Source organism: Zea mays, chromosome 1 (assembly GCF_902167145.1).
Source record: "Zea mays cultivar B73 chromosome 1, Zm-B73-REFERENCE-NAM-5.0, whole genome shotgun sequence".
In the NCBI taxonomy this organism is placed as follows: domain Eukaryota; kingdom Viridiplantae; phylum Streptophyta; class Magnoliopsida; order Poales; family Poaceae; genus Zea; species Zea mays.
Genome location: NC_050096.1, coordinates 259,833,440 through 259,905,158, shown reverse-complemented (window position 1 = coordinate 259,905,158; position 71,719 = coordinate 259,833,440). Strand labels below are relative to the sequence as shown.

General features: G+C 46.5%; 2 protein-coding genes, 1 long non-coding RNA gene and 1 pseudogene across 5 annotated transcripts in view; 3 read left to right on the top strand and 1 right to left on the bottom strand.

Annotated features, from left to right (window-relative positions):
- The first annotated feature begins 40,483 nt into the window (after positions 1-40,483).
- On the top strand, positions 40,484-40,928 carry LOC103643716 (uncharacterized). The gene is made up of 2 exons (XR_561213.1): positions 40,484-40,580; positions 40,653-40,928. It is a non-coding gene; the product is annotated as an uncharacterized lncRNA (long non-coding RNA).
- Positions 40,929-41,559: 631 nt separating this feature from the next.
- Positions 41,560-46,583, top strand: LOC103645471 (uncharacterized; annotated as a pseudogene).
- Positions 46,584-51,306: 4,723 nt separating this feature from the next.
- LOC103643715 (E3 ubiquitin protein ligase DRIP2) lies at positions 51,307-57,894 on the bottom strand. The gene is made up of 7 exons (XM_008666889.4): positions 57,287-57,894; positions 55,971-56,070; positions 54,833-55,184; positions 54,241-54,674; positions 54,086-54,136; positions 52,545-52,617; positions 51,307-51,954 (listed from the first exon to the last, which is right to left on the bottom strand). Exons 1-7 carry the CDS (start codon positions 57,681-57,683, stop codon positions 51,781-51,783), a joined length of 1,581 nt encoding a protein of 526 aa, XP_008665111.1. The 5' UTR covers positions 57,684-57,894; the 3' UTR covers positions 51,307-51,780.
- Positions 57,895-63,273: 5,379 nt separating this feature from the next.
- LOC103643714 (F-box/LRR-repeat protein 17) overlaps positions 63,274-71,719 on the top strand; it is a 10,810-nt gene continuing 2,364 nt past the window's right edge. For 2 of the 3 annotated variants that reach the window (XM_008666888.3, XM_008666887.4), the window contains exons 1-9: positions 63,311-64,148; positions 67,749-67,850; positions 69,480-69,624; positions 69,708-69,892; positions 70,029-70,133; positions 70,259-70,356; positions 70,471-70,706; positions 70,785-70,851; positions 70,938-71,023. In XM_008666888.3, the coding sequence (XP_008665110.1) occupies positions 63,631-64,148; positions 67,749-67,850; positions 69,480-69,624; positions 69,708-69,892; positions 70,029-70,133; positions 70,259-70,356; positions 70,471-70,706; positions 70,785-70,851; positions 70,938-71,023 (1,542 nt within the window). In that variant the 5' untranslated portion in view covers positions 63,311-63,630. Of the gene's footprint in view, positions 64,149-67,748; positions 67,851-69,479; positions 69,625-69,707; positions 69,893-70,028; positions 70,134-70,258; positions 70,357-70,470; positions 70,707-70,784; positions 70,852-70,937; positions 71,024-71,719 lie in introns of all 3 variants that reach the window. The other variant, XM_008666886.4, reaches the window with a different exon arrangement.

Below are 71,719 nucleotides of genomic sequence, written 5' to 3'. Positions count from 1 at the left end.
AAGTCATCCAAGTTTTCCAACTTCCAACCACTTACAAGAGCTAGAAATTCAATACAAAACACACCCAAGTGATCAAATCCTCTCCCAATTCCACAAAAGCTTTAGTGACTAGTGAGAGTGATTTGTCGTGTTCTTTTGAGCTCTTGCGCTTGGATTGCTTTCTTCTTTCCCATTCTTTCTTGTGATCAATACTCACTTGTAACCAAGGCGAGAGACACCAATTGTGTGGTGGTCCTTGTGGGGAAGTTTTGTTCCCGGTTGATTTGAGAAGAGAAAGCTCACTCGGTCCGAGGGACCGTTTGAGAGAGGGAAAGGGTTGAAAGAGACCCGGTCTTTGTGACCACCTCAACGGGGAGTAGGTTTGCGAGAACCGAACCTCGATAAAACAAATCCGCGTGTCACACTCTTTATTTGCTTGCGATTTGTTTTGCACCCTCTCTCGCGGACTTGATTATATTTCTAACGCTAACCCGACTTGTAGTTGTGATTAACTTTGTAAATTTCAGTTTCACCCTATTCACCCCCCTCTAGGCGACTTTCAATTGGTATCGGAGCATGGTGCTTCATTAGAGCCTAACCGCTCGAAGTGATGTCGGGAGAACACACCAAGAAGGAGATGGAGACCGGCGACAAGCCCGCTACAAGCCACGGGAAAGCTTCATCGGAAGAGTCCCGCAAAAAGGGAAAGGGGAAGGAGAATAAAGCCTCTTCCCACAAGTCGCATCGGAGTGGGGACAAGAAAAAGAAGATGAGGAAGGTGGTCTACTACGAGACTGACACCTCATCGCCATCTACCTCCGGCTCCGACGCGCCCTCCGTAACTTCTAAGCGCCATGAGCGCAAGAAGTTTAGTAAGATTCCCTTACACTACCCTCGCACCTCTAGACATACTCCATTGCTTTCCATTCCATTAGGCAAACCGCCAACCTTTGACGGTGAAGATTATGCAAGGTGGAGTGATTTAATGAAATTTCATCTAACCTCACTCCACAAAAGTATATGGAATGTTGTTGAGTTTGGAGCACAGGTACCATCCGTCGGGGATGAGGATTATGATGAGGACGAGGTGGCCCAAATTGAGCACTTCAACTCCCAAGCTACAACCATACTCCTCACCTCTCTAAGTAGGGAGGAATACAACAAGGTGCAAGGATTAAAAAGCGCCAAGGAAGTTTGGGACGTGCTCAAGACCGCGCACGAAGGTGATGAACTAACCAAGATCACCAAGCGGGAAACGATCGAGGGGGAGCTCGGTCGCTTCCGTCTTCGCCAAGGGGAGGAGCCTCAAGATATGTACAACCGGCTCAAAACCTTGGTGAATCAAGTGCGCAACCTCGGGAGCAAGAAATGGGATGACCACGAGGTGGTTAAGGTTATTTTAAGATCACTTATTTTCCTTAACCCTACTCAAGTCCAATTAATTCGTGACAATCCTAGATACACACTAATGACTCCCGAGGAAGTAATCGGGAATTTTGTGAGCTTTGAGTTTATGATCAAGGGCTCACGGAAGATCAACAAGCTTGACGGCCCCTCCACGTCCGAAATACAACCGGTCGCATTTAAGGCGACGGAGGAGAAGAAGGAGTCTACACCAAGTAGAACACCCATCGACGCCTCTAAGCTCGACAACGAGGAAATGGCGCTTGTCATCAAAAGCTTCCGCCAAATCCTCAAGCAAAGGAGGCGGAAAGATTACAAGCCCCGCTCCAAGAAGGTTTGCTACAAGTGTGGTAAGCCCGGTCACTTTATAGCAAAATGTCCTATTTCTAGTGATAGTGACAGGGGTGACGACAAGAAGGGGAGAAGAAAGGAGAAGAATAGTGTTGGGGACTTGTTCTCAAAGGCTATGAATTAAGAACAAGGCAACATAAAATGTGAAATATCAAAGCCCTTCGTCCTTCGAAGCATTATTCCCCTTTGGATATAATGGATTTCGGACGAAGGTTATGAAGGTCTCACCTTCATAATCATAATAAAAGATAAGAGAAATTTATACACAACAACACAGAAAATAACATGATTACTCTTAATATTATTATTAATTTATTTCTATTTATTTTACTTATATAAACAACAACAAATTACAAATGTACCTTTAGCTTGAAGGAAAGTAAGGGTACAAGCGTGATGCTAATGCCAAGTCAGCGTGAACAGTACGGGAGTACTGTTCATCTATTTATAGGCACGGGACGCAGCCTGTGTAAAATTACATTAATGCCCTTTACTTTTATCAATAACTCTATAGTAATTCTTCGAGGTCTAATTTGGCTTTTCATCTTTAAGTCGGTTCCCCTTTTCTGCTATCATGCTGAAGCTCTTCTGCACATAGCTTCGTGATTGTTTCATCCTTCGTCATGATCGTCTTCCATTTCAGTCAAGCTTCGTCTTGACCATGCTCTTGTATACCCGCAACCTGATTCCGAAGATACCTGCTTGCATACTTGGAAAACATTGTCAAATCATGTTTTTGAGGACCTTCGGGAGCCGAAGGCCCCCAACAGTAGCCCCTCGCAATATTAATTTGCTGGAATGATAAATTCATATTGCGACATGGACGAAGGCCTTAAGCCGAAGGTCCGAAAAAACACCTTCTCTTTGCTAGAATAGCAACAGTCTTTGACAAGCGGGACCCTCCAGTTTTTAACGCACTAGGTGTATAAATAAGAGCTCATCACGAGTTTATTTGGCACGCTCTCTTGCCAACTGCTTTTACTCACCCAACTTTTAGCCTGCGCGCAACAACACTTGCTTGGCTTTTAGATTTTTAAGCTTCGGGTTCGAGAGCACTTTCTCAGCGTTTGCAAGGATGTCTGAAGATAAAAAAGTTGTTGATGATTCGAAGCTAAGTCTTTCTGAGGAGATGCATTTGGGCTTTCTTCAATCAATGTCAAAGACTAATACAGAGAAGATTACTAAGGAAATTTTGGAGGGTTTATCTGAAGATACCGGTGATAGTGACAGTTTTGATGCGGAATGTGGTGGTGAAGAGTCCGAAGATCGACCGTGGCGACCAAGTCACACAGTCTTCGGAAAATCGAACATCAAGCAGAGTCATCTTGATAGCATGAAGGGAAGGTATTTTCGAGACATGTCTATTGTGAGGGCAGATGCCGGGGAGAAGACTACGCCTACTCCCGAAGAGAATGAAGTCATAATCTTTCGAAGCTTCTTGAAGGCTGGACTGCGATTTCCTTTGAGCAGTTTTGTCGTGGAAGTACTGAAGATATTTGAAATCTACCTTCATCAACTTACTCCGGAATCAATCATAAGGATGGGCATCTTCGTCTAGGCCGTGAGGAGCCAAGGTTTAGAACCGAATGCAAAAAATTTCTGCAACATACATGAGTTATTGTACGAGACAAAACCCTGGGGTAAAGAACAGTATCACAACAACTTCGGCTGCTATAGCTTCGGCTCCCGGTCTAGGTCAAGCTGTCCCGTGCCAACCTTTCGAAAGAGGTGGCCCGGCGACTGGATGACGAAATGGTTTTACGTGAAGAATGATTTGAAATTACAGGAAGATATTAAAAGCATCATTATGCGTCCCATCTGGCAACGCTTCGGACTGTGGAGGCCGAAGGTGGAAATGAATGAAGCAGCCGAAAAATGCCAGAGAGCCTTCGGTGTGGTTTGCTCTTTTATTGGGACAAGGGATCTAGTTCAAGAACATATTGCCTTCAGAATATGGCCACTTGTGGAAAAATGGGAAATGTCGAAGGAGACCATTAAAGAAACTGATGAAGGTGGACTAGTCAGATTGAAATACACATTTAAATACGGAGATAAATTCGTCGAGCCAGATGATGACTGGTTGAAAAGTATTGAGGCCATCAGTGATGAATTACTTGGTGTATACTCAAAGGCCGAAGATACTACGTTGTCGGCAGCCTTCGGAGGCCGAAAAAGGAAGAGGCACAACCGAGTATTTGATGCAATTGGGTTTGTCTACCCCGACTACCGCTATCCAGCATGGGGTGAAAAAAGAAAGAATACATCTTCGGCGAAGGAAACCGCTCCAGCCACTCCTAGTGAGCCGGCGCCGAAGAGGAGAAGGGTAAAAGTTCTCACACACCGGCCTCGCTATATTGAACCGGCCACAGTGCCCGCATTTGTCGGTGGGACTCCTTCGGTCACTGAAGCTAAAGAGACAGCTCCCCTGCAAAATATTGAAGTGCTGGCCGAAGTGCCAGTGGCTGAAAAAATAGAAGAGACGAGGGCTGAAGAAGTAAAGACATCAGAAATCTTGAGTCCTCTGGCAAAAACTGAGGCAACAAAAAGCCATAAGGGTCCAGCAGTGACCCCTAAAAGAAAAAGGATGGTTAATGTGCTAGATGTTTTAGAGACAATTAAATCTTCAAGCACAACTCCAAAGGAAATTGCTAAAACTTCCGAAGCGCACACTGAAACCTTTGACACCGAAGCTTCAAAGCCACAATCAGAAACTGAAGCCGGGCCTTCAGAGCCCGCCAAGGTGAAATCCTTGGAAACTGAAAAAACAGACTGGCACTGCTGTCCTCGAAGCATCTTCCAAAATACGTGATTATATTGTACGACATGCTTCGGGGAAGAAATTATCTGAAGAAGAGATTTTTGAAGCTAATCACTATGCCCGAGAACTGAAGTATCCGAAGGGGGCCTTAGTGTTCAACGGCACAGATGAAGATGACTTCTTATAGTGCCTCCCAGACAACAAAGAATTATCTGTCTACCGGGAGATGGCTAGAAGTATGGGGTTCCCGAAGCTTGAAGCTGGGCTCTGCGCTATGACGAAGGACGATCTTGCGGATAGCCTTGCATATAATAGTCTGAAGGTATGAGAATTGTATATTTGGAAATTTATAATTTTTGAATCATTCTTTTATTCTTATATTAATTCTTTTTTCATATAGGGTTTAATACTGAGCAACGCTTTGAGAGCGCAAAAGAATGCCAAAGATGAGAGCTATAATATTGCTTTCAACAACCTACGAACAGAGGTTATCAAGTTGAGGAACGAAGCTTTGGAAAAAAATAAAATTCTGCTTACGTTGGTGGATAAAATAAAGGAAGACGAAGCTACCTCTAAGGCTCAAGCTGAAACCCAAAAACGCGAAATTCAGGATCTTCGGAAACAGCTGGCCAGAGCTAAAGAAGAACGTATACTTGAAGAAACAAAACGAGAACTTAGTGATCAATGGGCAAATCATTTGGAAATAAATGTTGAAGAGCTTCGTGCATCCAAGAAAAGGTGCTATGACAAATCCATAGAGTGTGTTAAGAAGATAAAATCCAGCTTCGCCAGCGTTGGCGCATTCTCTAGCGAAGAGAATTTCACAAGGGGGAATCCAGAAGGCCCGATTGAATGGATCAGTCACGAAGCTGAGGCCTTCGAGGAAATTTTGAATAGCCGTGGAGACATATGTGCTTTTTCAGGCGCCAGGGGGATTGCTACTGTTTTGGAAAGAAAAGGCTGTGATCATGTGAAATCTTTAGCGCAATCCGAAACTGCCTTGTCTTCCGAAGATATAAAAGACCCCTCGGCCGAAGCAAGCCTGGTTGGTGGAAAATTTTCACTGACATCTGGGACAATGGCGGCCGATAAATGGCCCAAGAAATCATTCAAAAAAACGAAAAAGGCATCCATGATGCTAGGAAGGTAGCAGAGGCTACTGAGAAAAGCGCAGAGCCCGAAGGGCAAATAGGTATTAACTAGTGGTTTTTATTCTGTTGTAATTTTTGATTTCAAACTTTGTTCGCGGTTTGTAATAGTAATATAGTCGTATCTTCTCCTCGCTCAGAACCTGCTGAGGCATCTCCGGGCCCCCACCCGAAGGGGGACGATGAAATTAGAAAAATGGCCGAAGCCATCATGGACAAAGTTGTCGATCAGCTACTGAACAAAGCTGCAGAAGTAGTTCTTAGGGAAGATTAAATGCTATTGTAAAAACATTTGGAATGTAACATGTGTAATACTTTGTAACTTTGAATGTAATATATAATCTATTTATGGTTTAATTCTTTACGATGCATGAAATTTTGCATACATACCATTTTTTGAGCCTTCAGCGAAAAACATCTTCCCTTCTTTTCATGCTTCGTGAAGAAAATCTTTTCATATATCACAATAGTTTCCATACTTCTCTGATGAAGAATATCCAAGCTCCGTGAAAACATTCTCTGAAGTTATAAAAAAGTTTTATGTTGTCTCTCTAATGAAGCTACACTTCTTCTCAATTTATCTTGTGCCTTAGCATGATTTTCTCTTTTTCAAAGCATTCTCCGAAGATCAATACTATATCCCCTTCTTGTTCCACATGCAATATGATGTATGATGCTTATGTTATGCAAAATGATGTGATGATGTTATGTTATGCAAAATGATATTTGTGCCGAAGATACACACATCCCTGCAGTAGAGCACACAATTTTTTTATATCAGCGCTGACTTTTCGCTGTAAGCCTCCCTTAGGAGCTTCTTCGCCTTTTACTTCAGCGGAATCAGCGTTTATTTTTCGTTGTAAGCCTCCCTTAGGAGCTTCTTCGCCTTTTACTTTCAGCGGAATCAGTGTTTATTTTTCGCTGTAAGCCTCCCTTAGGAGCTTCTTCGCCTTTTACTTTCAGCGGAATCAGCGCTTATTTTTCGCTGTAGGCTCAGAAAACTTACACTGCGCTCCCTTAGGAACGACTTTTTACTGCTTCGAATAAATTGCACTATGTCCCTTAGAACAAATTTTTGATAATTCAAAGGTCCTTCGTGGCACCATAAATTCTTATGCTTCAGCAACTCAAGCCTATGGAGAAGATATATTTTCATTATGGCAAAAGGCGAAACTGTTACAAGAAATTGAAAAACGATAAAAACACTTAGACTTGCCATAATTGTTCCTTATTAACAAAAAAGTAATACTGAATGTGAAAATGAAAAAACTGCTGTCGAGGTAGGATATCTGTCAGTAAATGTGCTTCGACTCTGGCACAGTGCTATTAACTATGCGAGCTTCGGACTCCTCTCTGAAGTCCCGCTGAAGGTGAGTGTGCTGACTCCCTTCTGGCTGCTGACCTCGCTGCGTTGGTGGTGGCGGTGGAGGCTGTTGCCAAGATGCTTGGGGTTGACTTGCCGAAGCAACAGAAGCTACAGGGTGATTGCCTACATATTCTGGAATGTAAGGCGAATGGTACGAAGCAGTGTGCATGACCTGCTTTGGCTGACTCTGTTGTGCTGCAGCTTCTGCTATCTCCTTTTGCTTCTGGATGGTAACATGGCACATCCTGGTGGTATGGCCCTTGTCTTCACCACAGAATAGGCAGTAAATTCTTCTTGGCTGATCCCCAAATCTTCCCCGAAGCCCCTGGCGCCTCTGCCCCTTGGTGCTGGCGGTCGAACAGAGCTTTGCTGCTGCCCCGAAGCTTGCGAAGAGTATTGTGGCCTTTGCTGTTGGCTCCCTCTATCATCATTCTGAGTGGAGTTATGAATTGACCTGACGTGCCTCGGATGAAATCTTCCTCCGAAGCCCCTGGTCATTTCAGAGAACCTGAATGCCTCCTCCCTTCTTTGGCGGAAGTCATTGTCAGCTCGAATATACTCGTCCATCTTCTGAAGCAGCTTCTCCAAAGTTTGTGGTGGCTTCCTGGCAAAATATTGCGCTGAAGGTCCCGGCCGAAGTCCCTTAATCATGGCCTCAATGACAATTTCATTGGGCACTGTTGGCGCCTGTGCCCTCAGACGCAGAAACCTTCGGACATACGCCTGAAGGTATTCTTCGTGCTCCTGGGTACACTGGAATAAAGTTTGAGCAGTAACTGGCTTCGTCTGAAACCCTTGGAAGCTGGTTATCAACATATCCTTCAGCTTCTGCCATGAGGTGATTGTCCCTGGCCGAAGAGAGGAGTACCAGGTTTGAGCGACACTCTTGACAGCCATGACAAAGGACTTTGCCATGACTGCAGTATTGCCACCATACGAAGATATGGTTGCTTCATAGCTCATCAAGAATTGCTTTGGGTCTGAATGACCGTCGTACATGGGGAGCTGGGGTGGCTTGTAAGACTGGGGCCATGGTGTAGCCTGCAATTCTGTTGATAGAGGAGAAGCATCATCAAAAGAAAAATTTCCTTGATGGAAATCTTCATACCAGTCGTCCTCATTGTAGAAGCCCTCCTGATGAAACTCTCTGCGCGGAGGCCTTCGGTTCTGGTCATCCTGAGCAAGATGGCGAACCTCTTCTGAAGCTTCATCTATTTGCCTCTGAAGGTCAGCTAGACGAGCCATCTTCTCCTTCTTTCGTTGCACCTGTTGATGGAGCATCTCCAGGTTTTGGATTTCCTGGTCCAAGTCGTCCTCCGGAGGCGTTGGACTGGTGGCCTTCCTCTTTTGGCTTCGGGCCTCCCTAAGAGAAAGGACGTCCTGATTGGGGTCCAGTGGCTGCAGAGTGGCAGCCCCTGTCGCTGAAGCTTTTTTCGGCGGCATGACGAAGGTGATGCTTGCCGAAGATGTTGAAAGCTCAAGAAATGGAAGTGAGTTCACCGGAGGTGGGCGCCAATGTTGGGGACTTGTTCTCAAAGGCTATGAATTAAGAACAAGGCAACATAAAATGTTAAATATCAAAGCCCTTCGTCCTTCGAAGCATTATTCCCCTTTGGATATAATGGATTTCGGACGAAGGTTATGAAGGTCTCACCTTCATAATCATAATAAAAGATAAGAGAAATTTATACACAACAACACGGAAAATAACATGATTACTCTTAATATTATTATTAATTTATTTCTATTTATTTTACTTATATAAACAACAACAAATTACAAATGTACCTTCAGCTTGAAGGAAAGTAAGGGTACAAGCGTGATGCTAATGCCAAGTCAGCGTGAACAATACGGGAGTACTGTTCATCTATTTATAGGCACGGGATGCAGCCCGTGTAAAATTACATTAATGCCCTTTACTTTTATCAATAACTTTATAGTAATTCTTCGAGGTCTAATTTGGCTTTTCATCTTTAAGTCGGTTCCCCTTTTCTGCTATCATGTCGAAGCTCTTCTGCACATAGCTTCGTGATTGTTTCATCCTTCGTCATGACCGTCTTCCATTTCAGTCAAGCTTCGTCTTGACCATGGTCTTGTATACCCGCAACCTGATTCCGAAGATATCTGCTCGCATACTTGGAAAACATTGTCAAATCATGTTTTTGAGGACCTTCGGGAGCCGAAGGCCCCCAACAAATAGGTACTACAAAAAGAAGGGCGGCGATGCCCATGTTTGTCGCGAGTGGGACTCCGACGAAAGCTCTAGCGACTCCTCCGACGACGAGGACGCCGCCAACATCGCCGTCACCAAGGGACTTCTCTTCCCCAACGTCGGCCACAAGTGCCTCATGGCAAAGGATGGCAAAAAGAAGAAGGTTAAATCCAAATCCTCCACTAGATATGAGTCTTCTAGCGATGATAATGCTAGTGATGAGGAAGATAATTTGTGTACTCTTTTTGCCAACTTAAACATGAAACAAAAAGAAAAGTTAAATGAATTAATTAGTGCCATCCATGAGAAGGATGATCTCTTGGACTCCCAAGAGGACTTCCTAATCAAGGAAAACAAAACGCATGTTAAAGTTAAAAATGCTTATGCTCTAGAAGTTGAAAAATGTGAAAAATTATCTAGTGAGCTAAGCACTTGCCATGAGACTATAGACAACCTTAGAAATGAGAATGCTAATTTGTTAGCTAAGGTTGATTCAAATGTTTGTAATGTTTCAATTCCCAATCTTAGAAATGATAATGATGATTTGCTTGCTAAGATTGAAGAATTGAACATTTCTCTTGCTAGCCTTAGAGATGAAAATAAAAAATTGCTTGCTAAGGCTAAAGATTTTGATGTTTGCAATGCTACCATTTCCGACCTTAGAAGTAAGAATGATATATTGCATGCTAAGGTTGTAGAATTAAAATCTTGCAAACCATCTACATCTACCGTTGAGCACACTACTATTTGCACTAGATGTAGAGATGTTAACATTGATGTTATTCATGATCACATGGCTTTAATTAAACAACAAAATGATCATATAGAAAAATTAGATGCTAAAATTGCCGAGCATGACTTAGAAAACGAAAAATTTAAATTTGCTAGAAGCATGCTCTATAGAGGGAGACGCCCTGGCATTAAGGATGGCATTGGCTTCCAACAGGGAGGCAATGTCAAAATTAATGCCCCTCCTAAGAAATTGTCCAACTTTGTTAAGGGCAAGGCTCCCATGCCTCAAGATAACGAGGGTTACATTTTGTACCCTGCCGGTTATCCTGAGAGCAAAATTAGGAGAATTCATTCTAGGAAGTCTCACTCTGGCCCTAACCATGCTTTTATGTATAAGGATGAGACATCTAGTTCTAGACAACCAACCCGTGCTAAGTTGCCTAAGAAGAAAACTCCTAGTGCATCAAATGATCATAACATCTCATTTAAAACATTTGATGCATCATAAGTTTTAACTAACAAATCCGGCAAGGTAGTTGCCAAGTATGTTGGGGGCAAACACAAGGGATCAAAGACTTGTGTTTGGGTACCCAAAGTTCTTGTATCTAATGCCAAAGGACCCAAAACCATTTGGCTACCTAAAGTGAAGAACTAAACTTGTTTTGTAGGTTTATGCATCCGGGGGCTCAAGCTGGGTAATCGACAGCGGGTGCACAAACCACATGACAGGGGAGAAGAAGATGTTCTCCTCCTACGAGAAAAACCAAGATCCCCAACGAGCTATCACATTCGGGGATGGAAATCAAGGTTTGGTCAAAGGATTGGGTAAAATTGCTATATCTCCTGACCATTCTATTTCCAATGTTTTTCTTGTAGATTCTTTAGATTACAATTTGCTTTCTGTATCTCAATTATGCAAAATGGGCTACAACTGTCTATTCACTGATGTAGGTGTCACTGTCTTTAGAAGAAGTGATGATTCAATAGCATTTAAGGGAGTGTTAGAGGGTCAGCTATACTTAGTGAATTTTGATAGAGCTGAACTCGACACTTGCTTAATTGCTAAGACTAACATGGGCTGGCTCTAGCATCGCCGACTAGCACATGTTGGGATGAAGAATCTTCATAAGCTTCTAAAGGGAGAGCACATTTTAGGATTAACAAATGTTCATTTTGAGAAAGACAGGATTTGTAGCACATGCCAAGCAGGAAAGCAAGTTGGTGCTCACCATCCACACAAGAACATCATGACGACCGACAGGCCACTGGAGCTCTACACATGGACCTATTCGGCCCGATCGCTTATATAAGCATCGGCGGGAGTAAGTACTGTCTAGTTATTGTGGATGATTATTCTCGCTTCACTTGGGTATTCTTTTTGCAAGAAAAATCTCATACCCAAGAAACTTTAAAAGGATTCTTGAGACGGGCTCAAAACGAGTTCGGCTTAAGGATCAAGAAAATTAGAAGCGACAACGGGACGGAGTTCAAGAACTCTCAAATTGAAGGCCTTCTTGAGGAGGAGGGCATCAAGCATGAGTTCTCTTCTCCCTACACGCCACAACAAAATGGTGTAGTGGAGAGGAAGAATAGAACTCTATTGGACATGGCAAGAACCATGCTTGATGAGTACAAAACTTCGGATCGGTTTTGGGCCGAGGCGGTCAACACCGCCTGCTACGCCATCAACCGGTTGTATCTCCACCGAATCCTCAAGAAGACATCTTATGAACTCCTAACCGGTAAAAAGCCCAATATTTCATATTTTAGAGTCTTTGGTAGCAAATGCTTTATACTTGTTAAAAGAGGTAGAAAATCTAAATTTGCTCCTAAGACTGTAGAAGGCTTTTTACTAGGATATGATTCAAACATAAGGGCATATAGAGTCTTTAACAAGTCCTCTGGACAAGTTGAAGTTTCTTGTGACGTTGTGTTTGATGAGACTAACGGCTCTCAAGTAGAGCAAGTTGATCTTGATGAGATAGGTGATGAAGAGGCTCCGTGCATCGCACTAAGGAACATGTCCATTGGGGATGTGTGTCCTAAGGAATCCGAAGAGCCTCCAAATGCACAAGATCAACCATCCTCCTCCACGCAAGCATCTCCACTAACTCAAAATAAGGATGAGGCTCAAGTTGATGAAAGAGAAGATCAAGCAAATGAGCCACCTCAAGATGACGGCAATGATCAAGGGGGAGATGCAAATGAGCAAGACAAGGAGGATGAAGAACCAAGACCGCCACACCCAAGAGTCCACCAACCAATCCAACGAGATCACCCCGTCGACACCATCCTCGGTGACATTCATAAGGGGGTAACTACTAGATCTCGTGTTGCACATTTTTGTGAGCATTACTCTTTTGTTTCCTCTATTGAGCCACACAGGGTAGAGGAAGCACTCCAAGATTCGGATTGGGTGGTGGCGATGCAAGAGGAGCTCAACAACTTCACTAGGAATGAGGTATGACATTTAGTTCCATGTCCTAATCAAAATGTTGTAGGAATCAAGTGGGTCTTCCGCAACAAGCAAGATGAGCATGGTGTGGTGACAAGGAACAAAGCCCGACTTGTGGCCAAAGGATACTCCCAAGTCGAAGGTTTGGATTTTGGTGAAACCTATGCACCCGTAGCTAGGCTTGAGTCAATTCGTATATTATTGGCCTATGCTACTTACCATGGCTTCAAGCTTTATCAAATGGACGTGAAGAGTGCCTTCCTCAATGGACCAATCAAGGAAGAGGTCTATGTTGAGCAACCTCCCGGCTTTGAAGATAGTGATTACCCTAACCATGTGTATAAACTCTCTAAGGCGCTTTATGGGCTCAAGCAAGCCTCAAGAGCATGGTATGAATGCCTTAGAGATTTCCTTATCACTAATGGATTCAAAGTCGGAGAGGCCGATCCTACACTCTTCACTAAAACTCTTGAAAATGACTTGTTCGTATGCCAAATTTATGTTGATGATATTATATTTGGGTCTACTAACGAGTCTACATGTGAAGAATTCAGTCGGATCATGACACAAAAATTCGAGATGTCTATGATGGGGGAGTTGAAGTATTTCTTAGGATTTCAAGTGAAGCAACTCCAAGAAGGCACCTTCCTAAGCCAAACGAAGTATACTCAAGATATTCTAAGCAAGTTTGGAATGAACGATGCCAAACCTATCAAGACACCCATGGGAACCAATGGGCATCTCGACCTCGACGAAGGAGGTAAATCTGTCGATCAAAAGGTATACCGGTCGATGATTGGCTCTTTACTCTATTTATGTGCATCTCGACCAGATATAATGCTTTTCGTATGCATGTGTGCAAGATTCCAAGCCGACCCTAAGGAAGCTCACCTTACGACCGTAAAACGAATCTTGAGATATTTAGTTTATACTCCTAAGTTTGGGCTTTGGTATCCTAGGGGATCCACTTTTGATTTGATTGGTTACTCCGATGCCGATTGGGCAGGGTGTAAAATCAATAGAAAGAGCACATCGGGGACTTGCCAATTATTGGGAAGATCCTTGGTGTCTTGGGCTTCAAAGAAGCAAAATTCCGTAGCTCTTTCTACCGCCGAAGCCGAGTACATTGTCGCAGGCCATTGTTGCGCGCAACTACTTTGGATGAGGCAAACCCTCAGGGACTATGGTTACAAATTAACCAAAGTTCCTCTTCTATGTGATAATGAGAGTGCAATCCGCATGGCAGATAATCCCGTTGAGCATAGCCGCATTAAACACATAGCCATTCGGTATCACTTTTTAAGGGATCACCAACAAAAGGGAGATATCGAGATTTCTTACATTAATACTAAAGATTAATTAGCCGATATCTTTACCAAGCCACTTGATGAACAAACTTTTAACAAACTTAGGCATGAGCTAAACATTCTTGATTCTAGGAACTTCTTTTGTTGATTTGCACACATAGCTCATTCATATACCTTTGATCATATCTCTTTCATATGCTATGACTAATATGTTTTCAAGTCAATTTCAAACCAAGTCATAGGTGTATTGAAAGGGAATTGGAGTCTTCGGCGAAGACAAAGGCTTCCACTCCGTAACTCATCCTTCGCCATCACTCCGAGTCACTCTCCATCTTTGAGGAGAAAGCATGAGTCCAAAGCACGAGGACTCCGTCTTTGGTATAATCTTCACTCATTTATTTATGACCAAAGGGGGAGAAAGTATTTCTCAGGGCTCTAATGACTCCATTTTTGGCGGTTCATGCCAAAGGGGGAGAAAGTATTAGCCCAAAGCAAAAGGACCGCACCACCACCTAATTTTAAAATGATTTTCAATTGTATGTTCAAAAGGGGGAGAAAGTAGTATTTCAAAATTGATATATCAAAACCCTCTTGAACACTAAGAGGAGATTTCATTTAGGGGGAGTTTTGTTTGAGTCAAAGGAAAAGCATTTGAAACAGGGGGAGAAAATTTCAAATCTTGAAAATGCTTAGCAAAATCTTATTCATTTACCTTTGACTATTTGCGAAAGATCTTTGAAAAGGATTTACAAAAGAATTTGCAAAAACAAAACATGTGGTGCAAACGTGGTCCAAAATGTTAAAATGAAGAAACAATCCATGCGTATCTTATAAGTATTTTATTGACTCAATTCCAAGCAACCTTTGCACTTACATTATGCAAACTAGTTCAATTATGCACTTCTATACTTGCTTTGGTTTGTGTTGGCATCAATCACCAAAAAGGGGGAGATTGAAAGGGAATTAGGCTTACACCTGGTTCCTAATTGATTTTGGTGGTTGAATTGCCCAACACAAATAAATTGGACTAACTAGTTTGCTCTAGTGTGCAAGTTATCCAGGTGCCAAAGGTTCACACTTATCCAATAAAAAGACCAAGAATTGGGTTCAACAAAAAGAGCAAGGGATAACCGAAGGCAGCCCTGGTCTGGCGCACTGGACTGTCTGGTGTGCCACCGGACAGTGTCCGGTACACCAGGGGACTTCACGCTGAACTCCTCACCTTCGGGAAAATCCAGAGGCACTCCGCTATAATTCACCGGACTGTCCGGTGTACACCGGACAGTGTCCGGTGCCCCAGGGAAGAGCGACTCTGGAACTCGCCAGCTTCAGGAATTCGCTCCGCTATAATTCACCGGACATGTCCGGTGTACACCGGACTGTCCGGTGAGCCAGCGGAGCAACGGCTACTTCACGCCAACGGTCACCTGCAGAGGCATTAAATGCGCGCCAGGGCGCGCAGAAGTCAGGCACGCGCGAAGTGGCGCACCCGACACTCTATAGTGCATGTCCGGTGAGCCACCGGACATCCAGGCGGGCCCAGTAGTCAGAGCTCCAACGGTCGGAACCCAACGGCCTGGTGACGTGGCTGGCACACCGGACACTGTCCGGTGTGCACCGGACTGTCCGGTGCACCATGCGACAGACAGCCTTCACCAAACGGCTAGTTTGGTGGTTGGGGTTATAAATACCCCAACCACCCCACATTCAAGTCATCCAAGTTTTCCAACTTCCAACCACTTACAAGAGCTAGGCATTCAATACAAAACACACCCAAGTGATCAAATCCTCTCCCAATTCCACAAAAGCTTTAGTGACTAGTGAGAGTGATTTGTCGTGTTCTTTTGAGCTCTTGCACTTGGATTGCTTTCTTCTTTCCCATTCTTTCTTGTGATCAATACTCACTTGTAACTAAGGCGAGAGACACCAATTGTGTGGTGGTCCTTGCGGGGAAGTTTTGTTCCCAGTTGATTTGAGAAGAGAAAGCTCACTCGGTCCGAGGGACCGTTTGAGAGAGGGAAAGGGTTGAACGAGACCCGGTCTTTGTGACCACCTCAACGGGGAGTAGGTTTGCGAGAACCGAACCTCGGTAAAACAAATCCGCGTGTCACACTCTTTATTTGCTTGCGATTTGTTTTGCACCCTCTCTCGCGGACTTGATTATATTTCTAACGCTAACCCGGCTTGTAGTTGTGATTAACTTTGTAAATTTCAGTTTCGCCCTATTCACCCCCCCTCTAGGCGACTTTCAGGACTCGACTATGCACCCAGGCTACGGCTAGTTCGCATGAGGGAACAACCAGACCGGCCGAAGCATCACGAAACGCGCTAAGACCTCAAAGGAGTCAAACCACTCCTCCGAGGCCTCGGGGGCTACACCCGGCGGGTGCGCTCGCGCGCACCCACCGGAACGAAACGCAACCGAGAAAGGCCGGTCCCCTTGCAAAAAAGTGCGACAAAAGCCTCCAAGCGAGTATCAACACTCCCTTCGAGGCTTGGGGGCTACTGTCGGGGACCATAATTAGGGGTACCCCAAGACTCCTAATCTCAGCTGGTAACCCCCATCAGCACAAAGCTGCAAAGGCCTGATGGGCGCGATTAAGGTCAAGGCTCAGTCCACTCAAGGGATGCGATCTCGCCTTGCCCGAGCCCGGCCTTGGGCAAAGGCAGCCGACCCTGGAGGATTCACGTCTCGCCCGAGGGCCCCCTCAAGCAACGGACACACCTTCGGATCGCCCGAGGCCCAGTCTTCGCAGAGAAGCAACCTTGGCCAGATCGCCACGCCAACCAACCATATCGCAGGAGCATTTAATGCAAGGATCGCTTGACACCTTATCCTGACACGCGCTCTTCAGTCGACAGAGCCGAAGTGACCGCAGTCACTTCGTCGCTCCACTGACCGACCTGACAAGAATACAGCGTCGCCTGCCCTGCTCCGACTGCCATGCCACTCGCCAGAGTGAGGTCGACAGCGGCTAAGTCCAGCCTCGGGCGACATAGGAAGCTCTGCCTCGCCCGACCCCAGGGTTCGGACTCAGTCTCGGCTCTGGAAGACGATGGACTCCGCCTCGCCCGACCCCAGGGCTCAGACTCAACCACGACTTAGAAGACGACGAACTCCGCCTCGCCCGACCCTGGGCTCGGACTCAGCCTCGGCTCTGGAAGACGACGAACTCCGCCTCGCCCGACCCCAGGGCTCGGACTCAGCCTCGGCTCCGGAAGACGATGGACTCCGCCTCGCCCGACCCCAGGCCTCGGACTCAACCTCGACCTCGGAGGAATCGCCACCTCGCCCAAACTCGGGTCCGGACCGGCCACGGCGCCAGGGGGCCATCATTACCCTGCCCCTAGCTAGCTCAGGCTACGAGGAACAAGACCGGCGTCCCATCTGGCTCGCCCCAGTAAACAAGTAATGATGACACCCCGCACGCTCCATGATGACGGCAGCTCCCAGCCCCTTACGTCAGCAAGAAGACGTCAGCAAGGATCCGACAGCCCCGACAGTTGTACTTCCGTAGGGCTCCAGCTCTCCTTCAACGGCCACGACATCACATGAACAAGGCAGCAACACCTCTCCGACAGCCACGACGGCATGTACATAGGGCACTAGCTCCTCTCTGCTCGACATGTTAGCACATTGCTACACCCCCCCATTGTACACCTGGACCCTCTCCTTACGCCTATAAAAGGAAGGTCCGGGGCTCTCGTACGAAGAAGGTTGGCCGCGCGGGAGAACGGGCCGGCGCATAAGGCTCTCGCTCTCGCTCTCTCCCACGCGAACGCTTGTAACCCCCTACTGCAAGCGCATCCATTCGCCCTGGGCGCAGGACAACACGAAGGTCGTGGGTTCCCCTTTACTGGTCTCCCCCCTTTGTGTCCCGTCTCGCGCCGACCCATCTGGGCTGGGACACGCAGCGACAATTTACTCGTCGGTCCTGGGACCCCCCGGGGTCGAAACGCCGACAAAATCAGATTAAAAAACTACTAACACGAGTAACTTGAAATTCAAAACACATGAGACAAGAGGCGAACAACTTCATTTATGCATGAGGCTCGCTTGCTTCTCATCGGTCTCCTACATTTTTGTTATGGTGAGTCCAAACCACATGATTCACATGCTTTATCGGTGTAATAAATCAAGACGCAAAGGGTGTCATCAATCTATAAAAGCACTCTAATAAACCATTATTTCACTACAGTTGGCCTTCATGATCTCCACCAAAGAATGAGCACAAGGACCCCTTATAAAATGATAGTCGAGTTGTCAACAGTCATCAAAGCCGCTATATAGAGTTGAGATGGCGGACTAGAGGAGAGGTGTACACTCATTTCTAAAATTAATTACGTGGACTAACTGAAAGAAATGTGAAACTAAAACTATTCGGTTTAGCAAAGACTACAACATTCTATCTATCACAAGCACCTTACAAAAAATATATACTACTTATTAAGAAGGTAAGAGTAGTCTGTCGTTCTGCCTTTAATCGATCTGGACCGTCCATGGCACGGTAGCCGCCCGCGCCAGCCAGTCGCGATCCATCCGCCTGCGCTCCCGTGTGTCCTCCCACGATAGCCACGAGCAACCTCTCCCTCTCTGGAACCGACGCCGCTGCCTCTGTCCCCATCTAGCGATCTCCCTCTCCTCGCCATTGTCGACACCACCGCGATCAAAGATCCGGAAGGCAAGTTTTTTTCTTCATCCTCTGCCTCGGTGTCCTCTTCTGTGTGGTTTGGTGGGGAGGCAGCCGGAGCGCTGCGAGGCCGATGCTGCTCCCACCGCTCCGGTCGCGGCGTGGCCGACGCGCGGCCTCCGCTTGCGAGGTGAGGGCGGGCCTGCACGGGCTCGACTCCGTCGGTGGGCCCCACCTTCAGGCCGCGCTGGAGCACGCCGAGGCGGCGCTATACACACTCGCTGACGCCGCGGACGCCGCCGTGGGCGCGGGGGCCGACGCAGGCCAGGCTGTGGCGGTCCAAAAGAACAGCGGCTGGTTCGGCTTCATCTCCGAGGCCCTCGAGGTCATGCTCAAGGTAATGATTGCTACCCTTACCAGTTTCTTTCTCGACGAACTGAATGCGCCCGAATTATGAGTTATGGGAGTGGAAATTTCTGGAGAGTCGAGGGTGAGGACTGAGGGGTGTGCATACATATACTTGTGGGACGTGGGCAGAGACTAATATATTTTTTTCATATTTGATTTTTGTTTGGATCTTTCTGTTCCCTAACGAACCAACAAGGTGACAAAGACGGTATGCAAAGGAGTTGGTAAGCACAAGAGACAACCCAATTAACATTCTTTAGAATTTGAATACACAGGCCTTAAAAATGTACAACAATTCTGCTGGCTAACAGAGGAATATGTAGTTTTTTAGAAATCTATTCTAATGTTATACCCATTTGGTTGGGATTCTAGATTTTTTACCATGAATTTGATTCAGAAATCTGAATGTGACAAGACTCCTGAAGCTGTCAATCTTTAATGTAGCATAAAAACATGAGCGTTTAGTTGTGCCTATCTTTAATGTAGCACATTTTTTGTACACATCTTGACCTTTTCTGTTTGATGCCTTGCTTGATGCTTGCTTTCAGGTACTTGACATTTCGTGTTTCATGCTTTGTTTCCTATGCAGATTTTGAACATAACAATAGGTCAGCGCCAGGTTATACATCAGCTCGACAATCTGACCAATCTGCTTCATGAGCATTTGGTCTTAACACGCCAGGCTAATAATACCGCCAGCAGGAACCGGGTGCTAGATAGCGACACGCTCATCTGTCCACTTATTTGTTTGACTGTTGCCAGTATTGGTTACTGAAAGTCGCCTAGAGGGGGGGGTGAATAGGGTGAAACTGAAATTCTCAAAAACAAACACAACTACAAGCCGGGTTAGCGTTAGAAATATAATAGAGTCCGCGAGAGAGGGTGCAAAACAAATCACAAGCGAATAATGAAGTGAGACACGCGGATTTGTTTTACCGAGGTTCGGTTTTCTCAAACCTACTCCCCGTTGAGGAGGCCACAAAGGCCGGGTCTCTTTCAACCCTTACCCTCTCTCAAACGGTCCCTCGGACCGAGTGAGCTTTCTCTACTCAATCACTTGGAACACAAAGTTCCTATAAGGACCACCACAAGATTGGTGTCTCTTGCCTCAATTATAAGTGAGTTTGATCGCAAGAAAGAATCAAGAAAGAAGAAAAGCAATCCAAGCGCAAGAGCTCGAAAGAACACAAGCAAATCTCTCTCTCTAATCACTAGGGCGTTGTGTGGAATTTGGAGAGGATTTGATCTCTTTGGTGTGTCTAGAATTGAATGCTAGAGCTCTTGTAAGTAGTTGAGAAGTGGAAAACTTGGATGACTTGAATGTGGGGTGGTTGGGGGTATTTATAGCCCCAACCACCAAACTAGCCGTTTGGTGAGGCTGTCTGTTCGATGGCGCACCGGACAGTCCGGTGTGACAGCCACGTCACCAAAGCCGTTGGGTTCCGACCGTTGGAGCTCTGTCTTCTGGGCCCGCCTGGATGTCCGGTGGCGCACCGGACATGTACTGTTGAGTGTCCGGTGCGCCAGCATGGGCGTGACTGACCTATGCGCGCGCTGGCGCGCATTTAATGCGACGCAGGTAGCCGTTGGCGCCAGAAGTAGTCGTTGCCCCGCTGTTACACCGGACAGTCCGGTGTACACCGGACAGTCCGGTGATTTATAGCGGAGCAGCTAAAATGAATTCCCGAGGCTGGCGAGTTCCGGAGGCCGCTCTTCCTTGGAGCACCGGACATGTCCGGTGTACACCGGACAGTCCGGTGAATTATAGCGGAGTTGCCTCTGGAATTTCCCGAAGGTGACGAGTTTGAAGTTGGTGTCCTCTGGTGCACCGGACATGTCCGGTGGCACACCGGACAGTCCGGTGCGCCAGACCAGAGGTGCCTTCGGTTGTCCCTTTGCTCTTTTGTTGAACCCAATACTTGGTCTTTTTATTGGCTAAGTGTGAACCTTTGGCACCTGTATAACTTATACACTAGAGCAAACTAGTTAGTCCAAATATTTGTGTTGGGCAATTCAACCACCAAAATTAATTAGGGACTAGGTGTGAGCCTAATTCCCTTTCAATCTCCCCCTTTTTGGTGATTGATGCCAACACAAACCAAAGCAAATATAAAAGTGCATAATTGAACTAGTTTGCATAATGTAAGTGCAAAGGTTGCTTGGAATTGAGCCAATAAATGTTACTTACTAGATGTGCATGGATTGTTTCTTTATTATTAACATTTTGGACCACGCTTGCACCACATGTTTTGTTTTTGCAAATTATTTTTGTAAATCCTTTTCAAAGTTCTTTTGCAAACAGTCAAAGGTAAATGAATAAGATTTTGCGAAGCATTTTCAATGCTTTTCCTTTGACTAAACAAAACTCCCCCTCAAATAAATTCTCCTCTTAGTGTTCAAGAGGGTTTTGAGATATCAAGTTTTGAAAATACTACTTGCTCCCCCTTTAGAACACAAAGAGATACCAATTTGAAATTTTCCAATTTGAAAACCATTAATTTTAAAATTAGGGTGGTGGTGCGGTCCTTTTGCTTTGGGCCAATACTTTCTCCCCCTTTGGCATGAATCGCCAAAAACGGATACTCGGAATGAAATATAGGCCCTTTCCTAACTACTTTCTCCCCTTTGGCAAATAAAACATATGAGTGAAGATTATACCAAAGATGGAGAGTGATGCGGAGCGACGACGAAGGATGAGTAGTAGAGTGGAGTGGAAGCCTTTGTCTTCGCCGAAGACTCTAATTCCCTTTCAATATACCTATGACTTGGTTTGGAATACACTTGAAAACACATTAGTCATAGCATATATAAAAGAGACATGATCAAAGGTATACTTATGAGCTATGTGTGCAAGTTTAGCAAAAGAAATTCCTAGAATCAAGAATATTGAGCTCATGCCTAAGTTTGGTAAAAGATTGTTCATCAAGTGGCTTGGTAAAGATATCGGCTAATTGATCTTTAGTGTTAATGTATGCAATCTCGATATCCCCCTTTTGTTGGTGATCCCTAAGAAAGTGATACCGAATGGCTATGTGTTTAGTGCGGCTATGCTCAACGGGATTATCCGCCATGCGGATTGCACTCTCATTATCACATAGAAGAGGAACTTTGGTTAGTTTGTAACCGTAGTCCCGCAGGGTTTGCCTCATCCAAAGCAATTGCGCGCAACAGTGGCCTGCGGCAATATACTCGGCTTCGGCGGTAGAAAGAGCGACCAAATTTTGCTTCTTTAAAGCCCAAGACACCAAGGATCTTCCCAAGAACTGGCAAGTCAACGATGTGCTCTTTCTATTGATTTTGCACCCCGCCCAATCGGCATCCGAATAACCAATTAAATCAAATGTGGATCCCCGAGAGTACCAAAGCCCAAACTTAGGAGTATAAGCCAAATATCTCAAGATTCGTTTTACGGCCGTAAGGTGGGATTCCTTAGGGTCGGATTGGAATCTTGCACACATGCATACGGAAAGCATAATGTCCGGTCGAGATGCACATAAATAAAGCAATGAACCAATCATCGACTGGTATACCTTTTGATCCACGGACTTACCTCCCGTGTCGAGGTCGAGATGCCCATTGGTTCCCATGGGTGTCTTGATGGGCTTGGCATCCTTCATTCCAAACTTGGTTAGAATGTCTTGAGTGTACTTCGTTTGGCTAATGAAGGTGCCCTCTTGGAGTTGCTTGACTTGAAATCCTAAGAAATACTTCAACTCCCCCATCATAGACATCTCGAATTTTTGTGTCATGATCCTACTAAATTCTTCACATGTAGATTCGTTAGTAGACCCAAATATAATATCATCAACATAAATTTGGCATACAAACAAATCATTGTCAAGAGTTTTAGTGAATAAAGTAGGATCGGCCTTGCCGACTTTGAAGCCATTTGCAATAAGGAAATCTCTAAGGCATTCATACCATGCTCTTGGGGCATGCTTGAGCCCATAAAGCGCCTTAGAGAGCTTATAGACATGATTAGGATACTCATTGTCTTCAAAGCCGGGAGGTTGCTCAACATAGACCTCTTCCTTGATTGGTCCGTTGAGGAAGGCACTCTTCACGTCCATTTGATAAAGCTTGAAGCCATGGTAAGTAGCATAGGCCAATAATATGCGAATGGACTCAAGCCTAGCTACGGGTGCATAGGTTTCACCAAAATCCAAACCTTCGACTTGTGAATACCCCTTGGCCACGAGTCGAGCTTTGTTCCTTGTCACCACACCATGCTCGTCTTGCTTGTTGCGGAAGACCCACTTGGTTCCTACAACATTTTGATTAGGACGTGGAACTAAATGCCATACCTCGTTCCTAGTGAAGTTGTTGAGCTCCTCTTGCATCGCCATCACCCAATCCGAATCTTGTAGTGCTTCCTCTACCCTGTGTGGCTCAATAGAGGAAACAAAAGAGTAATGCTCACAAAAATGTGCAACACGAGATCGAGTGGTTACCCCCTTATGAATGTCGCCGAGGATGGTGTCGACGGGGTGATCTCGTTGGATTGCTTGGTGGACTCTTGGGTGTGGCGGCCTTGGTCTTTCATCCTCCTTGTCTTCATCAATTGCATCTCCCCCTTGATTATTGTCGTCATCTTGAGGAGGCTCATCTCTTTGATCTTCTCCTTCATCAACTTGAGCCTCATCCTCATTTTGGGTTGGTGGAGATGCTTGCGTGGAGGAGGATGGTTGATCTTGTGCACGTGGAGGCTCTTCGGATTCCTTAGGACACACATCCCCAATTGACATGTTCCTTAGCGCGATGCACGGAGCCTGTTCTTCACCTATCTCATCAATATCAACTTGCTCTACTTGAGAGCCGTTAGTCTCATCAAACACAACGTCACAAGAAACTTCAACTAGTCCTGAGGACTTGTTAAAGACTCTATATGCCCTTGTGTTTGAATCATATCCTAGTAAAAAGCCTTCTACAGTTTTAGGAGCAAATTTAGATTTTCTACCTCTTTTAACAAGAATAAAGCATTTGCTACCAAAAACTCTAAAATATGAAATATTGGGCTTTTTACCGGTGAGGAGTTCGTATGATGTCTTCTTGAGGATTCGGTGTAGATATAACCGGTTGATGGCGTAGCAGGCGGTGTTGACCGCTTCGGCCCAAAACCGATCCGGTGACTTGTACTCATCAAGCATGGTTCTTGCCATGTCCAATAGAGTTCGATTCTTCCTCTCTACTACACCATTTTGTTGTGGCGTGTAGGGAGAGGAGAACTCATGCTTGATGCCCTCCTCCTCAAGGAAGCCTTCAATTTGAGAGTTCTTGAACTCCGTCCCATTGTCGCTTCTAATTTTCTTGATCCTTAAGCCGAACTCATTTTGAGCTCGTCTCAAGAATCCCTTTAAGGTCTCTTGGGTATGGGATTTTTCCTGCAAAAAGAACACCCAAGTGAAGCGAGAATAATCATCCACAATAACTAGACAGTACTTACTCCCGTCGATGCTTATGTAAGCGATCGGGCCGAATAGGTCCATGTGTAGGAGCTCCAGTGGCTTGTCACTAGTCATGATGTTCTTGTGTGGATGATGAGTGCCAACTTGCTTCCCGGCTTGGCATGCGTTACAAATCCTGTCTTTCTCAAAATGAACATTTGTTAGTCCTAAAATGTGTTCTCCCTTTAGAAGCTTATGAAGATTCTTCATTCCAACATGGGCTAGTCGGCGGTGCCAGAGCCAACCCAAGTTAGTCTTAGCAATTAAGCAAGTGTCAAGTTCAGCTCTATCAAAATCTACCAAGTATAGCTGACCCTCTAACACTCCCTTAAATGCTATTGAATCATCACTTCTTCTAAAGACAGTGACACCTACATCAGTAAATAGAATCTACAAGAAAAACATTGGAAATAGTAATCTAAAGAATCTACAAGAAAAACATTGGAAATAGTATGGTCAGGTGATATACCAATTTTACCCAATCCTTTGACCAAACCTTGATTTCCATCCCCGAATGTGATAGCTCGTTGGGGATCTTGGTTTTTCTCATATGAGGAGAACATCTTCTTCTCCCCTGTCATGTGGTTTGTGCACCCGCTGTCGAGTATCCAACTTGAGCCCCCGGATGCATAAACCTACAAAACAATTTTAGTTCTTGATTTTAGGTACCCAAACGGTCTTGGGTCCTTTGGCATTAGAAACAAGAACTTTGGGCACCCAAACACAAGTCTTGGAGCCCTTGTGTTTGCCCCCAACAAACTTGGCAACTACCTTGCCGGTGTTGGGGCGAAGGCAAAGACGCCACCCTTCGCTCTAGGCCTCCGCCACAGTCGCTGGTCTGACAAAGACAAAGCGGGCAGGGACACCCTTCGCTCGATTCGGCACTTTGACGAAGGCCTACGACAACGCCTTCCCGCGGCTCGGCTTCATTCAGTCCCGAGGCCCACGTGTGATCTGGCCCATTGTAACGGGCCCTGCGTGGCCGCCTTTGTGTCACGGGCCTAATTTGTAAAGGCATACTTGTAATTACAGCTTGTAACCCTGCTTTATGGGAATATTCCGGGGATAAACTAGGTGTCTGAGGGCACATGCGTCCTTAACACAAGGCGCTGGGCACTTGGATACCTATAAATACCCCCGCACAGTGCCCGTGAGAGGCGAGATTAACAGAGCTATTGCCCCCGAGCACGTAACCCTGTTATCACCACTGTTCACCCCAGTTGGCCTTCTTGCTGCTGAGTGCAAGTTCCAACATTTGGCGCCCACCGTTCGTGCTACGACCAAACCACCCGCGATGGCACCCAAGAGAGCTAACCCGAAGGCTGACGAGGCTACGAAGGCAGCACTACTTGCCGCAAGGAAGGGCAAGGCCCTCGCCCTCACCCAATCCACCCACCAAGAGCCCACCGACGACAATATTCCCCGCACCAGCGAAGACGATACCTTCTGCACCTGCGGGCCCGAAGGACAATCGCAGCCGCCCCCAGGCTTTGCCCCACTGGAGGGCACGGATCTCACCGAGGACGGCGAGGTCCTCGGCGTCTCAACAGAAGAACAGCTACAGCTGCGCGCCCTGCGCCTCAAGAACCGCAACCTCCAGAGGCAGAAAGAGATACTGGAGGCCAAGCGCCAGCGTGTGTCCGCACTAGCCAAGGTGCGGCAAATGATACGCGACGAGGAGCAGAAGGCCCAAGACCTCGAGCGCGAGATCGCGCTGATGCAGCGCGAAGGCCACCTCGGTCTACAGCAAGAGCCACCCCTCCAACAGCGCGCGCAACCGGAAGACACGCGCGAAGGCCACCTCGGCCTGCAACATGGCCCACCCCTGCAACACCGGGCACAGCCGGAGAACCCGCGTTTCCCCCACCATGACTACGCCTTCTAGCACGGCGCGCCATTCCAAGGGATCAACTACCTCGACGAGCGAAGTCCCCTAGCGCCACACCTGCAAGTGACGCCTTGGCCAGCCAACTTTCGAGCAGGGGCGTATCCCAAGTACAACGGCAGCACCGACCCGGCGCAATACATAATGAGTTATCAGGTCGCCGTTGCATCCGCCGGAGGGGACGACGCCACAATGGCGAAGTCTTTCATCATCGCCCTAGAGGGCCCAGCACTCACCTGGTTCACCAGATTGCCTCCGCTGTCCATTGATTCGTGGAGAAGTCTCAGGGACAAATTCCTGCTCAACTTCCAAGGGTACCGCCCAGACACCGACGCCTTGGCCGAACTCTCGCTTTGCAAACAGCTGGAAAAGGAGACTCTGAGGGAGTACTATCGCAAATTCTTAACACTCAAGTCACAGCTGCCCTCTGTCGACGATCAGATCGCTATCCACTACGCCATCAACGGCCTTCGGGCCGGCGTCCTCTACAGCCACTGTATCAGAGATCCTCCCAAGAGCTTGCAGGAGCTATATCAGCTCTTCGAAAAATATGCCAAATCCGAAGAGCTCCACCAGCGCAAGGTTGAGTCATAGCGGAAACCCAAGGATGCCCCGCAGTCCAGCCGCACGTGGACGAGGACTCCGCAACCAGACTCCGGTCGAGATGGCCGCAGTCAACAGCAAGTGCACAACATCGCCAACCAGCAGCCTGCTGCGGACCCCCCTCGTCGCCAGGAATATCCCCCCCAGGGCCGCGGAAATGGAACTCGTGGCAGGGGCCGAGGGCGCGCGCAGCCGCCGCGCCGGTTCTACTGCCTTTTCCACGGCGAAGACTGCGCCCACCAAACCAAAGACTGCCCCGAGACGAAGGCAACCAGAGACAGAATGGCGCGGGCGCAGCCAGCCGACAATCCCAGAATTGTCGCGCATAACTACCAGCCACCCCCTCCACCATATATCCATGCTCCCGCTCTGCATCCACCGCACCACGCTTACCAACACCATCAGGAAGTACAAATCGTACCTCCCCCACCCCCACCGCCACACCAGCAACATCAAAACATCCCCCATGCCCCAAAGCAGGAAGACTTCGCCGATCAACCATATCGCGGAGTCATTCACATGATAACAGGGGGCTCCAGCACCGACTTCGACACCAAGCGGCAGAAGCGGGACCACTACCGCAGCATCAACCACGTCGTCGTCACTGGCCCAGTCGTGCAGACGAAGTGGTCCCATATACCACTAACCTTCGACGCACGAGACGTCGACCTACGCAGCGCCCCCCACATCGACGCTATGGTCATCAATTGCAGCGTGGCAGGCTGGGACTTACACAAAGTCCTAGTCGACAACGGCAGTCAGGCGGACATCATCTTCCTCCACGCCTTCGACCGCATGGGTATAAGCCACAGCTTGCTGAAGCCTTCGGACAACCCTTTGTATGGTTTCGGCGGCAAGGGCACCTTTCCAGTTGGCAAGATAGAGTTGCCCCTCTCCTTCGGTGTAGCACCCAATGCCCGAAGCGAGCAAATAACCTTCGACATTGTCGACATGGTATATCCGTACAACGCCATCATGGGCCGGGGCTCCATCAATAAGTTTGAAGCTGCCATTCACGGGCTGTACCTATGTATGAAGATACCAGGTCCGCTAGGCGCCATCACAATCTACGGCAACCAGCAGACGGCGCGCAACATAGAGCGGGACTTCGTGCCTGGCCAGAGGAACGTACACTGTCTCACGACCCAGCGCGAGGTCCCCGCGCCCGCCAGCCCAACTGATAAGCAGCACGACAAGGCACAGTTGCAGAGCCAAGACGGGACCAAGACTGTCCCCCTCGATCAGGCCACGCCCAAGCAGACAGTCACTATCAGCGAAGACCTCACCTCACTTGAAGAAGAGAGACTTCTCTGCTGCCTGGCCAAGAATAAAGATGTCTTCGCCTGGTCCGCCCTTGATCTGGTCGGAGTCAGCCGATCCATAATCGAGCACAACTTGGGAATTGACCCTTCGGTGCGACCCAAAAAGCAGAGGCTTCGCAAGATGTCAGACGAAAAGACAGAGGCTGCCAAGGCGGAGGTGCACCGCCTCCTGGAGGCTAAATTCATCGAGCCAGTGGCTTACCCCACGTGGCTCTCCAATGTTGTAATGGTGCAGAAAAAAAGCGGGAAATGGCGAATGTGCATAGACTTCACCAGTCTCAATAAGGCCTGCCCAAAGGACAATTTCCCGTTGCCGCGGATCGACAAAATAGTCGATAGCGCGGCCGGATGCGAGGTCATGTCTCTCCTCGACTGCTTCTCCGGCTATCACCAGATATACATGAAGGAGGAAGACAAGGCTAGCACCAGCTTTATAACACCCTTCGGCACTTATTGCTTCGTCAGAATGCCGGAGGGTCTCAAGAATGCCGGGTCCACCTTCTCCAGACTCACCAAAATAGTACTCGAAGGGCAGGTCAGCAGAAATATATTTACATATGTGGACGACATCGTCGTCGCCAGCAAGAATAAGGAGGACCATCTCGCCGACCTGGCCGAGACATTCGCGAACATGCGAGATGCACGACTCCGCCTAAACCCGGAAAAGTGCGTCTTCGGTGTTCGTCAGGGCAAGATATTGGGCTACCTGGTGTCACACCGCGGCATCGAGGCCAACCCAACCAAGATCCAGGCCATCGTCGGCATGTCGCCCCCACAGTCCGCCAGGGACGTCCAGCGTCTGACAGGCAGATTGGCCGCTCTCAACAGATTTATCTCCAAGTCCGCCGAGCGAAGTCTCCCCTTCCTCAAAACACTCCGCGGTGCGAAAGACTTCGCCTGGGGACCAGAGCAAGCAGCGGCCTTCGCCTCACTAAAACAGTACCTGTCGGAGCTGGCCATCCTCACAAGCCCCGACTCCTCGCTCCCTCTATTGCTCTATGTCGCGGCTTCGCCGCACGCGGTCAGCGCGGCACTAATACAGGAGCAGACAGTCGAGGGCGCAGTCAGACAGTGCCCTGTTTACTATGTCTCCGAAGTCCTGACACCGTCCAAATGCAACATGACAGAGCTGGAGAAGATCGCCTACGCAGTTGTTATGTCCTCGCGCAAACTACGCCATTACTTTGAAGCATTCAAGGTCCGAGTCACCTCAGACAGGGGGCTCGGCGAACTATTCAGAAACCCGGAGGCATCTGTGAGGATTGCCAAGTGGGCAGCCGAACTCTCCGGCTACCACATCAGCTTCGAGCCCAGAACAGCCATCAAGTCGCAAGTCCTGGCAGACTTCGTCGTCGACTGGACTGGGCCAGTAACACGGCCGGACCCGTCCACAGAGAAGGTCTGGACCATCCATTGCGATGGCGCATGGTGCCACGCGGGGGCAGGTGTCGCTGCAGTCGTCACCTCACCAGCCGGAGTCAAACACAGATATGCAGCACGCCTCAACTTCGCTCTGGAATCCGACAAATGTACAAACAATATAGCAGAGTATGAAGCGGTTATCCTCGGCCTCCGCAAGCTAAGGGCCCTCGGAGTCACCACATGTATCATCAAAACAGACTCCAAGATAGTCGTCGGCCAGATCGAGAAAGACTATGCAGCAAAAGACCCCGCGCTCATGCAATACCTCGCGGCTATCCAAAGTCTCGAGAAACAGTTCAAGGGATTCACCCTGCAGCATGTGGATAGGGCCAAGAACGAGGAGGCCGATGCATTAGCCAAGGCCGCCGCCAGGGGCGAGCCCCTGCCCTCCGACGTGTTCTTTCACACCATCGGCACGCCAGCCGTCCGGAGCCCCGAAGGGCTCCAAATAACTAATGATAGCGAGGGCCACCGTATAGTCAACCTAATCATGACCGAAGACTGGCGGGCACCAATAACCCTGTTCCTACAGGGGTACTATCATCCAACCGACGTCAGTGAGGCAAAGCGCCTCAGACATCGAAGCCGGGACTTCGCACTGATTGAGGGCCAATTATACAAGAAAGGGGTCAGTCAGCCAATGCTCAAATGCGTCACCGAAACCGAAGGCACGCAGATCCTACGCGAAGTCCACAGTGGCACGTGCGGCTCGCACGCAGGGCCAAGGGCCCTGGCTGCCAAGGTGATCCGACAAGGGTTTTACTGGCCTGCAATGATCTGCGCCGCAAATCGAGTCACAAGGTCCTGCGAAGCCTGCCAGAAGTTCTCTCCTCGGTCAGGCAACCCCTCGCAATACACAAAGCTGATCGCCCATACATGGCCTCTCCAGCGCTAGGGCCTGGACATTGTCGGGCCCCTGCCCACCGCTCAGGGGAACCTTAAGTTCGCCTTCGTAGCCGTCGAATACTTCACCAAATGGATTGAAGCGAGGGCTGTTTCCACAATCACATCAAAGACTGCCCAAAAATTCTTTTGGCAGAACATTGTTTGCCGCTTCGGAGTACCGTCCGAGCTAACAGTTGACAACGGCAAGCAGTTTGACAGCCAAGATTTCAAGGATTTTTGTTTCTCCATCGGCACCAAGCTTGCCTTCGCTTCAGTCTATCATCCGCAGTCCAACGGGGTCGTCGAGCGTGCCAATGGGAAAATCTTCACAGCTGTCAAGAAGATGCTCCTCGATGAAAAAAAAGGCAGATGGACCGACTTGTTACCGGAGGCAGTCTGGGCGCTAAACACAACTGAGTGTAGGGCGACCGGGTTCACTCCTTTCCGCCTTCTATACGGATCGGAGGCAATGACCCCGCAAGAAATAAAGCATGGGTCCCCATGTACAGTTCCGTCAGCCGTCCCTGACGTGGACGAGCCAACCTCAAAAGATCTCATTGACGGAGACCGGGTCTTCGCCCTACAGGCCCTAAACAAATACCAAGCCCAGACCAAAGCATGGCGCGACCGCGCAGTCATCCCAAGGGAGTTCAGCGAGGGGGACCTCGTACTCATCCGAACAGCTCGGACGGAGTCCAAGGGCAAGTTGGAGCCCAAGTGGGAGGGCCCCTTCATAGTCAAAACAAAAGCTTCCCCCAGCGCTTACAGGCTCACAACGCCAAATGGCGAGGACCTGGAGCACTCCTGGAACATCGACAACCTTCGCAAATTTTTTGTTTAATCCATTTAGGGCTGAGTTCGCCCTTGTAATTCACCGCAAACAATCTTGTACCGGCCCGCACTCTTTTCCTCCCGGGGGGTGAGGTTTTTAACGAGGCGGAGCCATGTAATATATGTGAGAAAAATCCCCCGCAAAAACATGTGTCGAAAAAAGACCGCGACAACGGTCTTCGGCATTCGACCAATTCGAAGTCACCGCGAGGCTAAGCGCTAGCCACCCTCGCGTGCGACTAATCCGCGCAGAAGTCGCCTAAGGGTGCAGCCAGACTTAGCACAACAAGTGCGAAAGATTCCGATGTCTATCGCGAAGACTATCCGCGCAGAAGTCGCCTAAGGGTGCAGCCGGACTTAGCACAACAAGTGCGAAAAATTCCGATGTCTATCGCGAAGACTATCCGCGCAGAAGTCGCCTAATGGTGCAGCCGGACTTAGCACAACAAGTGCGAAAAATTCCGATGTCTATCGCGAAGACTATCCGCGCAGAAGTCGCCTAAGGGTGCAGCCGGACTTAGCACAACAAGTGCGAAAAATTCCGATGTCTATCGCGAAGACTATCCACGCAGAAGTCGCCTAAGGGTGCAGCCGGACTTAGCACAACAAGTGCGAAAAATTCCGATGTCTATCGCGAAGACTCCGCGCAGAAGCCGCCTAAGGGCGCAGTCAAACTAGTACAACAAAAGCAGAAGCGACAGCCTAGCCAACCATGCCACACGAAGTACACAGCGCCCTCGCAGGCACAGGCACGCGAGGGCACACAACTTCATCTTACAACCCTTTACACATATACAAGCGAGGGCACCACACTTTACATCGGCTCCACCTTAGGAATAATTCCCATCTCCCTATAATTAAATAACATTATCTTAAGCTCCTCACCCGCAAAAAGACTTCGCAGTTCCCCTTCCCCTGTGCTAGCGGCGGCCGGCAAAGACAACAGTTCCTGCCGACCAACCCTACTCACGCGAAGCCGAGCCCCTTCCTCCGCGCCAACCCTACGCTTTGCAACCGCCCTTCGTCGTCGGCGCCCGGTGCTAGGACCCGGCACGTCTGGCGCGTCCGCGGCGTGTGGCGAAGCCTCCGCCGCAGCCACGTCCAAGGCCGCAAAATAATCCAAGTCCTCCTCCGACGACTCCTCAGTCCACTCAACCGAGCTCCCAGAGTCAGTAAAATCAAAAAACTCAGATACAGACCCACCATATTCATTTCCACCTTCCGCGGTCGAAGCCGCCAAAAACTCAGTAGTAGCGGTTGCGTGCGCAGGCCCAAAACCTTGAACCTGCGCAGCAACCAAAATTCAGTACAACATCCAAAAATTCCCCTACCCTAAACACCCACTACGCCACCTGCGAAGGCCCTGCCGCTGCGGGAGCCTCCGCCGAGGCCTCCGCTGCCGCTTCCGCCACCACCGCCGCGGGATCTTCAGCGCTCGGCACAGCAGCAGCGGGGGCATCAGGCGCGCCTTCGGCCACCTTTGGGGGCAGGTCTTCGCCGGCCGCAGCAGATGCGGGGGCGCCTGGTGCGTCTTCCGCAGTCTCCGGCGTCGGTCCCAGGGCGACTCCGGTCGCGGCCTCCGCAGGGGTCGTCTCCGGGTCAGGCAGCACGCTGTTCAATGCCCCGAAGTCGTCCACCCGCTCGCCGCGCTCCGCCTAAGACAAAACACACAAAAATTCAGCAAACACACGCACAGACCACATCCAGCAAACGCCGAACAAACGACAACGTTACCTGAGCCCTCGCAGCCTCGGCCCGCTCCCTGACCACCTCACGACCGTACAAACCCCACATCCGGTCATAAAGGGCCCCGGCGGATTCCTTCACCACGGGGTCTTCGACCGCGAAGATATCTCGCCCAAAATCTTCATCTTCCTGGTCGAGGGCCTCAAAGTGCCGGCACCCTTCGCGATAGAGTGCGTTCATCACCGCCTCGCAGGTGACCAGGGAGGTGAACGACATTAACCCCTCCAAGACAGTGGGGAGCTCCTGCAGTTCCTCCTGCACCCACTCCAGACAGCGAAGCCCGGCCTCTCGCTCCGGCACCTCGAAGTCCCCGGTCCGCGCACCCAGCTCGCGATATGCAGCCATGAGCTGCGTGCGCGTCCGTTCGGCCTCCGCTCGCATCGCGGCCTCGGCCCCCTCCGCGCGGCTCTCCAGGGCAGTAAGCCGCCCCTGCAGCTCTCCGGCGAGCTCCTTGGCAATATTGCCCTCCGCCCGCGCCAGCCTGGCCTCCGCCTGCGCAGCCTGCTCTTTGGCGATGGCTTCGTTGGCCTCCCTCCTCTCCCCCGCCAGCTGGCGCCGGAGGTCAGCCTTCTCCTTCTCCAGGGCGGCCACCCTGTCCGCCAATTTGCAGCACTTGCTGTCGGAGGCCGATTTTTCACGGACAGCATCAGCATGTTGCGTCCGAAGTCTCTCGACTTCGGCAGACAAGGCTGCCGTAAGGGCCCCCGACGCAGTACGGCTGGTGAAGTCAGCCACCTGCAGTGCACATGTAAGGCCGTGGCCTTAATAAAAAAAAGGGGGGGTGGAGAGGGCATGGCTCAGCGGACCTGACTCAGCGCCTCCGTCGCCTGACTTAGCGCCTCCGTCACTCCCTTCAGCCGGCGGGTCGCCGCGCCCGCCTCGTCCCTGACCATCGCGAGGGCCGACACCTCGCCTCCGGCGCCAAGGGTCTCGCCCCTTGCCTTCGGCGCTAGCGCAGCCGTCGCGATCGCCACGACAGGCGCAACCATGGCAAGTTGGCCCTCGTCCGACCCTGCAATGCATCAGCGAATTAAAAAAAATAAAAAATAAAATATATATATATATATATACATATATATATATATATATAAAGACTTACCCCCAAGATAATCGTCCACATTAATCTCGGTGCCAAAGTCGGCAACTCGTTTGCCCGGCGGCGGCAACGTTCGGGCCGCCTTCGAAGCCTCCGTCACTCCGCTGGCCGGCGGCACCACCTTCGTCAGCTTGGAGCCCCCGGCGCCCGCCGTCGCCTCCGGCGCCTTGCTAGGTGCAGAGGCGCCCGCCTTCGCCGCCAGCGGCGGCTTGCCTCCGCCGGAGGCCGCAGCCTTCGCAGTTCCCCGCTGCCTCTTCGGCCGAGCTTCATGCACCCTGACAGTCGCCTGGCGTTTTTGCGCCGCCCCTTGGCGATCCTTGTCCATCTCTGCCCACACAACAGCACCGATATTTCGCCCGTAAGGAAAAACTCTCCACCGATGAACCATACGAGATGTAAAACAGTCCTCCTCAGCCGCGCAGGGGATAGGAACGTTTCTAGGCCAACAACCCCCGGTAACCCTCAGCATCCGAGCCGAAGACTCCCGGAGCTCGGGCGAAGACATCCTTTCCCCCGGGGCCGCACACGTCCTCATTAACGCTCTAGCAAAACTATCAGACACCCCAAGTCCTCCCATCGCAGTACCTAATTTTCTCTTTTTTGAGGAGGGGGCGGCCGCCAGCGCAGGGTCGCCTCCAGTCTCCACCGCCGGTTTCTTCCCACGGCGGTCCGCTTCGTCTTGACCAGGGTAGCCGTCGTACGGCAGTTGATTTAGTTCGAAGACCCTGTTCAAACGGTCATTTGCCCCGCGGATATCAAAGCTGCGCTGGCCTTCCGTCCTCGGCACGTAACGTCCCACGAGCCGTACCGCCAAGTCCTCCGCATCACGCACAAAGGCGGCCGGGTCACGGTTTCGCAAATTCAGTGCGAAGGCAGGACTTCGCACCACCCTTCCTCCGTGAAAGGGCATCTGGCGAGGGCACACTTCGCCCAGCGCCCAGCCGTGCGCCAAGGGCCAGACCCCGTAAGCCACGAACTCTTCAACTAAATCACGCCCACTGCTATGACCGGCGGCGCACCGAAGGGCCCCTTCGTCTGCATCCTCTTCTGCCACTTCAAAAGGCGGATACGCGGAGTAATAATGAGAGCACATCTCAGACACGGGGAGTCCCTCATGGCCTTCGACAGTACCCTCAGCAATGTAGAACCAAAATTCATTCCAATTGCCCCACTTGTTGCGGGCGCACGGAACCAACTCCACTACTGGCATTGTGGTCTTGCCGGTCTTCGGCGTGAATGTGCATGACCCGAACTGGGCAACTCCGTCCCCCACCACCCTCTTCTGCCAATGCAAACAATAATTCTTCGCAAAAACTTCAACCGACGGCTGTCCGTCGTACGAAGTCGTCGCCCAGACATACTTCGCCAGCGCCACCATAGCATTCGGTGTCAGCTGATGTATTTTAACGTTGAATCTACGCAGGACTTCGCCAACAAACCGGTGCGCAGGCAAGCGGAGACCGGCGGAGAAGAACGCCTCGAAAACGACCAATTCACCCTCCGGCTCGGGGACTTCCTCCGTCCCCGGAGCACGAGCAACTCCGCCGCCAAAGTAGCCCAACCGCTGCATATCTTCAACGCGGGCTGACGTCATCCGTGACACACCGAAATCAACAGAGTCGCCGGCGCGCAACTCCTCCACCATCACGTTACTCAACGTCTCCTCAGACAAGGCGGCGGCCGGCGGCATGGTGTCGGCGGAAGAAGAAGAGGACGGCATTGCTACGTACCGTCGGTGGCGGCGGGCGGTTTGCTTCACTCGAGCCAGAACTCCGGCGAGCAAAAGGAGCAGCGGAAGAAGAGGAACAGCAAGACGGCGGGCGGCTAGGGTTTATACGGAGCGCGGAAGGCAGAGTTCAAACAGCGCCGACCCCCGCCCCCTTTTATAGGCAGGGCGCGGCTCTTCGAGAAACCCGTAATCCGACAGAGCGCGACGCTTCGGGAAACCCGCAATCCAACAGTACGCCGTCCATCAACGGTCACATCAAAAACCCCCGCGGAACCACTTCGAGTGAGGGCAGCGTCTCCGCCATCTAGCGACGTCTTCGGCACCAGGTGACTCTGTCGAACTGGTCCCTCGGAGGGCAAATGTTGGGGCGAAGGCAAAGACGCCACCCTTCGCTCTAGGCCTCCGCCACAGTCGCTGGTCTGACAGAGACAAAGCGGGCAGGGACACCCTTCGCTCGATTCGGCACTTTGACGAAGGCCTACGGCAACGCCTTCCCGCGGCTCGGCTTCATTCAGTCCCGAGGCCCACGTGTGATCTGGCCCATTGTAACGGGCCCTGCGTGGCCGCCTTTGTGTCACGGGCCTAATTTGTAAAGGCATACTTGTAATTACAGCTTGTAACCCTGCTTTATGGGAATATTCCAGGGATAAACTAGGTGTCTGAGGGCACATGCGTCCTTAACACAAGGCGCTGGGCACTTGGATACCTATAAATACCCCCGCACAGTGCCCGTGAGAGGCGAGATTAACAGAGCTATTGCCCCCGAGCACGTAACCCTGTTATCACCACTGTTCACCCCAGTTGGCCTTCTTGCTGCTGAGTGCAAGTTCCAACAGCCGGATTTGTTAGTAAGCACATAAGATGCATCAAAAGTCTTAAATGAAATGCTATGTTTATTTGATGCACTAGGAGTTTTCTTTCTAGGCAACTTAGCACGGGTTGGTTGCCTAGAGCTAGATGTCTCACCCTTATACATAAAAGCATGATTAGGGCCAGAGTGAGACTTCCTAGAATGAGTTCTCCTAATTTTGCTCTCGGGATAACCGGCAGGGTACAAAATGTAACCCTCGTTATCCTGAGGCATGGGAGCCTTGCCCTTAACAAAGTTAGACAAATTTTTAGGAGGGGCATTAAGTTTGACATTGTCTCCCCTTTGGAAGCCAATGCCATCCCTGATGCCAGGGCGTCTCCCATTATAGAGCATACTTCTAGCAAATATAAACTTTTCATTTTCTAAGTTATGCTCGGCAATTTTAGCATCTAATATTGCTATATGATCATTTTGTTGTTTAATTAAAGCCATGTGATCATGAATAGCATTGATATCAACATCTCTACATCTAGTACAAATAGAAGTGTGCTCAATGGTAGATGTAGAGGGTTTGCACGATTTTAGTTCTACAACCTTAGCATGCAACATATCATTCTTAGTTCTAAGGTCGGAAATAGTAGTATTGCAAACATCAAAATCTTTAGCCTTAGCAATCAAATTTTCATTTTCTACTCTAAGGCTAGCAAGAGAATCATTCAATCCCTTAATCTTAGCAAGCAAATCATCATTATCATTTCTAAGATTGGGAATTGAAGCATCACAAACATAAGAATCAACCTTAGCAATTAAACTAGCATTTTCATTTCTAAGGTTGGCAATAGTGTCATGGCATGTGCTTAGCTCACTAGATAATTTCTCACATTTTTCTACCTCTAGAGCATAAGCATTCTTAACCTTAACATGTTTCTTGTTTTCTTTGATTAGAAAATCCTCTTGGGAATCCAAAAGGTCATCTTTTTCATGAATAGCACTAATCAATTCATTTAACTTTTCCTTTTGTTCCATGTTAAGGTTGGCAAAAAGGGTACGCAAGTTATCCTCCTCATCACTAACATTGTCATCACTAGAGGATTCATATTTAGTGGAGGATTTAGATTTAACCTTCTTCCTTTTGCCGTCCTTTGCCATGAGGCACTTGTGGCCGACGTTGGGGAAGAGGAGTCCCTTGGTGACGGCGATGTTGGCGGCGTCCTCGTCGGAGGAGGAGGAGTCAGTGGAGCTCTCGTCGGAGTTCCACTCGCGGCACACGTGGGCATCGCCGCCCTTCTTCTTGTGGTACCTCTTCTTTTCTCTCCTCTTGCCCTTCTTGTCGTTATCCCTGTCACTGTCACTTGATAATGGACATTTTGCAATAAAGTGACTGGGCTTACCACACTTGTAGCAAACCTTCTTGGAACGGGATTTGTAATCCTTCCCCTTCCGTTGCTTGAGGATTTGGCGAAAGCTTTTGATGATTAAAGTCATCTCCTCATTGTCGAGCTTGGAGGCATCAATTGGTTGTCTACTCGGTGTAGACTCCTCCTTCTTCTCCTCTGTCGCCTTAAATGCCACCAGTTGTGCTTCGGACGTGGAGGGTTCATCAAGCTCGTTGATCTTCTTTGATCCTTTAATCATGCATTCAAAGCTCACAAAATTCCCGATTACTTCTTCGGGAGTCATTAGTGTATACCTTGGATTACCACGAATTAATTGTACTTGAGTAGGGTTAAGGAAAATAAGTGATCTCAAAATAACCTTAACCACTCCGTGGTCATCCCATTTCTTGCTCCCGAGGTTGCGCACTTGGTTCACCAAGGTTTTGAGCCGGTTGTACATATCTTGTGGCTCTTCACCTTGGCGAAGACGGAAGCGACCGAGCTCCCCCTCGATCGTTTCCCGCTTGGTGATCTTGGTGAGTTCATCACCCTCGTGCGCGGTCTTGAGTAGGTCCCAAATCTCCTTTGCATTCTTCAACCCTTGCACCTTGTTGTATTCCTCCTTGCTTAGAGAGGCGAGGAGTATGGTTGTAGCTTGAGAGTTGAAGTGCTCAATTTGGGCCACTTCGTCCGTATCATAGTCTTCATCCCCTACGGATGGTACCTGTGCTCCAAACTGAACAACATTCCATATACTTTTGTGGAGTGAGGTTAGATGAAATTTCATTAAATCACTCCACCTAGCATAATCTTCGTCATCAAAGGTTGGCGGTTTGCCTAATGGAACGGAAAGTAATGGAGTAGGTCTAGATGTACGAGGATAGTTTAAGGGGATCTTACTAAACTTCTTGCGCTCTTGGCGCTTAGAAGTTACGGACGGCGCATCGGAGTCGGAGGTCGATGTTGATGAAGTGTTGGTCTCGTAGTAGACCACTTTTCTCATCCTCTTGTGCTTGTCGCCTTTCCGATGCGACTTGTGGGAAGAAGATTTTTCCTTCTTCTCTTTGTGGTGAGAGGAAGAAGCTCGTTTCTCCTTCCGTTTGGAGGAGTCCTTCGTCTTCTCCTTCCTCTTGGTGCGGGACTCTTCAGATGAAGTGCTCCCTTGGCTCGTAGTGGGCTTGTCGCCGGTCTCCATCTCCCTCTTGGTGTGATCTCCCGACATCACTTCGAGCGGTTAGGCTCTAATGAAGCACCGAGCTCTGATACCAATTGAAAGTCGCCTAGAGGGGGGGTGAATAGGGCGAAACTGAAATTCTCAAAAATAAACACAACTACAAGCCGGGTTAGCGTTAGAAATATAATAGAGTCCGCGAGAGAGGGTGCAAAACAAATCGCAAGCGAATAATGAAGTGAGACACACGGATTTGTTTTACCGAGGTTCGGTTTTCTCAAACCTACTCCCCGTTGAGGAGGCCACAAAGGCCGGGTCTCTTTCAACCCTTACCCTCTCTCAAACGGTCCCTCGGACCGAGTGAGCTTTCTCTTCTCAATCACTTGGAACACAAAGTTCCTACAAGGACCACCACAAGATTGGTATCTCTTGCCTCAATTACAAGTGAGTTTGATCGCAAGAAAGAATCAAGAAAGAAGAAAAGCAATACAAGCGCAAGAGCTCGAAAGAACACAAGCAAATCTCTCTCTCTCTAATCACTAGGGTGTTGTGTGGAATTTGGAGAGGATTTGATCTCTTTGGTGTGTCTAGAATTGAATGCTAGAGCTCTTGTAAGTAGTTGAGAAGTGGAAAACTTGGATGACTTGAATGTGGGGTGGTTGGGGGTATTTATAGCCCCAACCACCAAACTAGTCGTTTGGTGAGGCTGTCTGTTCGATGGCGCACCGGACAGTCCGGTGCACACCGGACATGTCCGGTGTGACAGCCACGTCACCAAAGCCGTTGGGTTCCGACCGTTGGAGCTCTGTCTTCTGGGCCCGCCTGGATGTCCGGTGGCGCACCGGACATGTACTGTTGAGTGTCCGGTGCGCCAGCATGGGCGTGACTGACCTCTGCGCGCGCTGGCGCGCATTTAATGCGACGCAGGTAGCCGTTGGCGCCAGAAGTAGTCGTTGCCCCGCTGTTACACCGGACAGTCCGGTGTACACCGGACAGCCCGGTGATTTATAGTGGAGCAGCTAAAATGAATTCTCGAGGCTGGCGAGTTCCGGAGGCCGCTCTTCCTTGGAGCACCGGACATGTCCGGTGTACACCGGACAGTCCGGTGAATTATAGCGGAGTTGCCTCTGGAATTTCCCGAAGGTGACGAGTTTGAAGTTGGTGTCCTCTGGTGCACCGGACATGTCCGGTGGCACACCGGACAGTCCGGTGCGCCAGACCAGAGGTGCCTTCGGTTGTCCCTTTGCTCTTTTGTTGAACCCAATACTTGGTCTTTTTATTGGCTAAGTGTGAACCTTTGGTACCTGTATAACTTATACACTAGAGCAAACTAGTTAGTCCAAATATTTGTGTTGGGCAATTCAACCACCAAAATTAATTAGGGACTAGGTGTGAGCCTAATTCCCTTTCAGTTACTTCATGTTTAAAGGTCTCAGTAGGGGCTAACCAAAGTGAGTTGGCCCAAACATGTGCTCCGAGGCTCACCCTCAAGTTTTGGCAGAACTGGAGTAAGCAATCGTCATAGCTCTTACTGATCTGCAGTACTTCCAGAATTCGTATTGATGTTGTCTCTCCTGCAGGCTAAAGGAAGACAGTTCTCGAACCGTTTACATCAGGAAGATCATATCTAATAGCTTACGGTCTTATTAAGACAGGTAAACCCATATACCAGCACATGGAACAAAGCTTTCCCTTTTCAGGGAGTTATTACTCCCAAACGCAGAAAATGGTGTACCAGAAGCATACACTTCTGTAACAGGCACTGGCAGTTCCCAGTGCCAATAAATTTTGGAGGTTAAAATAATGCTCAGATAATGTCGAAGAAATTATGAGAGATCTATAAGTTTAACTGAACATGGTTTAGCATAACTGATATATCAGTTTTAGGTGGTGTTTGGGAATGCTTCAAGTTCCAGCTCTAATGTGAAGATGTAGTTTATAAACAAGAGTGAGTTGCACATGGTTTAGCATGCTTCTAATGGTAAATTTATAAACAAAATCATAAGCTATGTATAACCAGACTACCACTAAATCTGTCAGGAATGGTAAGCTGAAAACATTTTTTTAGGAGGGACTGGATCACCAGAGTAATTAGACATTAGCACGTTCACAAGACAAATTGAAACATTTCCCCCCTGAAAGTTTCTACCTTATTTACTTCACAACATTTTGTTGCTTGATATGCATGCAAAAATAACATTACCGCTGGTCGCATGCTCAGATGCATATAATCTCAAGACTATATCCTTGCAAAGAATATGTTGATCACTTCAAGAAAGTTTTCAAGTAAGTATTTCTCACCAACGACTTGAGCCATGCCAAACACCCACTTTTGGAGGCAAATATAATGTCTAGACCCTGGCATGGCCAAGGCTACCTGTAGCTCCACCATCAAGCAATGAATCCTATGAACTAGCTTGCACTCGCCACATGAGCTCACTCATTTATAAGGCGATGTAAGTCGTTATTTCCTAGCACAGGATTGTAATGACGCCATACCCTCATGCAACTGCAAATGATCCACATGATGGGAAGAGAAAGTGTGAAGCTCTCTGGCCTATTTTCCGTATTTCTCATCAAAGAAGCCACTTCATATATGGTCTTTACTACAAAAGGAAGGAGATATCGCAGGAGCTTTATGAGTTCTTGGACCCGGGTTATGCAGACTGTAAGCTGATCGCAAAGTGGAAAAAGGTAATTATCCATATTTGTTGTACATTGTCTATATCTCAGTTGGCTTGATTTTTTTCTCCACGACATCTTGTTCTTTTTGGGTTAAGGGTGGGTGGGAGGCATACTAATCTTCCTTATGTTTAGCTATAAGTTAGTAGATTAACTCAAAATGTTGTGTATACATTGTTTGTGCAAATTACATTATAAATATACAAGGTTCAAGAATATTCACGCAATTTATGATGAAGATTATGACAGGGATCCTAAGAGGATCAAAACTAAAATCATTGATTCGGAACTAAGTGTTGGTTCTGTCAGTGACAAGGATAGTGAACAAGATTGTGATGATGTATTTCTCAAGGATCTCAGGACTCAGTGTAAAGCAAAGAATTGGAAGACTTCAAAAATCACATCGAAAGGATGTGGCATTAAGAATCAGGCTAAAACAGAAGATGACATTGATCTTGATAAGCCTCTTATTGCATTGAAACAAAAGAGTCCAAAAACATCTCTTGCTAAGGATAATGTAAAGATGAATACACTAAGATTTTCTCCATGTGCTACGAAAGAGGAAGATACAACATCACAGAGAGACAAGATTCTTAGTTCTTCCTTGATCAAAGCAACAATGCAAGACCCAGTATTAGAGAAGCTTGGAAGGAAATTTGCAGAACTGGAGCAGTCTAAAGTTGTTATTGGTGAGTGACTAGCCTGTTCATATGAAGTCCAGTTCTTATATCACTGTCTATTATCTTCTAGATGTGTTAGATGAATGTGTAGATTTTTTTTCTTGTTTCTCATGTTTTTTTTGAAATAAACATACCCTTTTTCAATTATGTGACTAAATGTTTTTTCTGTACTGCACTTTCAGATTGTACTAAAATAGTTGGTGAGCAAATTTGTTGTGTTGAAGTGAACAATACAGCTGGAGCTCTAGCGAGCTGTGCAAAACCTGATGTACTTTGTGAAATAAAAGCTGAAGATACAAATTATTCTGAATTTGGAACTTCTATCTGTTCCATAAAGAATCCTGAGCATTCATCATTTAAGCTGCAACAGAAGCTGGTGGCGGGTGATGACTGTGTGCCTCAATCTCGTTTCATGACTCGAACAACTCAATTAGCCGATGTTTCTAATCATCCCTGCGAACAAACCTGCAGTATCAACAATTTTGATGACATTACAGCTGCAAAAGCAACTGAGGTTTCTTTGTTAGGTCTCACTGATGAAACGAGCAATCATCAGAAAACATCTGAAAATCTAACTGACTCAGATGTGTGTAAGTCCTCTACTGCAAATGGGTTTATGGCTTGTTCTTTCAATCAGTCCTGCCATGATCTTGTGGATAGCGATGAACACTGGAATTTATTTGTTCATCGGAATGAGCATGTGAAGCTTTTGGAAGAGTTGTCTTCTGTTGATGAATCATGCGCAGATACTCAATCTGATTTATGTGGAAGCACAAAAATGAATTGCACTTCACTTGAGGGGGTTGTGCAGATGCAGGCTGAAGGCCAATTGGATTCAATAGTCTGCTGTGGTGTAAGGCCAAAGCATATGTTACTAGATATGGAAATTAGACATACAGAAACTGGTATATTCACCTTTGATAAGACTATTGACTTGACTCATCCTGCCAATTTTGTTGCACAAGATGGAAGGCTAGAAAGTATAGTATACGATGTTTTGAATAATCATGCACAAAGGACAGCCTCTAAAAACGAATCTTTTGTTGGACTCCCAGAAACTGCTGTGACTCAGAGCTCACTTATTGACTTCACTGTCAATTGTTTTGAAGACAAAAGGGCTTCAGTTGATAAAATTTTACCTCCCAATAATCTAGACTGGCCATTGAAGGATAAGTTAAATTCTACAACAGACTATGACATTTGTAGGCCTATTAATGATGATGAAGGATCAGAAGAAGAATTAGTGCCTCAACATCAGTTATACCAGTCGTGTAGTGATAAATTCAACCTTAGCAGTGCCATGCCAGAGATTTCTAATGCTGAAGAATCACAAAAAATATCTGCTGGAGCTCAAAATTCTTCTGCTACCTTTTTGGAAACTGATGGGCGAATTAAAAAGCCAATTTTTTTTTTGTGGATGAAGAACCAATTGAAGAAAACACTCAAAAAGTATTACTGTCCAAGAGAAAGGTCTGAGCCATCCCTTCAACAATGTTCCATTCATATGCATTAGCATGATAGTCATACTGACATCTTTTCCCCCTCTTTTCTTTTAGATTATGTCACCGACGTCTCAGGAGAAGCTTTGCAGTGCTCTGACTGGCATTGATTTGTGTGATGGAGTTCAAAGATTTAGTAGGCAACTGCGCTCCTCCTCCACCTCTGGCGGCTGTACTGCCAGCACCACACATGGTGAGGTGCGCGGTAGCGGCAGCACACGAGCAGCTTCCTCCAGCGCGCAAGGACGGCAGTGGTGACCACGAAGCCGGGGTCGGGCTCGTGCTCAACTTCAGCAGCACACACGTCGTGCCTTCCGCGCGTCACCTGGCCACGGTCTTCAGTCGATTCGGGCCTGTCAAGGAGGTCCGGGCAGACAACTCTACCGCTCTGGTGGTCTTCGACAGTGGTGCGCATGCTGTTGTAATCTTTTGTCTGATCACAAACATTTCTTGTTGCTTATGAGCTTTTTGTTTCTGCAGCAGTGTGCTACTAATGATTGGAAAGCGGAACGAAACAATCAAACATCAGGACAGAGCTCTAAATTTGTATTGTCTTTTATGGTGAGCACACAAGCTGAAGCCTCACTTCATTGCACTTGCAACTATTTTGTGCCTTTGTAGGATATATATTGTTTTTATATAAATTTGCTTGTCATCTTTATTGTCTCAACTATAGCTGGTTGTCTGTTGTACAAAGTTCAATATATTGGGAAGTCTAAGGCTGAAGTAGCAGCGAAGAGGGTTATGGAGTGGGTTAATGGGGTGAACATTGTTCCTCATTTTTGCAGGATTGGAGATAAAGAGATAGAGTTTTACAGTCAGTTCCACATAATTGTCCTTGGTCTGGATTCAATTGGTATGGGAATATAAATTATGCGGCTTGTGATTTCTTAGGTATGCTTTTTCCATACCATTTTTTGTTAGGTATTCTGTCTCTAAATAATTGAGTTCCCCTTATGTACTCTCGCTAAGACACCAAGAACTCCAGCTCACTGCATTGAGTATGCTCACTTGATCAAATGGGACGAGGTACTATTTTTTCTGCACATTATTTCTCTCTAGACATTGACCCAACACTACTAACTGTTATATTCACTTTTTTAGGTTCATCCTGGAAAACCTTTTGATGGTGATGATGTAGAGCATATGCAATGGATTTATTCAGAGGTATCTATATCGCAATGTCATGTAACTTAATTTATTAGTAGCCTACTTGTTGTAAATCATTTGGCAGACATGCTTTAAAGCGAGCAGAGCTTTTTGGCATTTATGGTGTTACATATACTTTGACACATGTTTGTTTTTTGTTTATTGACAACATTTTGCCCATGATTTAAGGCATTAAATATTTTTTGCATGTAAATATGTTTAAAAATACAACACTGTTCTATTTATTTTTATGTTATAAGAGGCTAGCAATTTGGGCTTGGGTATTAAAAAATGGATTGCTGAGATAGCTCATCATCTTCTTGTATGACTGCTCGAGTTATATAAAATGCTAATGTCTGAGTATAAGAATGGTTCTAAATTAGGGGTATATCTTCTTTAGGTACCATTAAGTAGTGGAGTTGCTTATGTTTTTAATAGTTGTCTTGTAATATGGTAACTGGTTAACTGGATAAGCTCTACCCCGGTTCAAATGAAATCTCACTCGTTTATTAGTTTATCTTTGGTTTTATTGCTACTGCATATATGCTTATTTGTTGCTTTGTGCATAAAAAAGATGTCCATCATCATTTTTTTTCTTGTCTTCTTTATTATTCAAATTCACCTCAATTGTATGTATATGTCTGTCTGTCAAAACCAGTTTTTTGTTTCTTTACGCACACCTTACCCTATAGCAAGCAATCCACGGATGAGCGAAAGAAAGGTCCATGATTTGTACTGATGCACATCTCCTATATATACTACCTACTCGAGGTGCTAGAAGAAGTATGGAACATTCTATTTAGATGATGTGCCTTTTAATTACAATTTTAATATTTCCCCATTATAAACACTTTGTGATATTCTCAGTAGCTCATCATCTTTCTCTCTCTCTCAACATTGTAGATTGGCAATGATGCTTCTCAATTTGTTGGTCCACTTGTATTGAACCTGTTGATAAAGGTATGTTTCTCATTCTATGACTTCCCCCATCGTTAACATGACTATTGAAGTGCATTGATGCGTTAACATGACTATTGAAGTGCATTGATCCTAGAACATATTGTGCGATTATGCGTATCTTAGCGCACCTTTATTATGTTCTTTGCACCAATATACTTTGTTTTTTTCCTTTTCCGGTCTTTGAAAAAGGTGATCCATCTTGGAGCATTACATCTATGCTTTCTTGATCTTTGCAGAAGTTGGTTGTTTATCATATCACCTTTGTTACATAGGCTATGTACCCGAACTTAAAGTTAGTACAGCTAAGTAGCTAACTACGGCCATAGAAGGAACTATTATCATGCATGGTAATTGTGAGAATTCCATCACCGGGTGTTTTATTATTTTCATGTAATTTCAGGTTATGGACAACTATGGTAAGGGTAGACCTTCAGTCATGAAAACTACCGTGCTGTTGCTTGATAAAGATGGCTGGAGGGGCTTTTATAGAGGTTTTGGACCAAGTTTTCTTAACATGTCTGTTTCTCGTCTAACAAAATAATAATAAGATGTGAGTCTGATATAAAACTAGGATGTGAAAAAATTATATCTATAATAATGTATGCTATTCGTTTTTTGTGCAGTTATTATACATTACCATTTTATCGAATTTGTGTGTCATTGCAACGGACAGCCATTGTACTATATTTTTTTAGGTATGTAACTAACAAAAGTATAGAATAACAATAATTGTTTTGCATATCAATGTATTTTATCATAGTGCTTCTACGTCTCATTGCATCTTACCAGTACATGTTGACTCCGTAGCAACGCACGGGCATACACCTAGTCATAATTGAAGCAACCAAGGTGTCGAACTAGTGAGAGCTCAACCACACAAGCACAACTAAAGATCTACGACTACTTAACTGCACAAGCTAAGATAGGCTAATTAGCTACATAAACTAACTAACAAGAGAGCAACTACTTTACTACATAATTGAACTAGTTACATAAGAGCAACAAATACTTACATGAATAAGTAAATATAGACTAATGAGGGAAATTACAAACGAATAGGGTGATGATAACATATTGACACAATGTTTTTTATTCTGAGGTTCGATGGTTTGCCAACCACTTAATCCTTATTGATGAAAGCCCAAAGTTGTCAATGATCATCTTCCACTCTCTCCACCAAAGGGATGTTCATACAAGAGCTTTAGCACTTTGATCTGATCGAACCATTGTGTGCTCTTCACATCCCGCTCGACTAGAGTTGCTCTTCACGATCTTTCGAGGTACGAGCGCAACACTCTCACAAATCATTCTCTAGAGCCACACACAATTCTTATGCAAGATTTACAACGGAGACCATAAGCCACCAAGCCGTCTAGGAGGTGGCAACCTCCAAAGTAACAAGCAGCACCATCGACTTGCAACAATCCACCTAGTTCCACTCAAGCAAATCACTAAATTTGTCGTACTATAAACTCTCACTTGCTATAGAGCATGAACACTATCGATCACTAGTGAGTCGGAGGGCACTCAGCCACACAAACGCAGAGTCACCCCCTTTGCTCCTCACGTATCTGACCAGCCCAACCACCCTCTCTATTTATATAGAGAAAAAACTAGACATTGGATCACAACTTATCTTGCTCTCGCTCTTCACAGTTGCACCTGGTCCATCGAGGCCACGTCCATGTTCTAGCTTCACCGCCACATAGTCAATCACATCTCACCCTCCAACTTTCCCTTCACACTAGCAACCTGGTCCATCGTAGTTAAGTCATATATCTCTTTTGTCTTCTCCACTTATCTATATGACACTTTACCATGTCTTATATGCAATGAGCTCATTAATCACACTCGTTAAGCATATCAACATAACCAATCCACTTCACCACCATGGCTCAAATAACTCACACAAGTGTACTTGTGGACTAATCACATATGTATCTCGATACAAGCATATGTTAGTCCACCTAAACTGTCACTCCATTACCAAAACCAAACAAGGTCCTTACATGCTCAATTATCATATACCGCCTCTAAGTTTTATGGGTGGCGACAACCACCAAGAGTGACAAGAATCATGTAGGTCAATATAATCACTAGTGCCACTAGATGCAACCACTTGATTCACTCCCAATCTCACCTTGAATGAATCACTACCACTAGATATGAGCCAAAGATGTTTTCTCAGACCTACTAGGATGTATATCAACTTGAAAAGCTAGAATTTCCTACCCAAACATGCACAATATCTATTTATAATATCCAAGGGGCAACTAGCTGTTGGAACAGTTATTGTGCATTCTATGGGGTCGTCAGACCGTCTGATGCTCCGTCGTTGGACTAAAGCTTAGGGTCCGATGCTATCAGATTATGCCACATGGACTAGCCATTTAAATGTTACCGTCATCACCTAACATCTATCTCAGCATATGGTTCAACGCCCTTAGTTCGATATCGGACCAATGAAGCCAAAGTTTGACACCTCAAACAAAACACAGACCAGAGAGTGTGACCAATGGTGTTAATCTAGTCTGACACCCTCCAACCCTCGTCAGACCAAAAAGTGTCCTATCGTGTGGCCCAAACGACTCTTTCGGGCTTCCGAAGTCAACGACGAACTCCTACTCTATGTAGTGGAAAAGTAGCTCGTTATGGCCATGAACGAGGTGCGGGCTTCACAAGTCGTCGACGAGCTCCTGCTCTGTGTAGTGGAAATGCAGCTCGTTATGGCCATGAACGAGGTCCTGCCTCTCGAGTCTCGAGGATGCAGGAAAGGTGGACGCTCGACTACGGCTTCCATGACGGGACCGATATATATTGGGCTCGAGAAGATGTTGTGCACGTCTAGGAGGTGGCCATGGCTGTGCCAACACTCACCGGGGCCGCTGATCCTTCGCATGGAGGCGAGGGTTATTTGTTTCAGCTTTTTTTTAGTTTACGGCCAGCAGAAACTGATGTAGACTGTCAAACAAATTATTTTTTTAGTCCGCTTTTATGAGAATCACTTTAGTCAAAACCATCCAAAATCAACGTGAACACGTAATCGGTCGAATCGTTGTGATAGTAGAAAACCATCATTTCCTATATCCTAAATCCTATAGACTATTTTATCTTCCTCTGCACGTAATATCCAGGATAATTAGATTCTCTACCCGCATGATTGGTTGGTTGACAACCAGCACATGTCTCGCGCGAGCCTGTCCCTCCACAAACACAGTTTTCTCCGTTTGCGTGCATGCAACCAAAAAACTTTAATTTAGCCTACACTGCATCCACACATGCAGACACGGCCATCCACATACAGTCTTCCAATCAAACGTTGGGGAGCAGTCAACGCACGTAGGGATGGAAACGAGCATATTTTACCCGCGTGCTCGCGGGTAAAAAACCTATAGGGTGCGGGTTTGGGTGTGAGTTTATACCCGTGGGTACGGGTTTGATTCTCAACCCGACGGATTTTTTCTCGTGGGTATGAAAATGTTGTACCCGTGCCCGCAAGCCCGCATACCCGCGTGTGTGTTTGTGTAGACTGTAGAGCACATGCATATCAATTTAGTGCCACCCCGAAAGCTTTGAGCGGACGAAGCCAATCAAATGATATAAAAGAAGACTACAGGCGCCAGGGAACTCGTAGAACTTTTGGCTAAGATCGGTACATGTTTTTATCAGTTTAATAAATATTTATTATTGTGTGCTATCAGTTTAATAAATTTTTATTATATGACTAAGCCCGTGGGTGTACCCGCGGGTAACGGGTTTGGGTAACATTCGCTACCCGTCGCGGGTAGCGGGTACAGGTTTAACATTAATCTCACAGGTACGAATTTGTAATCTCTGTACCCGCGAGTTTTAAACTCGTTGACATCCCTAAACGCATGTGTAGAGACCGGTTTCAAAGCATGCAACCAATCGTGCGGTACGTAATCAAATTCTCTATAGCACAGATTCTCCCTATCAAACATGCCCGGACAGTGCCGGGTCCGCGTGGGCCTCCTCCCCCGGCCCCTGCGCACCGCGTAGGAATGGGCATGACAAGGCAGTGCCGCCGTACGGTGGCGCATGACAACAACGACGAGGTGGTCCTTGGTAGCATGCAATGCAATGGCATGGCGGCTGTGTTGTGGTGATCAGCAGGCGCATCGAGGACGCCACAGCAATGACTCCCTCCCAAGAGGTTCACCGTGCAGAACCATTATTGTATGTTATATTTAGTTATTGTAAATGTAAAGTAGCCTTCATTTGAGGAAAGAGACATAAACAAGCTAGACACTCAACCGCAAAAACATGCTCAGTTCAGATCAGGTCGATTTGATAACTTAACATCACCAAAGGCTTTGGCATTGAACTGCTGACTGAAATAACCATATGAGCCAACGAGGATGTCATTATTGTAGCAATCAGAGGGGCAAATTAGCAGATACATTCTTATTCTGTATCATTACCACCAGTCAATCAGTCAATCACAAGAAGCCTGGCAGATCGGGAGAACACAGTTATTTTCCGAAGAAGACTTCAAAAGACAAAATAGAGCTGGTGATAGTGCAGTGAATGAAAGCAAAAGACGGTCAACGAAAATAAATCAAATCATATATCCCTCGGTCCTAAAATAATATTTGTTTTAGCTGGCCAGTGAGTGAGTGGCCGCCTTCCTGGTACAATATTAAAAAGAGATCGGAACATTGGTCTCAGCTGAGATAATCCCTGAACCATAGCTCTCATCATTAATGGGTCAATGTCAACCGTCCACTCTACAACGGTCCAATCAGAAAATGGTGCATAAGACATCTTAAGTTCATAACCCGAAAGTGGATAGGGTACAACAAGGGGATTTTTTTAATCAAGCCCAACAAATTCACCTGTGAGAGGAATCGAACCCGAAAATAGAGGTGCTACTCGAAAGTATTAACCACTAGGCTGCTACATGTGAAACTAAAGAATGGTAGGCCCAGAAACAAGGAGGGGATGTTTGCAAGTGAAGTTTTTTCATAATTTTGGAGATATATTGTAGTATTCTCAAATATTACAGTAATATATACACGAAGATGTTTGACAAGCTAGCTAAAATCTCTGTTTTAAAGTATTTCAAATATTTCAAATAGTATAGTTGTTTTAAGTATTCTAAACTTAGACCCGGGCCTCAATTTCTAAAATTGTAGTATTTCAAACTATGATATTGTCATGATTAAAATATAATATAGTATTTTAAAAGTTGTTGTTTTCAAAAACTTTGTTTCCAAACAGGACTGAGTTAAGAGCATAATGCATGAGTCCCCCTGAACAAATAAGTCACTAACGAGTTCAAAGACAAAATATAGGGTTACAATTCGGTGCTAGTGCTACAATAAGTCACGGTACAGCAGAAACACTCTGCAATCAACTCTGCTCATCTCTTACAAGCAAAGACTACAAGTTTCTCTCCCTATATAATTTAAGGCCCAATCAAAACATCAATGATACCTACAAGTATCAATCACAACTTTCTATCTATATACCACTATCGATGTATAATAAATAAGAAAAGGACATCCTAAAGGAATCAAACAACATATGCTATAAAAAAAGAATACATGAATGTGACATCAAGGGCTTGGGCTGGCTCTGAAGTGAGCCAGCCACTGCATATTGTGAGGCTGTGTCGTCAGGGAGAGTTATCTTTGATGACCTCGCCAACAATTGTCTGGCTATAGCTGCCTCACAGGAAAAATAGGTTTGAGGGCCTGAATGTTTGCATGGTGCCTTCACATTGCAGGAGCCTTTGGCCGTCCGTATGTTAGCACCATTACAAACTCTTTAGCGGACGAACCGGTCATGGTCTGAGTTGTCTGTGTTGCTCTTCCCTTCAGCCACAGCTCTACTAAATTGCGCAGAGGTTGTGAAGGGTTCACTGGCTGCTCGCAACACTTTATTTCCACCTGTAACAGAAATATCAAGAGCTATTCAGACTCTCGGTCATGCTTGGTTGATCCTACTTTAGTTCTCCACAAAAGCCCAAACACATAGAAGAATACCTATTGCAATTATATTAGAAAAAAAAAACCAAATAATATGTCTACAAGGTGTGAGTGGAGGTGACAAGAGTATCATCAGGAGGAAATTGTAATCAGCGGTTGAACATATGCAGTGTCATGTGTAATTTGCATCCGGGACAACACGATGCTTAAGGGAAAGCGGACGTTTTTCAAGGTTCAAGAGTTTACTTTTTCTATCACAATTCCAGATGGCAATCAAGACCCCGGATTGAAAGCTAATCCAGATAATGCAGTTGATATAGGGTGCATTTTTTATGAATACTAAAATTTACTGCTAAAATCGTTAATGTATCCTATAAAAGAATGAAAGAACAATGAAGCAATTATTTCACCTTCACACGACAACAAGTCTGGCAAAAGATAATTCAAATTCCAGTAAAGAATAGATACTTCTTAACTCTTAAGAGGAGAAAAATCAAGTGTACAAAGGCCCAAGAATACTATATAAGTCACAGATGACTCGGATGTCTCACCTCAGACTCACTTGGAAGACTGAGCTTTTGCATGAGGTATTTTAGGATAGATGAAGCAGGGATATTTCCGTCTCTGGGGTTAAAAATTAGCATATCAGTCTTGAACAAAAGAATAGGATATTAATTCACAAAGTAACACAAAATCAATTTATTAAATAGCACAAACACATCCAACTATATTAAATCTGATCCTGTAACTATACTACTGAAGGGATATCATTCAAATTTACAAACGAGTAAATATAATGCTATTCATCTGATTACACAATCAGCAAATCTATACATGAACATCAAGTATCGAGGCATGGGGAAAACAAGACCTGTCTGAATCTTCAAGTCCACCTAGGACCAGCATTTACATATAGCTCCAATATAGGATTATGATAAAAGTTTGTGAACAAAATGCTCTTCAATTGTGTTAATATGCTGCTACCGGCAAAGGTAATCAGTGCTATGTAGGAATGAAAACGGTTTCGGAATTTTTCGGTATTCTGGAAACCGATTTCGAAATTTTTCGATCAGATTCATCGGTAACGGTATTTTTCGAAAACGGAATCGGTTTTCGGAATTTTCTATCGGAATCGGCGTGGTGTTTTACCGACCGTTTCCTTCGGTTACCGGTTTTTGTCGGAAAATACCGGATTTGTGTCTCGGAATTTTTCGGAATTGTGTCTCGGATTTTTTTGAAATTTTCCAGCATGTGATTTTTCGCATCGTTTGTACGTCTCTAGATAAGGATTACTTATTTTTGTATTTTTTTGACGCCTTAAGATTTTTTTTGGGATAGATGGTGTTAGAAGGCAGTTGAGATTAACGATTTGGTCTTTTCCACACACTAGGTTTTAGTGTTTTCCTGTGAGGTGGTGAAAAACTGTTTATGTGAGGAAAAATATTTCATAAGTAATCATGCCATGTCAGCTAGATCGAGTGGATATTGTGAATTGTGAACTTTGAGTCTGTGAACTTGTGATCTTTATAAACTTGTTATACTGTGAACTTGTTATATTGTGAACTTGTGATCTTTGTAAACTTTTTATATTATAAATTTGTGATCCTTGTGAACTTGTTATATCATGAATTGTGAACTTTTGGTCTTTGTGATCTTTTGTCAACTTTGTTGTATTATGAAGTTTGGTATGTTTACCGATCGTAGTTTAGATTTCGACCGTTACCGGTATGTTTTCCGCACCAAACTTTCGTTTCCGATGTTTCCGAAATACCGATATCGTTTCCGTTTCCGGAGTTACCGTTTTCGATTTTGTTTCCGATAAAAAATATGAAAACGGTAATGGTTTTAGTGTTTACCAACCGTTTTCATCCCTAGTGCTATGTACTTGTCATACAAGTATCTCTCTTCTTGTTTTCATTCTAATGGAAGTTCCTATATCTTGATTATTTTCTGACTAGTATTGTGCTATTTCTCATAATTTTATCTGCTGTAAATCAAGTGTAATAAATAAATAAGAACTTGACTCAAGGTCAAGCACATAAAAATCTACGAAATTACTGTTTAATCAAAAGCTGAGAAAAGATGAGCTCACTTTATTCGCAAATAGTGGGAAGGGATCTGTGGTAAAGGTGGATCTCCTTGCCTGAAAGTAATTAAAGCGCAAGATCAGGAAGAAGTCCATGCCTGCTGTTTGGTTTCTTGGATATTAGGATAAAAGGATTCTGGCGATGAATTGGAAATGCTTACTGGTCAAATGAGGCAATCAATGAAAACCATATGGAGCTGAACTTCTTTGCATTCTGTGCAACTGCAGCATCAGGCTTCACATCAGTTGGAGCTTGAAGACGATCTCTCTTCTTCCGCGCAGTACCTTGAGCTCTTCTTTTTGGCAGCACTGGTGGCATGGGAACATCTTTTTTGTCATCCTGAATTTTGGACTTCTCCAGATTCTCCCTTGCCTTTGCTTTGCTAGCAAATGTACTACTCGTAGAGCCATTGGGTTGCTCTCCCTTAACAACTGGACTCTGTGAACTTGACCTAAAGGATTTTGTCCTGTTGGCAGCTTCTACTAAACAATTTAAAGGACGCCAGAGCTCAGACTTATCTGCCAGCTCATCGTTACTATCACCTTCGGTATCTTTGTTGGAGGAACGGTTAGATGCCTCCACGTTAGGTGATATCTGCAGAAAGTAGGATCATATTACTACCAGTATGTGCATTATTCTAGTCAATGCACCCATTTTGGGAGTTCAGGATGCAAAATGATTACTTCAAATCTAGTCTAGTCTAACTAGCATGAGATGCAGCAGATATGAATCATAAAGAGCATGTCGTTTACCTGTCTTCTTATTTGTGGTGCTTTGCTTGAACTAGCAGGCAAATTTGAATCATGAGGATGGCTGTCACAACTATCAATTTCCTTTTTCACAGGATCTTCAATAACTGGACGAAGTTCATGCAAGGTGACAGTGGCAGTGGCGACAGCAGCAGCTTTTCTGGCAACTGCTCTTGTTCGCCGTCCAGTCAAGCCTGTTGGTTTTACTTTAGGCGTATCGACGACTAATGAAGAGATAGATCTTTCTTTAATTTTAGTGGGAAGTGAAATACTAGATGAAACTTCTTCTGCATTAATCTTCTTTCTTTTGAATGGAAAAAGTTTTGATCTTACATCTTGTAAGCTGTGATCGGCTCTGGAAATCATAAAACACAAGTATAAGGAACAAGGTAGAGCCGTAGAGGTGCAAAACCATACAGACAAAATTACAAACCATTCGTTTTTCAGACACGTACTATAATGTACTAGCAATTAAGCTATATAACAGGGCATTTGTATGCCAATGTAACACATAGTTTCATAAAATTTCAATGAAATTAGCATCAACTGCAACAGTGACAAAATCCTGGAAACGTCAATAACACTGCATAGTAAATGTGTGCATGATTTTTGGCAACACACTGTAATAGATGCTACAGAAAATAAAGCAATAAAACATTTTAAAAAATAGAATATTATGTTTACTGCAGGTTTTTAATCAAATTATACTGAGAAAATAGGGGGTCAGCAACTCAAAGTGCATCCATATATACAATTTTCAAATGAAAATAACTATCCAACTAACTAGACATATAATAATCAAACATGTGCATTTAGTACCGAATTTGAAAAGGATAAAACTTCAAATAAGAAAACTAAAATGAACTCCGATCCATATCTTACTGATGGGAAAATCAAAAGTGCAACTATATCCTACAGAATGCAGATGTCAGATAGTAGTAGTAGTAGTAGTAGTAGTAGATAAGTTGAATGATTTGCATCTATTTTGCATCCGGTTCTGATTAAGTATATGTGGTCAAAACGAAAGTCGCAGTATATCAGAGGTCCAGCAAAATAATATTACTGCAAAGATTTGGCATGATGACCTTAAGATAGAACGTAGCACAATGGATAAAATACAGAATCATGAGAGCATGTATACCTAAGCTTCTCAGTAGGTGTGCAGCCAAGATCAATTTTACATACTGGGCAGCATTCTACTTCCTCATCATCAAACTTCTGATATATACACTTTCTGCAAACTGCATCAGGGTGCAAAGCTTAGAGCTTTGAAGTTACTTTGATAATAAAAAGGAACTTTCAAATTAGTGGAACAGTATGTCAGAAACCTATGTGGGAGGGGGCACTGTGTTAAAAAGATGGAAGCTCAAAAACAACTCTTCAAATGATCTCACTGAAGGTACAATAGAAGGTTGACATGGAAGCAGCAACTATAAAAGCATCGCATCCAAGCTCCATGTGTGTAATGATAACTTATAAGCTACCATCTTCCTACATCTATTGCAGAGTTACATTGCAGTACTTCCCTGTGTTTGTTAAAAAACATCTTATCAATACTACTTACTAAAGAATTCTAGGCTTTCTAGCTTCCAGATTTCAAAACAGCAGTTCCTACTGACAAAATTACACAGTTCCATGATATTGGGACTTGCTGCGAACCAAATACTGTCGTCTCAGTCAACAGTGGCATGATGTTGGGACTTGTTGGGAACCGAATGCTATCATCCCGCACTAATGACATGCATATGGATCATTTTGAATGTCGACGCAACAACACGGTTCAGAAAGCGAGTTGCACCTGTAATCCCAGTTAGAAGCTCGCGTTCAGTAAAGTACACAACGATAGAACAAATGGTCGCCGAGCTTGACATTGTCATTTACATTGCCCAAGGACATAGGACCTTATCCAAATGCTACCGTAATGAACTTGAAGAAGCAGCTGGTCGACCACGAATACAGAGAAAAAAAAACTTGAAAACGGGACTGTTGTGGCAAATGATATCATTAGTTGAGCCAAAATTAAGAAAAGGTCTGTGCAGGTAGCCGCGACGATCTCTGCCGCGAAATTCGGCGACGCCGTGCACGTATACCTACGGCTACAGAGACGAACAGAGTGATATAACTGGCGTGAGGCATGACGGGGGGACGACGAGGAAGAAGAAGAAGCAGAATGAGTCGTCCTAACCCGTGAGCACGAGACGTGGAAGGCGCGCCGAATCCTCCTCGACGCGGTGCGCGCACGTGGAGGCAGCGGAGGGGTGAAACCCGACGTGCCCGAGGCGGCCGTAAAACGCGTGGAAATCAAGCGGCCGGCGCGACGTGCGCGGGCGGGGGGGAACGAGATCCTAGGCCCCCCCGGCCCGGGCGACGGCCAGGCCCGGCTGGGTTGGTTACGAATCACGGAATAGTAGGAGGCAGGCGCACGTCGCGAGGGAGGGGGGGAGACAGGAGACTCACACGTGTGGAGGCACTCGGAGATGGTGGTGGCGTCGCGGAGGAGGCGGCGGCAGAGCGGGCACGTCATGCAGCGCGCGAGCAGGTCCCGCTTGACCATGACGACCCCCCGCGTCGTCCCCGCGGCGGCGGCAGGGGACGGGAAGGGCGAGGGGGAGGTGGAGGAGGTGCCGCCGCGCCTCCGCCTCTTCCTCCCCCGGGCGGATGCGGTGGCGCCGCTCCTGTCGTTCCGGTCCTCCCGGGCTCCCGCCGCCGCTTTGACCGCGTCGCCGTCGTCAGCCTGGCCCTGGGGCTGGGCCTCCTCGCCGGGCAGGGGCAGGGTCGCGGGCTCCTCCTGTGGCGTCACCTCGTGCGGCGGCGAGGGGGATTCGTGCGGCGGCGAGGTGGGCCCCGGCTGCATGGCGCATGCGGTTGGTAGTCGGCGCCGGGTGGGGGGGAGCGGGGGACGGGGGGGAGGAGAGATCGAGGAGGCGATGGAGGTGGAGAAGGGAAAATGCGGTTGCCTGTGCCTGCCTGTGCGTGGGAGGCTGCGACCCTACGCTGTGCGCGCGCCTGCGTCTGCGTGCGTGGTGAGACGTGAGAGCGACAAAGGCAAAAGGAAAAGTAGGGGGGGCGTGGTGGGCAGGCGAGGGCGAGCCAATCCAAGTAGCAGGCCTTCCTCTTCACGTTGCCAATGCCCAGTGCCACCGTGTCCCAGTTGGAAGGCGTCGTAGTTTATTATTAGAGAGCCGTCTCTACTGGCGTTACTCCTCTTCATTCATCGCGACTAGTAGTTGTCTTATTGCTTGGAGATCCGAATTAGTAGCAGTAACGAACGTATCAGGGACATTTCACTCTGACGTGTAGCCATGGTGTTCGTCCGATGCTGCAACGTGTACGTACTACGTAGCAGCAGCTACAGGTGGCGCCCACCCACATCGATCGATGGCGATTCTCTATTTATGGTGTGGGCTGTGGCTCAGGCCGTGCGTCCGGGCCTCTCTCTCTCTCTTTCTCTCTCTCGGCCTGCCTGCGCGATTCATCCGCACGCTGGCTGACTGGCTGTGCCTTTACGCCTGTACTGCCTGCGTGCGTTACGTTGTAGTACAGGCTACAGAAACATGCGACAGCGCCCCCGGGCGTGGGATCTCATCTGACGACGACGAGACAGGCCAGACGGCGGGGATGAACAATCCAAACCCAATCCAATCCAATCCTCCGAAAGCAGATGCCGTACGGGGCAGGGCCATGCGTGCTGCACGTACTTCTATACTCCTACGTGTGTCCTGTTCTCCAGCCAGGCACAGGTAGCAGTGCAGAGGCATCACAGGCCGGCGAGACGTGCAGTCCAGCAGCTCCAGCGGTAGGAGCAGGTGGGACGGCAGCACATTTTCCCTCTGCCGGCTCATCTATTCTTTCTCTGCCTACTACCACTGCTACCTTCTTTTGTATGTAGTTCTGCACCCACGGCGGCCGGCTGCCCGGCACCGTGCTGTGGGCTGTGCCTCCGCCCAAATAGGACATCGCCACCGCACGGCCTCTAAAACAAGGCATGCATATCCCAACCCAACGGCTTATATTTGGGTCACGATTTGAATGAAACACGGGTGGAGATCGCGCCCTGACCTCTGTGGCTAGTTCCAACCTGGCCTCATGTAGTGTAGGTAACGGCATGTGTTGCTTTTGTTTGACCAAAACTGCCTGTCTAGTTTTGTTTTGTTTTGTTTTTTTTTTTTTGCAACATTCATCACCGGCCGGTCGAGTTAAAAAAATGTAAATGGGGGGAAGCGTCTTGGTAATGGTTGGAGACCCGACAATACCTGTGCGCATTTATTATATTGTGACGTGAAGATCGATCGAGGCAATTTTTGTGTAATACCCCACGTACCTAGCAGTGGTGAAGGTATAGTGGGGCAAATATTTTAAGGGTGCATAATAATGATTTTTAGCTGGTGTATATATACGATGAAAATTTGATCTAAATCACTGTTTTTCTTTTTGCAAATTTTCGTGCGTGTCTCTCTCGCCTACATAGCTTCGCTCCTGCTACCTAGGGTTCACTATCCCGTTTTTAGGCACATCTCCTATTCACATTGAGAACGAAATTTTAGCGAAAACCGCTAATTCTAAGCGGTTTGTTTTCTTTCTTTTTTTTTTCCAAATTTACAATTCCGTTATTTTTCGTTTTTCTCGCCAAAAATCGCCGCTGCCGAATCGGTTTTCGCTCATTTTTCACCAGGAATCGTTGTTTAGCGGGTTCGGTTTTGGTTTAACGGGTCTACAACAAATCAAATCTATTTTTAATACCAAATATGTTTTTGTCAATAATTTATTTTTAATCGTTTGTGTCGGTAACCGTTCGATATTTCTAACCCTGGTACTACCTCCCTCTCCTCCTCTTTCCTTACTTCATTAACATTTTCGAAAGCCATCTGGGCTACAGGGCCATTGGGTCATCCGGGTATGTCGAGCCCATCTGGGGACATCGAGGCATGCTATGGCATCGTCCATGACCGTACTTTATGGGTGAGATTGTTTAGCCACTTGAGCCGGTTAACAAAGAAGGTCTTTGTTAGATTGATTACTGTGATTAATCCATATTTCTATCTCTCTCTCGACTCGTTCAATTACATCTTGCTCTCATAGCACGAGCAGACATAATGCAACAACATATAGTCACCTCTCACTTCACGATTGAGTTGCATTTGAGTTTTTTTTTTGTCTCAATCCTCTACGTGCAATGAGTTTTTGTAAAGTAGGTCTCCAAAATCAATGTCTACATCTACAACACGTGCTCGGGCGTACGAGCGATCAAGTGTTTGGGAAGCTTCTCAGTGATTGTTAGCTAATCATTTTTTATTCTTAATGTTAACTCGAATCGTCTTCTTGTTTATCTTAGTGGATATCTACGAACATCTACCTGCAATGTCCGTGATTTGCGATTTCGAGCGACACGCGATATCGACTAATGTGATTGAAGCTACAAGTGCATTAAGTATGGGTTCCTCTGTTGGGTATATTTCACTATATGAATTTATTAATTTTGGTTTCATTTTAGTCATAGTCAATATGAATTATGTATGTATTAGCTACTGATGCGTAGAGGTGACAATGAGCTCTAAATTTTACACTATAAGGTTTAAGAATCAGGCCATATTTCTATTCATTTTTAACTAAAAATTATTGAGGGTCCTACCATTTTATGAAGAGACATTTGGATCGTGGTCCATTACCACCTCTACTGATATGCGAGGGTATTACATACATACACATACATGAAATCACAAATTTACTCTATAATTCTTACATTAGATGAAATATGAAAATGCTTATATTCTTAACACTTCTTTCCCATCTTCACACGTAAAGAACACCTCTTAACATTTTTATCATTGTGATCTTTCTCGTCAACCGAAGAAACCTCATGATAGAACCAATATTTGAACCAATCATTATGCAACTTGTTATTTGAGCTAGAAGAAATTTCATTTGCATTTGCGGCAAGGATGGAAGTTGTAACATCCAAAGCAACCGGTAAGTTTAACCCTATTGACCATTTGATTTTGAACTAGCAATGCATTCATTCAGCGAGCAAAAAAGCAACTACATTTATAGAGTCAATTCTTGAGACTTGATGGCCCAAATAAAGAGAGCAATCTTCAAAATTCAATTGAGAGTTAAATGATGAAACTCTATGTTATAAGCTTAACGATTATCTTCAACTAGATCTCGCACAGAAAAAAACGAAGTTTGATAGTAAAGTAATCTTTTAAAACAACACATTTATCGGGTTCAAACTTCAGAACTGATCCATTCTAGAGCAGACTGATTTATTCCCTGATCAAAATCATCTTTAGGTCTAGTTTGAAAACTATATTTTATTAAGAGATTTTCATTTTTAAAGAGAAAATAGTTTATTTTTTCCTTAAAAAAATAGAAATCTCTTAAGAAAATGAATTTCCTATGCTCATAAAGAAACTCCAGAAGTCCTATGCCATCGAAGACCTCTCGAAACGAAGAAATTTTTTTCTCATCAACAAGCTCAGATTCCGACACCTCAGCAGATGAGAGTCACGTGAAGTTTCTCTAGCACCCTCAAACAAATTAAAAACTATAACATAGCTAATAAAAAAACAACTCTAAAAGCTTAGCTTCGCAAAACAGACTTCGTAGAAAAGGCTTCGTTTAATCAAAACGAGAAGCAAAACACTTCAGCTGCGTTAAGCCAATAGCAAACTACGACATACAATTGTACGTTGAATTTGTGATCTAGATTCTGCGTATGGAGGACATTTTGGCGAGCAGAGCTGAGATCCGTCTTCGGAAGACTTGGGCCGGAGCTGTGTGAAATTATTTGCTCAATAGGTATATGTATTTATTTTAAGACGAAACGAGTGGAGTACTGTATGTATATCGTACTACTTTGGAAGCAATCGGTAGGATTGGTCAGCATAGGGGTACAGGCGGCCACAGAGGCGCAGAGCCAGAGGCAGCCCGCCCGGCCGCAGCGCAGAGCGATCCAACGACTCGAGTTCTACGCAAGGAACAAGGTGGGCGCGCGGCCGCGCGCGCGCCGATTTTTATCTTTTCTGAACTAGGACAGCAGACAGCATACGGATACGGGTCTTCCTTGTACGTGTACGGGTAGAAGGACAACAGTTGCTGCAAAGCGTGACGAGCGTCGTGGCGGCCGGGCCCAGCACAGCAACCGCGCCCATGGGCCATGTCCATGATATGATAGGTTAGTATACCTAGTCCTCTCTTGTTTTTTTTTTCTCTCTCTCGCAGCGAAGGGGGATATGATTGAGCTTAACCGCTCTCAACACCGAGTTCTTGATTAGGTTGAAAAGATGCACTAGTGAGACTGACCGTGTTAAATAAATCCATGTCCTGCCGTATTGACGTATGACACTGGAACACTTTTCTTCCGTATTCCATTGGGCTTTGGCCCATGAAGATACCCCCTCCCACGCACACTTTGAGCCTGTTAAAGCCAACATGACTGCTGTCTCCTCTCCATTCAACCGACGTACTACGGAATTTCGGTTGGCGTTCATAGCATCATACGTACGGAAAATACGGGTAAATGAATTGGTGATACGTACGGTTGCCGGCCGCTGATGGGTAGTGCTTATTTGTTTATATAAAAAAATGGTATCGTTCTATTTTTGATCATATTTTTAATCTCTATCTAGGACACTTGCAACGCTTTTATGCCTTGTTCGTCGGTCCAAGAGAATTAAATCTCTTCCTACCTATTTAACTTTGAATAGGATTTTTTGTCCCCTTTTAATCTTCTTCAATTCACTGTTTTAGAGCGGATTGGAGTAAATTAGGGCTGATTTGGTGCTAAGGGATTCCAAGGGGATTCTTTCCCCATAGATCCCCTTGGGATCCCTGATTTGGTGACCGGGGATTCCGAGAGGAAGAAATCCTCTTGCTATTCAAAATTGAATTGCAAGGGGATTCCTCCCATGGATTCCCTAGGGATCCCTAATCACCAAATCAGCCCTAAGAGGCTAAAATCCGCTGCAATTCCCTTCCCAAACTAGGTCCCTCATAGAGAGAAGCGCACTAGCATTTCCTGTATTTTAGCTTGCCGTACATACTCGAGCTGTTTGAGTAAAAGATGGACGTAGAAGGATGCTTCTTCACGGCGCTGAGACAAGGCGTGACTCTAGCTCATCTTTTTTTTTTTCTTCCTTCTCTGCTTAACGAGCCGATCGGATCTTTTGTAACGAGGCAAAAGCAAAGCTGATCCTGGCCAGCTCAGTGTCTGGTTACTAAAAGGAAGTCATGAATGGGATAAATCAAAATGACCGCGTCTTGGAATGGACAATTGGACATTGCGGTCACAGAAGCACATTGCCGGCAGACATTGCGTCATTTCACACATGAGTTTGGTGCAAAAGCACGGCAAGAACGAAGCCGGATTCGGAAGGAATTCGCATGTATTCCGGGCGGATCACGTCCCGACCCAACTCACGTCTCGTCGCCCTCCTTCCATTTTTTTTTTCCTTTTCACTCGTGGCGGTTGTACCCCCGTGCATGTTTGTGTGACTGTGGTGTGATCTGTGGCTGACTGGCTGTGGTGTCAAGTGTGATACAGAGAGAGAGAGAGAGGCAGGCAGCTGCGTCTGCGTCGTGGCCGGCGCGGCGCTGCGCTGCGCGGAAACCAAATCCTCAGCTCCGGTGTTCTCTCCAATCTCCATCCATCCATCCTCCTCGCGGCTCGCGCCCCGAAAAATGGCGCCAACCCCTCCCCAGTCTCCCGCGCGGCGCTGCCCCAGCTATTTCCCCCTCCCCTGAATTGACCCCAGCCGCGCCTCCCAAACCCTAACCTAACCCCCGCCCCCTGGGCCCCGGCCATGGCGTCACTGCCCAAGCCGCCGCCGCCGCCACGCCCCAAGACGCGGGGCAACTACAACTGCGGCCGCTGCGGCCAGCCCAAGAAGGGCCACGTCTGCGTCGGCCCCGGCCCCGGCCCCGGCGGCGCTGCGTCGCCCTCCTCCTCGTCCGGGGCCGGAGGGGAGCACGGGCTGCGCCGCGCCCTCTCCTTCGACGAGGCCGGCACGCCGTCCTCGCCGGAGAAGAAGCCCAAGGTGGAGGACGTCGACGAGGCGGAGCTGGACGAGGAGGCCACGGTGGACGTGGGCGCCCGCGCGGTGTCCAGGGAGGTCATGGCGGAGGTTCTGCACCGCCTCGGTCCCCGCGGGGTCATGGCCGCCGCCGGGGTCAGCCGAGGCTGGCGGGACTGCGCGGGCCGGGTCTGGCGCGCGGCCGAGGAGCTCCGCCTTCGCGTCCTCGCCTCCTCTGGCGCCGGCCTCCTCGCCGCGCTGCTCCCCCGCTGCCCCGCGCTCTCCCGCCTCCACCTCCGGATGGAAAGGTGAGGTACTCCGGCCCGGATCTCATCCGGAACAGTATGGTTCTTCACGCGATCCGGGTGCCGATCTCAGCTCCGCGCTGCTCATTTGATGCGATGCCCAGGGGATTGGTCCGCGCGTAATTCCTGCTTATGGTTATTCAATTTTGTTTAAGGAAAGGGATACTATAAGTCACTAGAATATTATATGGGCAAAAATGTCATATTTCTGGGTGACTGCTAAAGTAGCATAAGGTGGATGACCGATATGAAAATTGGTACTGCTGCTACCTTGGTCTCCAATGGGCAGACATGACATGTACTGAATATTTATGTCCTGTATATACTAGTATCTAATAAGGGTGTAGGGATTTTGGTTAATGGTCAGGGCTCAATAAGCACGCACTACAAATTAATAATGCCTACTTATATATAAGACCATGGAACCATTGGGGGAACCGCTTGCTTGTCATATTTTGGATTTTTGGACTTGCTTCCCTTTTGTGTTTCTGTGAAGAGATAGACGTTGGTGCCCCCAGATCATATTTGAGCACTGACAGTTGTGGTAATGCAAGATTCAAGCAGGGATGCTTGTTGACAAATGGGTGGGGAGTTGTCTGTCTTGTCATGCTGGTGCATGATTCATATGCAGACCTTTCATTAATGCTTTTGGTTGGCTATTACGTCAGTATGAGCATATGCGCTCATGAATATTAATGTGAGATTAATGTCCCTTCAGAACATAATGAACATGGAGCCTTACCGGCTTATCCTTTCCTTATCCTGTGACCTTAGTATACAACTCTAAACTAGTCTAGTATATAATGTTGAAAGGACCAAAATTTGCTTCCAGAAGTATCTAATCAAGTTGTATGATTGTATGTGAATGGACACCAAGTTTAGGTCGATTGTTGCTGTTTGGTGGCAATAAATATGGTACAAAGGTGCCTGCTAGATGAATGTATAAACGGTGCATGTATCTGTTTGCATTTTTTTAGAAATGGCTTAGTTTCAGGTTTTATTTGTCTTGCTAACTTCTTTCTAAAACTCTTTCTTTTAACTTGTTTCTAAAGCATTATGCCTTCCCTAACTGTAAATTGGGAATACCTGATTGATTATAGATGTGTACAAGGTACAAATATTTATAGCCGTGATTAAGGACGCCTTGTGGAAACAGAACCGTCCTCTAGTACTCCTAACCTAATTCAACTCAATCCGTACCCAAAACCATATGTCTAACACCAATCAATGCTGCAGTTTTGAGAACCGCAATCAGTACTCACAATCAAGTTGGTCAGCTCTCATCAATGGCCACTGATTACTATCCATGATTTAGGTCATGTGACATTATTTAATTGCAGATTGCAGCGCAGAGTTACATGTGGAAAATATTAAGGAGAGACTTTCTGGTGATAAAACTGCTCATGTTCATATGACAATCCTTGCCAATTCCATCATAGTTGCATTTTTTCTCATTTATTTAGTCTTTTCACTTTTTACCTGAACCTTTTTTCCCCGCTGAATGTGTTGCATGCTTACCAGCAAATAGGTCTGTTTTTTTGTGTGTAATTCTTCTTTGCCTAAAAATAATTGCATGTCCAGTCTTTCACTTATGGTAACTAGTCTGGCCTTTTTGTTCCCAAAATGATGTACAACTTATCTACAGTCAAACCATCTGATGCGCTTGAGTGACATTAAAGAGGTTATTTTGAATTTTTGATTTGACGATAATGAAGATATTTTTCTCTCTCGAATACACAGGAGAGCTGCATATTATTTCATTAAAAGGAGAAGAGAAACAAGTACAGCAAACACGAACACACAAACACCCAGATAGAAATTCAGATTACATTCACGCCGGTTGAGAAGACAAAGGGCGACACCTAGACCTATACACGATCGTGGTCTGCAAGCAGGGACAGACCCTTTGCTCCAGCCATGTTCCAGGCTTCCAGCTCCAAAATTCATCCCCAGCCATGTTCAGTGCTGCAGACAGCATGGTTCTTAAGGCGTAAGGCGAGATAAGGCGTTGGACCACCGCCTGGACGCCTAGGCGACGTCTAAGACGAGCAAGGCGACACCTTATCAGTCTCAGAACCAGCAAACCAGCAACATGGAGGAGGAAGAAAAAGAAAAAAGAAGGGAAAAGGGGAAGGGGTAGGAGCCCAGCCCACTAGCTAGCCCATATAATCATTACCCTGGTTGCCCTAGGATGCCTCTCTCTTCCACAGTTCAGCTGCCGGTTGCCTTCTCCTCCATGGTTTAACCGCTGCCGCCCCGATTGAGCCGTCGTTGCCCTTGGTTTGCCGCCACCGCCTCCGTCGATTCTACCGCTGTCGCCCCCCGATTTGGCCGCCTCTCCCGATTCGGCCGCCTCTGCTCCCGATTTGGTCGCCGCCGCCCTGATTCGATGCCGCCCCTTCTCCTTCCCCTCTGCTCTCTTGCTGATTCTTACTTAGGCGGTGGGGACGCCTTGGACCTTTTGGGCGCCTGGTCGCCTAGGCGACACCTTTGAAACAGTGGCAGACAGCTTGGGGACCTTCCCATTGAACACACACTCGTTCTGATGCTTCCAAATGGCCCAAGCCCCCAAAATGCTAAGTGAGTTCAATCCCTGTTTGTGAGTAGTGCTCACTGAATTGAGAGCGTATATCCACCAGTCATCAAAAGAAACCTCGGTTGGCTGTGGAGCTAGATTAGCAAGCCCCAACCTCTGGAGAAGAATAAACCAGAATTGTCTCGCGAAGACACACTTGACCAAAAGGTGATTGATGTTCTCTTCTTTATCGCAGAGAAAGCATAAGTTGGGGTGAGGAACGTCCTTTTTGGCCAATCTGTTAGCAGTCCCATCGCTTGTGGGCCACTAACCACATGAAGAAGGCACATTTAGGAGGAGGCGCCCATGCCTTCCAGATCCACTCCCAAGCAGCAAAGCAAGTTGATCCTTGGAAGAGAGCATCATAAGCAGACTTTGCAGAGTAGCAGCCCTACCCCGAAAGACGCCAAAAAATGTCTGTACGGAACATTAGGTTGTAGGGTTACTTTAGCTAGAGCCTCACAGAGCATGAGGAACTCTTGAATCATCACCCAAGTAACGACCACATGAAACAGAGCCAAGCAAACCGTGTGCCTCTTTTCATCTGCAATACACCACTGCAGTCCACGGTCTCTTTTCTATGGCAATGCCTACTGAGTTAAGAGATGGCAATAGTACTCTATTCTGGAAAGATAGATGGCTCCTTGGTCATTCAAGAAATAGCTCCCCATATTTTTCAACCCTCATCCCAAGATAATTGCTAACAAGTGAACAGTATCAGAGGCTTTAATTTCAGATAGTGAAGATAGTTAATCTACCTATACTGGGAGTGGTGACAACTTGTAGTAGTGGGTCGGTTAGCTATTCATCCCACTTCCATTTCTTTGAAATCTGGATTAGTTTACTCACATAAGTTACGGGTCGACTAATAACCCGAAGATACAATGTGTATGCTTCTTTACTGAGAAAACTAGTATTTTTAACATGATTGTTTCTTTGAACTTAGACGTGCATCTCTACCAGTGTATTATTTACTGAGATAACATTTATTACTCTTAACATGTATCTTGTTCTAATGTTTCTTGCAGTGATGTTGATGGCACTACCCTGGCTTGTATTGCATTTTCCTGCCCAAGTTTAAGAACTCTCGAGATTACCATGGCTGCTGATGCTGTCAACAGGATGACTGGGTATGCCATGTTTGGTTGTAATATAATGATTTGTATTTTACATGTTTTACCTTGTTTTCAATGCTAGCCCCTCAACTAAAGTTGTGAGACGGGATCAAGGTTATTAAACAGTCAAGTATGAAGCAGAGGTCCTGTGGACATTTGAAGTTATTATAAATCTACTAGCATGGTTATTAAAGCGGTAAAACGTTAAAACGTTATTAACCAACTTTTTAACATTTAAACATTTAAACGAACGTTGAAACGTCTTTTCAGACTTGACATAGAAGTTCAAATATAAAATAAGTTCATACATAAGTTGAGTACTTGAGTTCACAAACCAAATTGAAATTCACTGTGAGCAATATGGTTGCACAATCAGTAGTTCAGTACTCACCAATATGATTGAGCAAATAGAGATTGATTGATTCACTGTGAGCAAAATCAGTACTCACCAAATGATCAAATGGAGAGCAGTGGAGGTGGAGGATGGCTGGCTGCTAGTGCTGGTCTTGGGCGCTGGCAGAGTGGAGCCGCAGAGGATGGCTGGCTGGTCTTGGGTGCAGATCTGCTGTGGGGTAGGCGGCCAGCGGTGGCGCAGGTCTGCTGTGCCTCCACGGCCGGCGGTCGGTTGTGCCTCCACATCTGAGGAGAGGACATAGGAGAGACGCGCCGGCTGTGCCTCCACGGCCGGCGGCCGGCTGTGCCTCCGCGGCTGAGGAGAGAAGAGACGCGCCGGAGATGTTGGAGGATAGGAGGGAGGAGGGTGGTGGCGCCGGCTGAGCCGTTGGAGGAGAGGAGAGACCGAGAGAGGAGGGTGGCGGCCGGCTGAGCCGTTGGAGGAGAGGAGAGAGGAGGGTGGCGTGCGTTCAACACCTAGAGAAAAACCTAAAGGCCCAGGAAAGGCCCGGAACGGGTAGAACGTCCTCAGCACGCATAAAACGTCCTAAAACGCGATTAGGACGCTTAAGCGACGCTTAGGGTGTGTTTGGTTTGACTTTTGGCTTTTGCCCCCTAAAAGCCAAAAGCCAACCAAAGGGTTAGATCCAGGAAGCAGCTTTTTCTAAAAGTTGGCTTTCTCACAATGCAAATCTGAAAGCACCCCTGAACCTGCTTTTAGTGGCTTTTCGAATGGAACTGTGAAAACATATATCGAAGAACTTTTAACGACTTTTAGTGGTTTCCACCAAACAGTTTTTAGCTTTTTAACGGCTTACAGCCTACAACAGCTTTTTCCACAGCTCACAGCCCACAACAACTTTTTTCACAGCCACAGCCCAACCAAACAGACCCTTAAACGCTCGAAACGGATGTTCTACGCGGCTTACCTAAACGCTCGCACGTTCCAACTGCTAATCACGTTTTAACGCTTAAACGACGCTTAAACGACGTTTAAGCGACGTTTTAATAACAATGTCTACTAGTGCAGTGCAATTAGTGGTCTGTTTCAAGTTACTGCATTAGTCATATGTTGATTGCATTGATACGTGTTTCTTTCAGAAACCTTTGTAGTTATGGTTATCCTCATATCCTGCTGCACAAGTCTTCTTGATATTGATTTGTGAATGATTGTATTTGCATCCTATATAAGTAATATCGTGTTTGCTTTCAGCACTTACCTAAATATAAGCTGATTTTGTTTGTGTGCAGGGAGGATCTAAGTCGTTTTGTTTCGGAGAAGTCTTCTCTCTCAGCCCTCAAAATTGGTGGTTGCTCTAATTTGGATATTCTTAATCTGTGCTCTTCAAGCCTTTCAATTCTTTGGTTGTCAGATCTTTGTTCCCTTTCGAAATCGGTAAATACTGTGTTGAAATGCTATTCACAATGATAGCAAGTTTATTTTCTGCGTTAATTCACTGGAGGGGATGTTTCTTACAGGTTATGAACTGTCCTAATATGAGCGAGCTATCACTGTGCTTCACAGAACATAGTAGTGATTGTACCAATCTGATTACTTTGATGGATGGCCTAGGTCGTACATGTCCTAACTTGGAAAAAATGCACATATCATCAAAACAATTATCTAATGAAGCTGTATGTGCTCTAGAGAATGCTAATCTCAGGTATCTTTCTGCCCTTCTCTTTCCACTCCAACCATCTTTTTGATCTAATGTTGCCATATTTCATGCTAATCTCTTCAATATTCTAGATTTGTATCATTTTGACTTTCTAACTTCAGTATTGTTATTGGTTTACCAGGGGACTGTTCATGCTATCCCTGATTCTAGGTTCAAAAATAACTGATGCAGCTGTTGCATCTATTGTTCGGTCATGTGCAAGCTTGGAGTTACTTGATTTAAGTGGGTAAGCTCCATTCCTTGGCTTTGGAAATTCAATTGTTATCAATTATCAGAAAGCTGCTGTTTTATTTACCAGCCAGAATTGGTAGTATTTTAGTTGATTTTAATTACATGTTTCAATTATTCCAGATCTAGCATTAGTGACAATGGTGTTGGGATGATATGTAAAGCATACCCTCGTACTTTATCAAGGCTGCTCCTTGCTCTTTGCCCAAATGTGACCACACGTAAGCCCCCGAGCCCTTTCTGCAGTCTATTAGTCCCACCTCACTGAACATGAGTTTACTGGTCATCATGCATAATTCCCTAATGTAAATACCATTCTTCATATGCTTTTATAGGTGGGATCCAGCTAGCCACAGCACAGTTGCCATGTCTTCAACTCATGGACTGTGGAATGAGCCTATGTGCTAATGTGAAGAATGAAAAAGAGGGTCCATATTTTGGTGAAATCAATGGAGGTATTAGAATTATTCGAAAACTGTCCATCTTAAAGAGGCAACCTATTCACCAAAAGCTTATTATAAAGCATGGGAATTTGAAGAAGCTCAGCCTGTGGGGCTGTTCTGCATTAGATGTAAGCCTTGGACTTTATGGGCATTGATACATCCTAGTGATTACTAATATAATATATAACTAGTTTCACATGTTGCAGGCTCTATATCTAAATTGTCCAGAGTTAAATGATCTCAATCTTAACTCTTGCACAAATCTACATCCAGGTATCATGTCTCATTTTTTCCCCTTCAGATTATCAAGTAGGTAAATAGTTGTGACCATTCCTGATGCTTAGAATTACTTGCCCCAGAACGTCTGCTTCTTCAGTGCCCAAATTTAAAGAATGTCTATGCATCCGGATGCCAAGATATGTTGATTGGAGCAATCAGAAATCAGGTATTCCCAAAGTTTTGCTAGGCGCTAGGCGGAATCTAGGCGATGACCCTTAGCCTAGGGACTAGTCCAGCCTAGGCTTGCCTAGGCGATGCTAGGCGTTTTTCTAGGCGTTTTGCCAACTTATATAATAATATATACATTTATAGATAAAAAATAGGGAAGGACCAGTAGACATACAGCCGTGCAGGAGAGAAGCAAGCAGAGGGAGAGAAGCAAACATGAGAGGAGAGAAGCAGGGGTCCGGCGTCCGGCGTCAGCTGTGCTGGAGAGAAGCTGCAGCCGCGTCTCTGGCGTCAGCCATGCAGGAGAGAAGGGAGAAGCAAGCGTCGAAAGGGGAAGAACTGAAGAAGCAAGCAGGCACTTTTCAACCGCAAACCCTAAACCCTATCCCGCGCGCGCCGCCCTTTTCACGCGCGCTATTTCCCGCTCGCGCGTGCGGCGCGCGCCTAGCTCGCCTAAGCGCCGCCTGAGCTCCTGGGCGCCGAGGAATCGCCGCCCGGCGCCGCCTAGGCGCTCCAATCGCCTAGGGGCCCGCCTACCCCCCTAGTCCAGGCGGGAGGCCGTGGCCTAGCGACTAGGCGCGCCTAGGCGCGTCGTAGGCGACGATTTTCAAAACCCTGGGTATTCCCTTCATTTTCAAATAGACACCGCAACCATGCTCAGTTAGGCAATCATGTTTCTTTATAAAATGCGACC

Excerpts from the sequence above, each read along its gene's own strand:
- LOC103643715 (XM_008666889.4), bottom strand. The coding sequence starts at position 57,683 with ATGCAGCCGGGGCCCACCTCGCCGCCGCACGAATCCCCCTCGCCGCCG. Across the intron at positions 56,071-57,286 it reads CTCCGAGTGCCTCCACACGT|TTTGCAGAAAGTGTATATAT; the intron begins GTGAGTCTCCTG and ends ACCCTGATGCAG. Across the intron at positions 52,618-54,085 it reads TCCCACTATTTGCGAATAAA|AGACGGAAATATCCCTGCTT; the intron begins GTGAGCTCATCT and ends TTTTAACCCCAG.